General features: G+C 44.4%; 2 protein-coding genes across 2 annotated transcripts; both read left to right on the top strand.

The window, feature by feature from the left end:
* The first annotated feature begins 1,600 nt into the window (after positions 1–1,600).
* Akr1b10 (aldo-keto reductase family 1 member B10) lies at positions 1,601–15,275 on the top strand. Its single transcript, XM_040728702.1, has 10 exons — positions 1,601–1,757; positions 4,190–4,357; positions 6,026–6,142; positions 6,926–7,003; positions 9,828–9,950; positions 10,227–10,333; positions 11,008–11,089; positions 11,836–11,919; positions 12,461–12,543; positions 15,036–15,275. Exons 1-10 carry the CDS (start codon positions 1,692–1,694, stop codon positions 15,076–15,078), a joined length of 951 nt encoding a protein of 316 aa, XP_040584636.1. The 5' UTR covers positions 1,601–1,691; the 3' UTR covers positions 15,079–15,275.
* A 45,002-nt stretch (positions 15,276–60,277) lies between these two features.
* On the top strand, positions 60,278–71,476 carry LOC101840583 (aldo-keto reductase family 1 member B10). Its single transcript, NM_001281679.1, is given in 10 exon segments — positions 60,278–60,465; positions 63,090–63,257; positions 64,316–64,432; positions 65,507–65,584; positions 67,104–67,226; positions 67,477–67,583; positions 67,966–68,047; positions 68,510–68,593; positions 69,161–69,243; positions 71,138–71,476. Coding segments are annotated over 10 exon segments (951 nt in total). The 5' UTR covers positions 60,278–60,399; the 3' UTR covers positions 71,181–71,476.
* Positions 71,477–71,890: the final 414 nt, after the last annotated feature.

Below are 71,890 nucleotides of genomic sequence, written 5' to 3'. Positions count from 1 at the left end.
TTATAAATATGGAGGTGTGATGGGGAAGTCCTGTGTATATGTCAATAAAGCACTGTTGGCCAATAGGGAGCCAAGATAGGTGGGACTAGGAGTCCAGGAGGACTCTGGGAAGGAGAAACACAGAAAGTCAAGATGTAACTGCCATGGAGTAGGAAGACCGGAAACTTCTCCGGTAAGAGAAATACTTAGATTAACAATTATGGGATAAATACTTAAGTCAGAGCTAGCCAGTAAGAAACAAGCAAGGCCAACAGCTTCATATTAATATAGCCTCCTGTGTGTTTATTTGGGACTCATGTGGCTCTGGAACCAGGCTGGCGGGAAGGCTTCTCTTTACAGAGGTGAGATAATATGTATTATCCTATAAATGGCAGAAGAGAAAATTCCCATTTAGAGAAAGATATCAATTTGGACCCAGACCTCACAAATTTCCTTTTGGCATATACCCCCACTTCTAAAGATCTAGCCCAAGGCCATTGTGTCCAATGCCTCACTGCAATGATAGACCTTGACTATTATTTATACATAATAGAGACCAGTTGGAAATCAAGCAGCTATCCGAGAGTAGTAGAAATGGCAGAGTGAATGATCACACAATAGAGTACAATAGTACATGTTTGGCATGAAAGCACTTCTAAAATGATTTACACTAAATGTGTAGAAAAGCTTGTCTTACGGTGTCTACTTGGAAAATGTGAGTGTAGTAGATAAAAACTAATCCATTCGGAGAAAACAGATCTGAGGGACCCGCACTGGGTACCCATGTCTCGAGTCACCGGAATAAGGTGCTTTACGGCCCTATCTTATGATTGTCTTTCTTTTCCACATTTTCCTTAGTGATATATAATATTTGTAATCACAAAAGACTGTGGTTTTTTTTAAATGTAAGCACAAAGTTTAAAAGCTCATTATAAACATAGCTGGTCAAATCTCAAATGAAAGAGAGGAAAAATATTACCAAAGAAAGGGTCCTGACCTGGTGGTTAACAGGGGAAATTTGTTTTTCCACAATATTCCAGCAGTTAGATGAGTAAAATTGAAAAAAAAAAGACAGAAAACAAATACTTCCAAAACACTATAGTCTTGCTCCAAGCCCCCTCCCCTGCCTCCTGCCTCCTCTCTCTCTCTCCCTCCCTCTCTCACTGTCTCTCTCCCTCCCTCTCTCTCTGTCTCTCTCTGTCTCTCTGTCTCTCTCCCTCCTGCAACAACACCTGAACACCTGCCCATCTGTCTTTTAATTTCACACTAGCATCCTGTTGTATTTTTGTAACTGTCAATAGTTGTCTCAAAATAATTTATGTAAGCCTCCTCATTTTGCCTCTGAAAATGTCTACATGCTTGGCCTCTTGCAACGCTACTCTCCACGCAATGTCTAGTCCCAAAAATGCAGCAGCATATTTTGAAGGACCTTTCACCTCTTGTAATTTAGGCTCATAACCCTCTAAGTAACGCTCCCAAAGTACTTCACCCTGCACCAGGGACACCTCCCAGCAGGTTGTGATTAATCTTCATTCACTCTCTTCAGTCTTACAAGAGACCAGAATAAACTTCCTGTGCAGTGACTGTCCCTGGGTGTGGCTGCTTGCTCATGCTGTAAGGGCCCGCCTCTTCATCCAAGACATAAAGTCGCCACCAGCCTCCTTAGCCGGCACACGGACATCTGCTCTCTCCGGAAGCTTTTGGCAGCCACCATGTCCACCTTCGTGGAGCTCAGTACCAAAGCCAAGATGCCCATCGTGGGCCTGGGCACCTGGCAGGTGAGTGGGCCGCCGTCTGGGGGCACCTGCAGCCTTCCAGGACGGTCTCTGCATTCCCTTCTCTTTCCACAGCATCAGCTGAGGTTTTGGAATCCTAGAGCGGGGACCCAAGCTGCTTTTGTGCTTTTACACCGCTTTAGGCTCAAAGCTCTGACAGGCTTTCCCCAGCAGTGATGGTAGCTTCTCTAATAAATGTCAGGTTCCAAGCGGTCCCTGGACTTCAAGAACAAAAGGCTCCAGGCAGTTACTCTCCCAGCAAGCTTGTGAACGTACGAGACGCCCAACATTTTATAGTTTTTTGTGTTTTTTTTTTTTTTTTTTTTTTGAGACAGGGTTTCTCTGTGGCTTTGCCTGGAACTCTGTAGACCAGGCTGGCCTGGAACTCACAGAGATCCGCCTGCCTCTGCCTCCCAAGTGCTGGGATTAAAGGCGTGCGCCACTACCGCCCGGCCCCATTTTATAGGTTTCGACTGTCTTTTCCTGCTGAGTCATTCAAACACTTCAAATGACCAAGCTCTCCTTGCTGCCCACGGGGAAGGACTCCATCGGCAGCATCTGGCCTGGAGCCTGAAAGGCAGAGTCTCAGGCCCCAGCCCAGGCTACTGAACTGGCCTCTACCCTTTACCAAGACTCCGCCTGGTTCCAGTGCACAGTAAACTCTAAGCACGAAGACCGCGGAACTTGGGCTCAGGTCCTGCCTGGCAGTCTTATTGTCCTGGCAGAATGCTCCCATGCCCATCCCACTTTCCAGGAAAGCATATTCCCCAGCCTCTGTTGAGACAAGCGTGAGAACTGTACCATCACCTAACTCTCCCTCTGCATTTCCCTTGGGGGTAACATGACAGTGGCCAGCTTGTTTCCAGGAGTTCTCTATTTGATTTCTGGAGCCAGGGAATTTAGGTTGCCCTAAAACTAACCCTGTAGTTTAGGTTGGTCTTCAACTTGCAATCCTTCTGCCTCGGCCTCCAGGCATTAGTACAGGTGTGGGTTACCGCCAGGAGTTGTTTTTGGAGCCCATGTCTCCTGTTCTGGTGGTTAGCCACTGCCTCTGTCTCTTACTCTCTGCGCTGCCCTTTAATCTGTGGTGGGGCAGAGGCAGCACACCTCTTCATTTCAGCACTGGGTTGAAAAAGTACTTGAATTGGCGCCAGAATAGAAACTTCACTTTCTACCAATCTGACAAGCATTCTTACCTGAAGTAACTCTCAGAAATTCAAAATTAGACAGAGAGCTGGACAAGGGAGTTGGTTTTTTTTTTTTTTCAGATAAGGAGTCTGCCCTTATCTGTAGAAACTCAGGCAGGTATGGAATGGGGGGCAGGGCAGGTAATTCTGAACTGCTAGAGGCCATTTCTTGTCCTAGGGAAGCAAACCATTTATCTCTATGGTACTTTTCTAGGTTTGATTCTTAACCAAGGCATTTCTAGGGTTGATGAGAAAGGGTATTTTTTTTGTTGTTTGGTTTCTTTTTCTTTGGTTGATTGATGGCTTTTTTGTATCTATTCTTTATTTTGGGGGTAACCATGTACCCCAGGCTGCCTTCAAACTCACAGTCCCTTGCCTCTTAATTTCTCAAATGCTTAGATTACACACACATGGGCTGCCACACACAGTGGTTTGGCTTTCTTTCTTTTTTTAAAAAAAAAACTAGTTTATTTAAATTTATTTTATGTGCATTTGTGTGAAGGTGTCAGAACTCTTAGAACTGGAGTTACAGACCGTAGTGAGCTGCCATGTGGTTGCTGGGAATTGAACCGGGGTCCTCTGGAAGAACAGCCAGTACCCTTAACTGCTGAGTCATCTCTCCAGCCCCTTAGATTTCTTTCTTTCTTTCTTTCTTTCTTTCTTTTTTTTTTTTTTTGTTTTTTCGAGGCAGGGTTTCTCTGTATTGTTTTGGAGGCTGTCCTGGAACTCGCTTTGTAGACCAGGATGGCCTCGAACTCACAGAGATCCGCCTGCCTCTGCCTCCCAAGTGCTGGGATTAAAGGTGTGCACCACCAACGCCCGGCTCTTTCTTTCTTTTTCTTTTCTTTTCTTTTTTTTTAAGCTTATTGTATTCCATCCATTTACACTGCTGTGTGGCAGTGTCTGAATTTATCATACAACGACCATTCTCCACATTCTTAATTAACATGGTCTGGGGCTGAAATTCTTCTGGGTCGCTTCAGAGTTGAGTTTGACCTTTAGCAAGTTGCAGCCAGAGCCATCTGTCACCTCAGAAACAAGTGATCCTTTAGGACCTTGTGGATTTGACGGGAACTGACTTTTACCTGAGAGCGGATGGATGAACATTATGGTTCACTTTTACTTCTCCTTTGGAAGTTTGTTTTCTTCCCCAGCAATGCTGTGGTTTTCAGAAGCTGGGCTGTGTGGAGCCTGCTGAGGAAGACCTTGGCATAACATCATCCAACGGCCTTTCCTGTTGCCTCTCAGTCTCCCCCAGGCCAAGTCAAGGAAGCCGTGAAGGCGGCCATTGATGCTGGATATCGCCACATTGACTGTGCGTACGCCTATCAGAATGAGAGTGAAGTAGGGGAAGCCATCCAAGAGAAGATCAAAGAGAAGGCTGTGAAGCGGGAGGACCTCTTCATCGTCAGCAAGGTACGGTGGCCGGCTTGGTGGATAGGACTTCAAAGCCAGTGGAAGAATCTGGTCCACACCAAGAGCCCTGTCCGTCATTCCCCTAACCCCCTTCCTTGGTTTTGTTACGTCTGTGGGTGTGAATAGCCACACTCCAAGTCAGTACTGATAAGGGTCTTCTGTTGGCCAACCCTCCTCTGTTAGCTTTCTCATAACAAGATGGTTCTGTCGAGGTTCCAATGCCCTTCACTGCCATACTTTCCGTCGGTGGGATCCTTCTACCTAGTCAGACGCTGGGGGCGCCATCAAGGGTCTTGGGGCCTAAGTGTGCACGTTGCTCCTTCAGAGGGCCATAATTTGGTCTCCAGCACCAACATTAGGTGACTTACAACTCCTGTAACTCAAACTCCAAAGGAGCCCAAACCCTCTTCTGGCCCCTACAGGCACCCACTCACATACATGTGTACGTACACATGTGCACATAAATAATAAATATTTTTTAGAGGGATGGGTCCTGAGTACTGTGTTCTCAGTGGCTATGTAGAGAGAGCTTTTTTTTTTTTTTAAGAATTGCTATTTAGGGATTTCTTTTTATCTCAATTCAGTAAAGGGTGAGATATAAAATGCTATAAAAAAAAGGAAAGGAATGGGGAGAGGGGAGTGTGAGGTTGTTGACTGGATTTAGCTAGCTGGGGTACTCTGATACCCACTTGGGAACGTCATCTGATATGATAAAGAGACTCACTGTACAATGTGGCAGGCCACCAGTGAACGGTTCAGGCATCACGCTGGCCTGCCCCTGTTACCTGGCAGAATGCACTCAGGCAGTTCTCTGGCCAGCCCAGAGTTCCATGAGTACAGTCTGCACGCAGGTGCGAAGGACCCCTTTAAAAGACGGACCCCTGCTGTTGGTGGCACACGCCTTTAATCCCAGCACTCGGGAGGCAGAGGCAGGCGGATCTCTGTGAGTTCGAGGACAGCCTGGTCTACAAAGTGAGTTCCAGGACAGCCTCCAAAGCCACAGAGAAACCCTGTCTGGAAAAACCAAAAAAAGAAAAAAAAAAAAAAAGACAGACCCCTGCTCTCTTTCCTCTCTTACCTCTTCTTCGCTGCCCCCTCTCTCTTCTCCTCTCTCTCACGCTGCTTCTTCACTTTTCCTTTACCCCTTATTATTCTTCTCCCTGTCTCTCTGTCTCTGTCTCTCTGTCTGTCTGTCTGTCTGTCTGTCTGTCTGTCTGTCTGTCTGTCTGTCTCTCTCCTCCTTTCTCAGGTCTTTGTCCTCTCTATGGCTTCTGTTCCATTGCACCGGTCCCGGCTCCATCGAGCGGCCCCTTTTACCTTTTTCTAATTTTTAAACTTTTACAAAATGTCAACAGCAACCTAAACTGTTTGTGATTCACCATGAGGGCCTGGTGTCTTGGAGATTTGGGACTGTATATGCCCCAGTAGCACACAGAATGCTGTAAGCCTGGAAAAAAAAATAAATCACCCTCAACACTTAGGAAATAAATGACTCATTGAGCCCTAGGGACCTCAAATATCAGATCATGTATGTTAATTAGCCAGTTTGGTTAAATATAGACAGCTGTGCTGGGGTTGGATCAGACTGTAAATCTCAGAGCAGGAAGGGCTTAGCTCCGTGTGGCCCTTTCTCTCCAGTCCCTCATGTTTCCTTGTGACCCTCCGCAGCTGTGGTCCACCTGCTTTGAGAGAAAGCTGCTAAAGGAGGCCTTCCAGAAGACCCTCACCGACCTGAAACTGGACTATCTGGACCTCTATCTTATTCACTGGCCACAGGGACTTCAGGTTTGAACTGCCCTCTGTACCTTCTAGAGCCTCCAAGACAGGGCTGGACAGCGGGGGAGAGGCCTGGTCAACTTCCTCTTGATGCCACATCCTATGATGCCCTTTCAAAAGATGGCTTGGGCTATTCTTGAATGTTGTGTTTCAGGGTTCAACACCTTTGCCGAGCAAATCGTGCCTAGGGAGCGGCTTCCCAGAGCAAAGTCCAAGTAGGGCAATGTTGGGAAGTATTAAATCCCTGCTAAAAAACCAAACCAAACAACAACAACAAAAAAACACCCCCAAACCAAAACAACAAAGCCACTGCTCAGTGCCTGGAACCCTGCTTCTGCTTGCTGCTGAGAGGTTGAACACCCAGTAGGCTCCCCTCATTCGTGCACAGCTGGGGTGATGGTAACCGTCCAAGCTCTGGACTTCTGGAGGAGTCAAGGATAGGTTCTGGTTACAGTCTTCAGCAAACTTTACCATTCAGATCTAGCTCTACACTCGTGACTTTGAAATGAAAATTTCCTCCAGGTCTATGTGGGCCCAGGTATGCTGCACTTATTGTCATGGCGGTGACATTACTGATCGAGTCTTTGCCATAGAGTAGTACATTTGGGAACCAGCCCAGCAATTTCTGTAAGTTAGGAATTGCCTACCACAGTAGGTTGGGATAGAATTGCTGCAGAAGCTTGGTGTCTAACCAAGTGCTAGCCAGGTGTGGGTATTTGGTATTTCACTGTCCTGGAGCCTTGCTTAATAGGACCAGGTGCAGCCAAAGAGCGTTTTGTTTTGTATTTACAGCCTGGAAAGGAGTTATTCCCCAAAGACGATCAAGGCAACATCCTCACCAGCAAAATAACGTTCCTGGATGCCTGGGAGGTAGGTTCCCAGCTTCTATTATGCAATAGAGACTTTGTCATATGGTATGAAAAGGCCCACGTGTCTTGTGTGTAATTCTGTCTCTGTTTTTCTAGAGCTCTTACTCCCTCTTTACCATGTTTGAATTTAGGGTTCATCTGGCATAATATACTTTTTTTTTGATATGGTTCCACAGTATATCCCTGGCTAGCCTGGAACTCACAGAGATCCATTGGCCATTGGCCTCTATCTCCTAGGTTTGGGGATTATATCATTTGTTTTTGAGGTAACTATTAGGATCTCAATGGAGACAGGAAATACAAATGTTCCTCAGTTTGTGGTAAACATATGCTGTTTTGAAAGTAAGGGTAGGCACTTGGTAAAGGGATGTTGCCTTGATTTGCACATAATAGCTGAGTAGCCCAGGGAACATTATTATTATTATTATTATTATTATTAATTTTGGGTTTCAAGACAGGGTTTATTTGTGCAGCCCTGAGTGTCCTAGAACTCACTTGACAACTGCCTACCTCTGCCTCCCAGGGCTCTGATTAAAAGCGTGCACCACCACACCCAGCTAGCCTAGGGAAAAGATGGAATGCCTTCAAGCCAGTATACGCAGAGACGAACACCAAAGAGACCCTGCCTCACAGAAGGTGGAGGTTGAGGAACAATACCCAGGTTGTCCTTTGACCTTGGCATGCTGCTGTGGTGTGTGCTCCTGCACTCACACAGGCGCAGGCGCATAAACGTGCACACACTCACATAATACATTCTCCTGATCTCTATCCTTCAGGATGGGATAAGCATGAAGAGAGCCAACATTCAAAGCTTCATCACGGCCCCTTAGTTAGCAGTCCTGTGAGGGAATGTTACTTTCCCATGTACAAATAGTGAGACCAATAGCCTGGAGAACCGGGACCTCATCAGGTTACACAACAGGGGTGTGGCACAATTAAGATTAGATTCAGTTCGGAAGTCCAGTTACCAAAACCTTTAGCACAGTGCTTGGCAACCAGTGGACGTATATAGAAACATCAGAAAACTAACAAGCACCTTGACGTTTAAAACCAAACAATTCACTCTATCAGTTGTGTTCCTTTGGAGAACCCAGACCAATGCTTGGTATGCATAACGAATGTTCAAAAGTTAAATAAGCCATGGATGCTTTTCTCTAAAAATCTTCCTTTCCACACTGATGCTCAGGGTTATGCCAAACGTCAAATGAGATCAAGCGGCCTCATTGTGAAGGCTGCTGGCTCACTGACAGATGCACACTGTGGACTTGTATTCTGCAAACTCCTTCCTAGGCAGGAACTTGTAATAAATGAATTATAAGTACATGTTGAGTTTGTGGCTGCCAGCATCAGGTATGATATCTGTGGCGCAAGTCTAATGTATCGGGCAAAAGCCGTTTGTGCTAAGAGAATGCATGTGTGTGTGTGGGGGGATGTACATGCATGTGCATGCATGCTTTCGTATTTATTGCAAGCAGGGAGCAGCCTTACATACAGACTTACAGCACAGTGGAGAAACCCCAGTGTAAAAGTTCATGTTTTCATAATTAGAGGTTGACGCCAGTGGGGCAAGGCCGGGGCTGTAAGTCAGGACTAGAAAACAGGATGCACCTATGGTTATTGGCTGACAAGCAACTCACAGAGACCCCGTGGGGGCTGGGGCCCAACAGGTATCTTGACAAATTTGTGAATTGTTCATTCTGGGCAAGAAGTTACTTTTAGAAATATCCTTTCTTAGGGTTAACACACAGTCATGGTTGTGGTAAGTTATCAGTTGGCCAGATGCCAGGGCCACCTAACCCTAGGTTGAGTACCCCGCCAGGGTCTGATAAGTCTGCATGTCTCCCCATTGGAAAACAATCTAAATGGCAGAAGAAAGTGGGCTCAGAACCCGGATAGAAAGTTGGTTCTGATGACACAGGCCTGTAATCAAGGTGCAGGAGGCAGAGGCAGGAGGATCACAATTTTGAGGTCTGCCTGGACTGCAGAGGAAGTTCAAGGCTAATCTGGATAATTAGAGCATGTCTCAAAATTTTAAAATGAAAAAAAAAGGCTAGAAATGTAACCCAATAAATAATAGTGCCAGAATGGCCTTAGTATCAATCCCCAGTCTCTCTTCCTCCCTCCCTCCCTCCCTCCCTCCCTCCCTCTCTCTCTCCCTCCCTCTCTCTCTCTCTCTCACACACACATACACACACACATACACTCTTCCCTCTCTCTCTCACACATACACACACACTTTCTCTCCCTCCCTCTCTCTCCCTCCCTCTCTCCCTCCCTCTCTCTCTCTCACACACACATTCTCTCTCTCTCACACACACACGCTCCCTCTCTCTCTCTCACTCTCTCTCCCTCTCTCTCTCACATACACACACATTCTCTCTCCCTCCCTCTCTCTCTCTCCCCCTCTCTCTCACATACACATTCTCTCTCTCCCTCCCTCTCTCCCTCTCTCTCACACACATACACACACATTCTCTCTCCCTCCCTCTCTCCCTCCCTCTCTCTCTGTCTCTTTCTGTCTCTCTGTCTCTGTCTCTGTCTCTCTCTCTCCCCACAGGAAGGGGAGAAGGATAAAGAGCAAGAGCAAGGGGGACTGTTTCCTCAGGTTTTCAGGTTTGGGTGAGGTGAAAGCAGAGAGCGTACACTCCCAGTGGCATCTGCCCCTTGACCGGCATCCACTCTCTGGACTGATGTTTCTCCCTAGTGTTGCAGTTTACCTAACCCCGAGAGCTGTTTATCCATTCCTCTTATGTCAGGACTGAACTGAAGCCAGCACCCCTGTAGTCCTCCTACAGCCATCTAAATGGTATTCTCCACTGGGACAGGTCATGGAGGAACTGGTGGATGAAGGGTTAGTGAAAGCCCTGGGCATCTCCAACTTCAACCACTTCCAGATCGAAAGGCTCCTGAACAAGCCTGGACTGAAACATAAGCCAGTGACCAACCAGGTAAGTTCTGTTCCTCAAAGGGGTCCTGCTCTGTGACTGCTTCAAAACCGGGAGGCAAGTTCCGTACACTCCAATGAGTCTCATCTCTGAGGTCTGTGTTCAGGATGCTCAGTGAGGTGGGAGGCAGACCTGGGTCTGGTCTACAGCGCATCTATGGGTGGGTTGTTGTATTTGGCCTCTGCGTTGGTCGTTTCTTGTGTCTAGGGTTCCCTCTGAGCCACTCAGGAAGGACTGCTTCCCTCGTGATGAAAGTGACAGAGGTGTTTTCTCTTGCAGGTCGAGTGTCACCCGTACCTCACTCAGGAGAAACTGATCCAGTACTGTCACTCCAAGGGTATCACTGTCACAGCCTACAGCCCCCTGGGCTCTCCAGCTAGGCCTTGGTGAGGCTTCAGAGTGATGACTTTCTTTTATCACTCTTAAAATTAGTGTTTAAACATTGGTTAGTATTGGTATGAATTTCTTATGTACCTGGAAAAAGATGTGTCTATAGCAATATATCTGACACACCCAAATAGGATTATGGGGTGGGCCCAATGTTTTAACAGAAGACACCTCTTTTTTTTAAACACTTTTTTATTATATATATATATTTATTAAATATTATATATTTTATTATATATTTAAATTAGCAACAAACTTGCTTCCCATGTCAGTCCCAGTTTCCTCTCTCCCCCCATGTCCACTCCCTCCCCAAACCCCCATCCCCCCACCCATCCCCACTCCATTCCTCAGGGAGGGTGAGGCCCTCCATGGGGGATCTCTAGAGTCTGTCATTTCACCCCGGGAGGGCCCAGGCCCTCCCCCAAGTGCAAAATACACCTCTTAAGAGTGGCCTATGTCTGCTATTTAACGTTAGAGCCCACTTAACAAATTCCTGAGGTTCCAGAGCCTATGGAAGACAAAGCTTTCATGTGGCTACCCCACCTGTTCTGCAGTTGGAGAAGGCTGTGGGGTTTGCCCTAGAATCGGACTTATCCTATACATATATAACACTAATGAAGTCAATTCTGTATCATTAGGAATAGATTCACCCTAGCTATCTTTCTGCCTTTAGGGCCAAGCCAGAAGACCCTTCACTCCTAGAGGACCCCAAGATTAAAGAGATTGCTGCAAAGCACAAGAAAACCCCAGCCCAGGTAAAATATGGTGCCTCTTCCTGTTCAGTCCTGCAATCCTTTTTTTAAAAGACAGGGTTTCTCTGTGTGGCCCTGGCTGTCCTAGAACTCACTTTGTGTTCAAGGCTGGCCTTGAACTCAAGATCTGCCAGCCTCTGCCTCCTGAGTGCTGGGATTAAAGGCATGCATTTTTGTTTGTTTTTAATAGTCTCGCTTTATTTTTTGTATTGCCTTCTTTTAATCCCTTGGAGAGGAAGCAATGGAAAATGTAAGTCTATTGGCACCTTTGGGAAACACAGCTGGCAGTATCAAATGAGGACCACCTCTGTTCATCAGCTTCCTGCCAAGTCCTCACGAAATCATGGTGTTGCTTTCAGGATTAAGGGAGATAAAGGAGCGGTAGGGAGGAGCTGCAATGATAGTCCTTGTGTTAGTGACATTTCTCTGGCTGTGACAATATACCATGACAAAGGTGTCTCATAGAAAAGGGGTTTATGTGGAGTTTCCAGTGCCGGAGTGATAGGAGCCCACCACCATCATGGCAAGGAACCCGGCGGCAGTGGGGCAGGCACTGTGTCTTAGCAGCAGCTAAGGGCTCACATCTCAACCCCCAGAGAAGATGAGCGCGCACTGGGACGGACATAAGTCTTGAAACCTTAAGCCTTCAGTGACATACGTTCTCCAACAAGGGCATGCCCAGTCCTTCCCAAGCCATTCCACTAACTAGGGACCAAGTTTTCTAACAGCACCTTCACTTTTGTGCACAGGTCCTGATTCGGTTCCACATCCAGAGGAACGTGGTGGTGATCCCCAAGTCTGTGACACCAGCGCGTATACGTGAGAACTTCCAGGTAAGGCCCTGGCTGACCATCTGCTATGTGTGCATGGTGTGACTCCCAGTGGCTTCTCATCATGTCCTGCAGCGTTAGTGATGTCCCTAACTTCTCATCATCTTATGAACCCTTGGGCTAGGGAGCTGGCCTCAGCAGAGCTGAGATGAGTCACCAGTGAGTGATGAATGGTCTGAGGGCTCAGCCAGGGAAGCCCAGTCAGCTCTGAGCACAGGTGTGCCTCATGCATTGTGACCCTTGCTTTCCCAAGAGCCCTTAGATCAACGGCCATCGACTGTCCTGCCAAAGTGCAGGCTTCCCTTGGCCTACGCAGCAGACTTTTAGCTGGAGGATAGGTATTGAGACTGGACTTGAATAAATGTCCTTCTGGAAGGAACCCTGAAGGATTAGACACTGCAAAAACAAATGTTTGTGACACCGAATCCTATAAATAATTCAGTTTGTGTGCATCGTGAGCTTATGTATGTAGAGAAAAGCGCCTGCGGTGTCAGGCACCAGCCCTTTCCTTGCTAAGCAGCTTTGGGACTCTTGTCCCTTCCAGGTCTTTGACTTCCAGCTGAGTGACCAGGAGATGGCCACTATCCTCAGCTTCAACAGAAACTGGAGGGCCTGCCTGCTGCCTAGGTAAGTGGAGTGGGGTTATTAAATGAGCTTTTTGAAGTTGTAGAGGATTGGCTGGGAGGGTTGCAAGACATCCAGGATAACTCTTTACATTTATTTTTTTATATTCAAATACAATTTTCTGGAAGTTGTGAAAAAGTAAGGTTTGAGTCATGGGAAGTCATGCCTGCTAATTCTTACTTTTTCCCAGCCTTAGCTTGACTTGTTTCTAGCCAACTCTTCCAACTTAAATTATCCCATTTCTCTTTAGCTACATTTTGCCTCTGAGTTTTTTACCTTTCTTTATTCTGTATGTCTTTCTTTCCACCTAACTCCGTGGCTGGCTGTGTGGCTGGGTGATTGGTCACTGGTGTCCTCCCCTCCTCCTTTTCTCACTCCTCACTGTCTTCCCTAGATTTCTCCTCTTGTTTATTCTCTCTGTCTGCCAGCCCTGCCTGTTTCTCTCTCCTGCCTAGTTATTGGCCATTCAGCTCTTTCTTTATTAGACCAATCAGGTGTTTTAGGCAGGCAGAGTAACACAGTTTTACAGAGTTAAACAAATGCAACATAAAAGAATGCAACACAGGCCAGCCTGGTCTACAGAGTGAGCTCCAGGACAGCCAGGACTGATTCACAGAGAAACCCTGTCTTGAAAAAAAAACAACAGCAACAACAAAGAGAGAAAGAAAGAAAGGAAGGAAGGAAGAAAGAAAGAAAAAAGAAAAAAGGAGAATGCAATACATCTTGGCATCATTAAACAAATACTCCACAGCATAAGGAATGTGGCACATCCTAAGCTAGTGTTCTACAACACTGCTCCTTTGCAGGAGACAGAAGCACTTATTCGTTCAGTCCTTCACTTAATGGCTTATCTGCCATGTGCTATGTATGTGCTAGCGTGTTCCAAGTGTTTGACACATCACACTATACAAGCTGCATGTTTCCCAGTCTTGCATTCTAGCAACATCTGGAGTAGCTCTAAGTCTACCTGTCAGACAGTAACAAATGCCATAGAGACAAGTAAAACAGGTAAAAGATATGGGAGGTAGTGCATCCTGGTGGGGTGGCTTTATACGTGATGACTCAGGGGTGGCTTTGCTGATGCATCAAGTCACAGCTGAAAGAAGCAAAGGCAGCACCATGTGGCATTAAGAGGGCACTGTTCTTAGCATTGCAGCAGTGGGCACAAAGACCCTGAGGTAGTGGGTTTGCACTGAGGCCAGTGAAACTGTAGTAGATGAGTAAGGGCTATTGTGGGAAGACATGAACTCAGACATAACCTTAAAGCGAAGGGCATGCCGGTGGTATACACCACGAGGGCTTCAACTTTAGGATGGAAGGCGCTTGGAAGCCAGGAGGGGCTGTGAGCAGAACCTGGCATAATCTGACATGTCTGAAAAGTTCCGTGCTGATTTCTGCATTGAGAGACCACTGGCAGCCTACTATAAAAATTCAGGGAAGAGTGGGCAATAATTGCACCTGGCGTCCAATAGAAAATAGCAAATTGAATTTGCCAAAAAATGAAAAATATGGTTTTGCTTGCTTGGTTTTGTTTTAGCATGAGCAATTCAAGAACAGAATTGTCATTTAGAAGTGAAGGATTTAGCTTGAGACATGTTTGTGATGATGCCTTTTGATCATCAAATAGGTAGTGTGAAATAGTTACATAAGTGAGTAGAGGCAATAGATTGGTCCCTTCAGTCATTCAATAGCTATGAAGTCTTGGGTAGAATTGTAACTTTGCCAATTCGGGTTCCTTGTCTACAGAGTGGTGTAGAGAGAAACCTTTCCTTTGTCAGCCGCTTTGGTTTTTCCCCACCAGTCGCCTGGGCTCTGCTGCGTTGTAGTCCCCAAATAACACACAAGACGCTGTATTAATTATGAAGCTGTTGGCCTTGCTTGTTTCTTACTGGCTAGCTCTGACTTAAGTATTTAACCCATTTAAGTATTTTTCTTACTGGACGGACATCTTACTTCTCTGTCGGGCTACATGATGACTCCCTGTGTTTCTCCTACCCAGAGTCCTCCTCGATTCCTAGTCCTACCTATCTTGCTTCCCTATTGGCCAACAGTGCTTTATTGACATATACACAGGACTTCCCCATCAGAGTGGGAATGATAATACCAAATATAGCAAATATCCATGGAATACAAGTTTAGGATTTATCAGAGATCCTAGCTCATGGCTTATCTTTTTCATTAATTGTTGTTAATATATACATTCATATATACGTATGTACGTGCGTGTGTATGCGTGTGTGAGTGTATATGTGTGTGTGTGTGTACATATTCTTAAGAGATCAAGGAGGGGTATATCTCAATACATAAAAGAAATAATTAAAAAAATAAAACCTGGCCCAGTGCCACATGCCTTTAATCACAGTCCTATGCAGGGGGATCATGAGTTCAAAGTTGTTCTCCACCACATAGAGTTCAGAGTCAGCCTAGAGACATGGGACCCTGTCTAAAAATGCTGTTAGATGGCACTAACATTTTCTCCATGCTCGTTGCTGCAGCACAGTGAACATGGAAGAATATCCCTACAATGCAGAATACTGAAGGCAACCCTTAAGTCCTCATGCTGGTCCAGGGCAGACTGCGTTCAAGAAAATGTGACTCTGAGAAGCAATCGGACATTTCTTTCATTGATTTGATCTGACCGAATGTTTGTCAAAAAAATCAGGAACTCTGGTAACACTGGAGGACATAAGGGTAGAACAATACAAATTGCAACATTAATAAACATATCCAACACATCCTGAAGTGAGTTTTGAATGAGTGACTTGTTGGGTCCAGCTCTCCCCCTTCACATTTTACATGGCATGGCCAAGCCAAGAACTTGACTGCTTGAGGCCCCTGAGTAGTAAGTGGCTAGAACAGGTTCACAGGAAGGTGCTCTCAGGGAGAGCTCTAGGCGATTTGATGCGCCCATCCTTCCAAGCCTTCTTACCTCTTCTACTAGCCTGTGACTTGCTTGGCGCTTTCTTATCATTCCCCAACCTTGCCTTTAATACCCCATCGTGCCTAAGAGTTAGTGCCAGTGGGGGAAGAGTCTGAAATCCACAGAGGACATCACTGGGTAAGTGGGGAGACAGAACATGAAAAATCCTATTGCCATTAACCTGGGAAGAAGAACATCGAGGGTCCCTGGCTACCCATCCTTACAAACTCAAAGACGCCCATAGTGGGCTATGTTTGCTCCAAATGTTTTGAAAAGAGAAAAACATTCAAAAACCAAGTGGAAACCACGGGGTAGGAAACCTGTCGAGCTGTCGCCATCCCTGCTCCCCACAGTCAGTGTCAAGGCAGATTGCTGAGCTGCCTCATCTACTATTTGCCCTCAGGTCCTGCCCTTCTTCCCGTGTGCCTGGTGGTGACAGTGCGTGGACACCTATACATCCAGATGGCTTCCTCTGGGATTGCTTAGTGGGGACTCCCTTAGGGAGCTGAAGGGCTCAAAAACTAAATGTGTGGTTTTCAGAGGCTGCTTCCCATAGAAGACTGTGGAATACCAGCTCTTTCTTACAGCTTTGACCTTGACTCTGTCTCCTACCAGTTCATACAGCCTCTGGGATTAGGAGACGCCGTTTCGTTCATTAGCGTGGTCCTCCATCAAGTTACCAGAGAGCTTCCTTTTGAAGTTCTGGTGTTGTGCTCACGGACTCCCCTACTTTATCTTTACTTCTTCAGAGGTACTGCCATCTCTCTGACTTCTCATGATGCTCTTCTAGGAAAATCAGCCATTGGACTCATGACCCACCCTCACCAAGCATGCCATCATCACCACTACCATCATCGTTATGTTGTTTTGAGACAAGAGTCTCACTATGTAGCCTTGACTGTCCAAAAACTACATAGACCAGACTGACCTGAAACTTAGAGATTCATCTGCCTCTGCATTCTGAGTTCTGGGATTAAAGGTGTGGGCCATCACACCTGGGGATGATTCTCAGTGTAACTTATTCTGTTTGCAAAGGCCCTTTCTTCAAATAAGGCCATATTCTGAGGTCTGGGCAGAAATGGGCTTTTGGATCCCTATTTAGGCAATGTCTGAAACATTATTAATACTTTATTTAGTTACTTAGTCTGAGAATATAGTGTGGATATTTAAGAGATAATTTACTATTACATTCATTTGTTACCAAAGTGGCCAGATTACTATCTCTTGACATCATCTGAATTTTTTTTCTAGATGGAGTTTCTCTGTAACTTTTGAGCCTGTCCTAGAACTTGATCTGTAGACCAGGCTGGCCTTGAACTCAGAGATCCACCTATCTCTGCCTCCCAAGTTCTGGGACTAAAGGCATGCACCACCACTGCCCAGCTCCATCTGAACACATTTATACTTCATTTTTTTTCAGTAGCTTGTCTGCTTTTGTATTAATTCATTCTTCTGGCTCTCTGGACTCTGTAGTATCCTATGTACAGCATAGACTGTTAAAAGTTGGCAACTTTCCAGCAACATTTGTCCCAAGACAGATGTAGTCAGAATCTATGACCCTCCAATGATGTTCACTGTATGATCCCTTCCCTTGAGTGTAGGCAGACCTGTGAATATGATGAGATTATACTCATACAATATAATTGATGAACCAAAGGTTTTGGTTGATGTAATTGTCTCAACCTGGCTGAGTTTTAGATAGGAAGTCATCAGGGAAGGTATGACTTATCTGTGTCACTTCTGCTCATGAGACAATCACTTGTGTGGAATGTGACAGAGAATGAGAGAAATAAACTCATAATTCCTTTTCATTTCAGTAACCTAGACTCAATAATCAATAGCAGGACTTGTTAGTAGACTGGTTTCGTATCCAGAATCGAGATAAAAAACACGCTCACTGACTCTATTCTCTTCTGAGTCTTATAGTGTGTGACTCTGTGCTTGAGTTAAAGGTTTTATATTTACACTTTAAACAGGTGTTGCAAAATAACAGAGGCATACTAATAATGAAGCATCTTAATGCTTCTTCACTGAGAATGATAAGGAATAGAAAACAAAAACAGAGCCCACAAACAAGGAAAGAGGTTTTCAAACCGTCAGCAGCGCATTTTCCCTGTGCTGTCAGAGCTTCTTGGTTTCTCATTTTCCAGCTGTGGGCAAATCATGTAGCCAGCTCTGAGCCAGATTTCCTACTGTAAGAAAAGTCGACAGCTGTGAAAAGTTACAAAAATTAAAATATACCTTTTAGGACTGGACAGACATAAATTCTCGTTCAAACTACAGACTACATGTGTACCATTTTCCATTAGAAGAAACTAGAGTGTTGAGAAGCCAAGGCAGGATGATTGCTTCAATTTTAAGATCAGTAAATGATGGTCCCGCCTCTCAGACACAGGAGCCAGCTCAAATAGAGCATACACACAAATACCAGCATTAGTCAACAACAATCCAGTGAATGAAATGAAATTCAGGAGAGCACATGGAAATGAATAAACCACAAAGAAATGAGAAAACTTCCTCAAATATAGTGTCAAGAGAGGTGATCAAATAGAAAAGCCATGTTGTGACAACCATATTATCATTAATCCATTCAAGAAACATCAGTAAATATTTAAATTAGTAAGTAAATATTGGCCTTTTCACTTACTAGTTACTTATTAATTTTTTTTTCTGTGACACAGAGCCCTGGCTGTGAATTTGTAGACTAGACTGGCCTTGAACTTGTAGATCTGCCTGCCTCTGCCTCCTAAGTGCTGGGATTAAAGGCATGGACCACCACTGTCTGGCAATTCCTGCCTACTTAATCACTAAATGAAGAGGTAGCTTTAGGGTTGACAAATCCAATGGACTTTGAAGTGGGTGGTTCTTTGTACTACCACTTCCAAAAGCTATCTTCATCATTGGGAAATTGCCTGAGATATCATACCAACCTTGCTATGTCCTGTGATGTCATTCTGACTCTGTTTGCATGGCTTTAGTTTCCTGTCTGTAAGAGCCATGGCTCTCCTCCAAGGCAAGGGCTGCAGTCTCACAGGAGAGCTCGTAGGAGTCAAATTACCCACAAGACTAGCCTGTTCTCTGAGGACCACTTTTTTGGGTGTGAACTGCAAAATCATATTAGTAATGATGAGCTGGCATGGCGTCACAGGCCTTCATCCCAGCACTGAGGAGCCCCAGGCAGCAAGTTGCAGCAAGACCCAGGCTGGCTCTGGCAATCTAGTGACTCTCTTGTTCTTTCTGGCTCTGTCTCTCTGTCTCCCTCTAATAAAACACACATACACGCACACGTACAAAGGTGCCACACACATCACTCGCATGGTCTTTGGAATACAAGGCCTGTCATGTGTCCACTCAAGTACAGAGATAGGAGGAGGGACCTGTAAGTTGAAAGTCATGACTCTTCTGCATACCAGTACCCAGTTATGCCAGCACCATTTGTTGAAGATGCTTTCTTTTTTCCATTGTACAGTTTTAGCTTCTTTGTCAAAAATCAGGTGTTCATAGGTGTGTGGGTTAAAATTAGGACTTTCGATTCGGTTCCATTGGTCTACCTGCCTATTTTTGTGCCAATACCAAGCTGTTTTCAGGACTATAGCTCTATAATAGAGCTTGAAGTCAGGTATGGTGATGCCTCCTGAAATTCCTTTATTGTATAGGGATGTTTTGGCTATCCTGGGCCTTTTGTTTTTCCATATAAAGTTGATTAATGTTCTTTCCAGGTCCTTAAAGAATTGTGATGGAATTTTGATAGGGATTGCATTGAATCTATAGACTGCTTTTGGCAAGATTGCCATTTTTATTATGTTGATCCGACCAAACCAAGAGCATGGGAGATCTTTCCATTTTCTGGTATCTTCTTTGATTTCTTTCTTCAAAGACACAACGTTCTTGATATACAGGTCTTTCACTTCCTTGGTTAACATTATCCCCAGATATTTGATGCTGTTTTTGGCTATTGTAAAAGGTGATGTTTCTCTGATTTCTTTCTCAGTCACTTCATCATCTGTATATAATAGGGCCACTGATTTTTTTGAGTTTACCTTGTATCCTGCCACTTTGCTGAAGGTGTTTATCAGCTCTAGGAGTAACCTTGCAGAGTTTTTTGGGTCACTTATGTAAACTATCATATCATCTGCAAATAGTGAAAGTTTGACTTCTTCTTTTCCTATTTGTATCCCCTTTATCTCCTTTTGTTGTCTTATTGGTGTAGCTAGAACTTCAAGTACAATATTGAAGAGATATGGAGAGAGTGGACAGCCTTGTCTTGTTCCTGATTTTAGAGGAATTGCTTTGAGTTTCTCTCCATTTAGTTTGATGTTAGCTGTTGGTTTACTGTACATTGCTTTTATTATATTCAGGTACGTTCCTGTTATCCCTGATCTCTCTAGGACCTTTATCATGAAGGGGTGCTGGATTTTGTCAAAGGCTTTTTCAACATCTAGTGAGATGATCATGTGGTTTTTCTTTCGCAGATTGTTAATATGGTGGATGACATTGATAGATTTTCTAATGTTGAACCATCCCTGCATTCCTGGAATGAAGCCTACTTGATCATGGTGGATGATTTTTCTGATGTGTTCTTGAATCCGGTTTGCAAGTATTTTATTGAGTATTTTTGCATCGATGTTCATGAGGGAAACTGGTCTATAGTTCTCTTTCTTAGTTGTGTCTTTGTGTGGCTTGGGTATCAAGGTAATTGTAGCCTCGTAGAAAGAGTTTGGCAGTGAGCCTCCTGCTTCTATTGTGTGGAATACTTTGACGAGTATTGGAATGAGCTCTTCTTTGAATTTCTGGTAGAATTCTGCACTGAAGCCATCTGGGCCTGGGCTTTTTTTTGTTTGGGAGACTTTTGATGACTGCTTCTATTTCATTAGGGGTTATAGGTCTGTTTAGATTATTTATCTGTTCTTGATTTAGTTTTGGCAAGTGATATCTATCCATGTTTATCTCCTTGTACAAAACTTAAGTCCAAATGGATCAAAGATCTCAACATAAATCCAGCCACACTGAAACTTTTAGAAGAGAAAGTGGGAGATACTCTTCAACAAGTTGGTACAGGAGACCACTTCCTAAACATAACACCAGTGGCACAGGCACTGAGATCGACAATTAACAAATGGGACCTTCTGAAACTAAAAAGCTTCTGTAAGGCAAAGGACACAGTCAAAAAGACAAAAAGGCAGGCCACAGAATGGGAAAAGATATTCACTAACCCTACATCTGACAGAGGGCTAATCTCCAAAATTTACAAAGAACTCAAGAAACAAGTCTCCAAAACACCAAAGGTTCCACTTGAAAGGTGGGGTACAGAGCTAAATAGAGAATTCTCAGTAGAGGAGGCTAAAATGGAAAAGAGACACTAAAGAAAGTGCTCAACATCCTTAGCCATCAGGGAAATGCAAATCAAAACAACTCTGAGATACCATCTTACTCCTGTCAGAATGGCTAGAATCAAAAACACCGAAGACAATTTATGCTGGAGAGGATGTGGAGAGAGAGGAACACTCCTCCATTGCTGGTGGGAATGCCGACTCATACAGCCTCTTTGGAAATCAGTATGGAGATTCCTCAGGAAAATGGGAATTAATCTACCACTAGACCCAGCAATTCCACTCTTAGGCATTTATCCAAATGAGGCAGGTTCATACAACAAGGGCATCTGCTCCACTATGTTCATAGCAGCATTGCTTGTAATAGCCAGAACCTGGAAGCAACCTAGATGCCCCTCAACTGAAGAGTGGATAGAGAAAATGTGGTACATTTACACAATGGAGTATTACTCAGCAGAAAAAAAACAATGGAATCTTGAAATTCGCAGGTAAATGGATAGCACTGGAAGAAACCATCCTGAGTGAGGTAACCCAGTCGCAAAAAGACAAACATGGTATGTACTCACTCATATATGGATTTTAGATATGGATCAGGATAGTGTCAGTCTGCACTTCCACACATAGAGAGTCTGGGAAACAGGAAAGAACCTAAAAGATATGCATATATGCATAGTACCCAAGAGAAGAGGATGGAGACAAGATCCTCTGAATGGATGGGAACACGGCGAGGGGTGGGGGGGAATGGGACCTGGGAAGAATAGAGGGGGTAAAGAGGAAGGGAGTTGGTCATGGGGGAACAGGAAGTTGAGGGGGTGGGGGTAGAATAGGGGGAAGAGGGAATCATAGGGTCGAAGACAGATCAGGCACCAGAGTGACCTCGAGTGATCTAAAGGTATAACATCAATTGGCAAGCTAAGCAATAGTGGAGGGACCACCTTGAATGCCCATTCCTGATAATGAACTTGATGTCTATAACCATCCAGGAGCCTTCATCCTGTGACTGATGGAAGCAGAGGCAAACACACAACTAATCACTGAACTGAACCCAAGGAACCCAGCGACAGAGAGAGAGGAGTGATGAGCAAATTGGCAAAGAATGGGCTGGCAAAACCAGCAGAGACAGCTGATCTGAACAGGGGAGTGCTCTTGGACCCCAGACCGACAGTGGGGAGGCCAGCATGGGACTGATCTGGACCCCCCAAATGTGAGTGTCAGTGAGAAGGCCTGGGCAACCTATGGGGCCCTGAGCTGTGGATCAGTGTCTATCCCTGGTATACAAACTGTCTTCATGTGCCTATAGCACAAAGAGAAATGCTCTCTCAGCCTGGACTCTTAGGGGAGTGCCTTGACCCTACCAAGAGTAAAATGACAGACTCTAGATATCTCCTATGTGGAAGGATTTGGCAATAGGGTGGGAGGGAGGGGGGAAGGGGAGTGCGGGAAGAGGGGAGGGAGAGGGAACTGGGATTGACATGTAAAACAAGCTATTTAAAATTAAAATAAAAAATGATAAAAAAGAAAGTCATGACTCCTCTAAATATTAATATTTCTACAGTTTCCAAAGAAAGTTCCCCCTTTAGCCTACCTCAGAAATGTTGCAGCTCCAGAGACAGGCTCCTTCCTTAATGAGGAATTGCAGCAGTTCCTAAAGGCCCTGGGTCCCTTCAGTGACCATTTCCTTCACTTTTGCCTGAGCTCTGACAGGGAAATGTGACCTCAGGAAAACACACCTTCCTGTTCCTCCTCTGATTCCATCACGAAGGCACAGTGTCTCTCTCAGCTTGCCCTCATGTGTTTATGAATGAACAGCACTGAGAAGCCAGCTTCTCTGTGGTAGCTCTCAGGCTCCCAGGCTCCCAGGAAGCTGGAAGCCAAGTTCTGGGACAAGCATGCAAACATTGGCCTCATAATTATCAACTGGTAACATCATCCCCTAAAAATTCACCAGACAAGGGCTGGAGGGATAGCTCAGCCATTAAAGGCTAGGCTCACAACCAAAACTGTAAGAATTCACCAGACAAGGAGCCGAACACTCGATGCTCACACACTCGCTGCTGCATGCTCTCCCAGCTCTGGGGAGATGATGGGTTTGCTTTGTCCCAGTGGAGGCCTGCCCTGCTTCAGCATGGGGTGAGCCTGGGCTGGCAGCCGAGGCTGTATCTAACTACAAGGGCGAGCGCAGATGTGGGCTTTGGGATGCAGAAGAGAGGATGGGGCTGGTTCAGGAGCTGCAGCCTGGGTTAGGCAGCCTGGAGTCAGGGGTTAAGACATAATCAAGTTCTCCCAGGTCTTCAACACCAGTCTGCCTGAGAGAGTCCTTAGGAAACCCTGTGTTTACAATAGCCTATCTCTTGTGGTTTTGTTAATCCCAACATCAAGAATAAGACCTCTACCACAATTTGAGTCAAATTTGAAGCAAGCTTGATTTTTATTGGGGTGCACTCAAGATCTGGCCAGCTACTGCCTCCTAAGTCAGATTAAAGAGAGCAACCCAGAATCCATTTCTTGAGCCCCTTTTCAGGAGTAAGATCATGAGTAGTTTTACAGAAGGGAGACAATGGGGCAATGAAGAAATTTCTTAAAAATCATGTGGTTATCTATCATGTGATTAGGGAATTTTTGAGGGTCATCAAGGGTCAGGAAGGGTCAAGGTATTCTCAAAAACAAATCAAAGACATGGGTTTGGGGAAGGTCAGATTCCAGGAACCAGCTACTCAACTCTCAAAGTAAAAAGAAACTTATTTTTAGAAATACAACATGATGGCTCCTGCCTTCAAAATGCAGTCAGGCAGGTTCCTCTCTTTATCCTACTTTCTTTCTACACATCTCAGTTCTGTATGCAGTGACACAGAAGCCAGAAAATGGGATCCAGCTGGCCACATTAGTGACTTTTCTGTTGCTTCCATAAGACATCATGGCCAAAGCAGCTTGAAGAACACTTATTTGGGCTCATAGTTCCATATTGTAATGCTGAGGCTGCAGTGAGGCTGGTGGCTAGAGAGAGAGAGAGAGAGAGAGAGAGAGAGAGAATCATGTGTAGAGTAGGATATTTATTCCAAAGCCTGCCCACGATGCTATATATACTTCCTTCAGCAAGGCTGTACCATTTAAACCTCCTCAAAGAGCATCCCCAGTTGGAGTCTGAGTATCCAAATGATTGAGACAATGGAGGGACATCCCATTCAAATCACCACATTGGCATATGCGTATGTTATCCTCAGTAAGTACAGTTAATGGAAGTAGTTGAAAGCCCATTAATTTCAATTGTATTGATTTAATTTGTTAGTGTACCATTTTGCTAATTTAACATTAGGCTGACAGAGTGAAGTATTGAGTTCAATTAAAGATATTTATGTCTTCAGGGCAGTGGTGACACCCACCTTTAATCCCAGCACTTGGGGAGGTAGGGGTAGGCGGATCTCTGTGAGTTTGAGGCCATCTTGGTTTACAAAGCCAGAGCTGTTACACGAGAAATCCTGTCTTGAGACCCCACCCCCAACCACCAGAAGATATTGGTGTCTGTACTGGCTGATTTTGTGTGCCAACTTGACACAAGCTAGAGTCATCAGAGGAAGGCTTCTCAGCTGAGGAAGAGCCTCCCTGAGATCCAGCAGTAAGGCATTTTCTCAATTAGTGATCCATGGAGGAGGGCACAGTCCATGGTGGGTGATACCAGCCCTGGGCATGTGGTCCTGGGTTCTGTAAGACAACAGGCTGAGTAAGCCATGAAGAGCAAGCCAGTGAGTAGCACCCCTTCATGGTCTCTGCATCAGTTCCTGTCTCCAGGATCCTGCCCTGCTTGAGTTCCTGTCCTGACTTCCTTGGGTGATGAACAGTGATTTGGAAGTGTAAGCCAAATAAACCCTTTCATCCCCAACTTGTTCGTTGGTCATGGTGTTTTGTCTCAGCAATAGAAACCCTAACTAAGACAGTTTCTTTAAGTTAATTCTGGTGACTTTAAAGAGCTATGAAAGGATTTTGAAAACCGAGTTGGAAGTGTTGGCACAGGGTGAGAATTCCAGTACTTATGGGCTGAGGCAGGATTGCCACAACTTTGAGGCCACCCGGACTATATAGTGAATATCAGGCAGTCAGCATTAATAAAGTAAGACTTTGTCTCAAAAAAACAAACCAACAAGGCCAGCGAGGTAGCACAGTTGGTAAGGGTGTTTGCTGCCAAGTCTAAGGACCTGAGTTCAATTCCTGAGACCCACATGGGAGAGGAGAGAATAATTCCCATAGGTTGTCCTATGACCACATACTAGCTGTGACATGCACAGCCATGTGAGCATTCATACACACAAATAAGTGAACGAAAGAAGGTATTCTTTAAAGCAAACAAACAAATAAAAAATTGTGCAAACTCAAATGTCAGAAGATTTAAGAGTAACTGTGGTGCACACAGGCATATGCCTGCTAGCCAGTGAGTGACTTTTCTCTCTATAGTGCTAAAGGAAGACCTGGCAATCTCACTTGCATGATTCCCTTGTGTCAGTATCTGGTACCTGCCATAGAAGTCACTCCTGATCTTATTCCTGAACTTGGCAGAAGTAAATGGCTATGTATCTTGGCTCCATAGTCAGCAAATATGTATGAAATGTCTGACTCTATGAATCACAAGCCTTTGAGGTAGGATTCTGTTAGCTGAAATGTAAAGGATAGAAAACTGCAGTCTATTGTGTTTGTGGGCTCCGCAGAGAACAGTGTAAAAGCACCGTCTCAGGAACCTCTGTGGAAACCTCTTCCCACACCTCTTCCTGTGATGTAGGAGGGAAAACTCCAGTCGCCAGCGTTTCTCGCTCATCTCCCAGAGGAGTAAATGGATCCAGTCGCCAGCGTTTCTCGCTCCAGTAAATGGATCCAGGGAATGAGATCTTTTGGTTTTTCCCCATTGGAGAAAGGTGGATGTCTCCCCCATCCAACTCTGTCAATATGCCCAGAGGTTGGAGCCCAGCTTGCTCTGTCTGCAGTAGAGAGTGGCTTTGGAGGAGGCAGGGCAGATGACTCCAACCCTGCAGAGAGGAGAGGCTGTCCCAGAGAAGACAAAGAATGGCCTCTGCGAGGCCATGGGGAGCCAAACAGAGAAGGAGGAGTTGCGCAACCTTGGTTCACTTGTGAGGATTTTAGAGTTGATTCGAATGCAGAGGCTTTTGGAACTTTCTGCAGAACACCTGGCTGCCCAGGATGGAGGCAAGGTTGACGTCAACCACGGGGGATTAGCCATGCAGCTGAGTGCAAAGCGGGATGGATGGAGGCTTGGTATCACAAAGGAGGTCTTTAAACAGAAAAGTCCTTCAGCGTCATTGGGAAAGAGCTGTGTGGGAAGGCCCCCCTTATGAATATGTGTGAATGGTCACAATGAACAGAGGGCATCCACCACCGCCCCCCCCCCATTGCTTGCATGTGCCTACTTCACTGACTTACCCTGATAACGGGTTCACTAATCTTTGTGACCTCAGCTCACTGGCCTCATGGCTTTCTGTTTTTTTTTTTTATTTTGTTCTTGGCTCCCTGCCATCCTCTGCCACCCATGATACGGTTTCCCAGGCTCAAGATGGTCACCTATCTCTACCTATCTACGCATCACCCCTTACCAGGTGCTGAGACTGTAGGCACAAGTACTTCTCCGTTTCCTTTACCTCTTTTGAGCCAGCCAGTGCCGTTCGAATTGCACTGACTTCCCCTGTATATTTGGAGATATTAAAGTATCAACTTAGACATTAGACTCTGTCGCCACCTAGTGGCCCTTGGTGACCTTCCCTATCCATGATGTCTAGTCTAAGAAGGAAGCTTTGAAACCAGTAGAGCTCCAAGCTTTGGATACAAGCATTGGTAGTGCAGTGCTGGGCATGGTGCTGTAGGCCTATAATCCTTACTGCACAGGAGGCTGAGGCAGACAGATTTCAAGTTCAGGACCCTAGGAGCTTAACAGTGAGCTCCAGGCCAGTCCTACTAGCTTGACCTTTCTCAAGTGTAAGAAAAATGGAGGGCTGAGGAAAGACATCAGCCCTTCCAGGCCCCTATCTCCGGCCATCCCAGCTAGGTGACCTTGGGTCTCCAGGGGGACATTCCTCATCCTCTGCCCGACCCCAATCCCCTTGATCTTCCAGGGCAGCTCCTGGCATCCAGAAGACCTGCCAACATAGGAAAGACATCAGCCCTTCCAGGCCCCAAACTCCAGCGATCCCAGCCAGCCAGCTAGGCCCCAAACTCTGGTGATCCCCGCTTCAGCTTCAGGAAGGAAGGAGACCAGTGGAGACAGAAAGACCCCCACCAGCACACACTGGAAGAAGAAATGGGAAGAAGGCAGAATAAGAGCTCACTCAGCAATCAAATGACCAACATGACTCCATCAGAATCTAGGGAACCAACGCCAGCAAGACATGAAAAGCACTACATAGATGAAGCAGAGGAGACAGACCTTAAAAAAATCCATGAAATGAGGGAAAATTTCAAGAAATAAACAAATCTCTCAAAGAATCTAAAGAGTACCAAGAAAAAACAACCAAACAAATGAAGGAAACAACTCAAACAGTTGAAGGATTGAAAGCTGAAATAGAAACAATAAAGAAAACACAGAACGAAGGGATGCTGGAAATGGAAAAGCTGGGTAAATGATCAGGAACTACAGATGCAAGTATCCCCAATAGAATACAAGAGATAGAAGAGAGACTCTCAGGTGTTGAAGACTCATTAGAGGATATACAGTCGTCAACCAAAGAAAACCTCAAAACCAATAAATCCCTAACACAAAATATCCAGGAAATATGGGACACCATGAAGAAGCCAAACCAGAGAATAATAGGTATAGAAGAAGGCGAAGAAATACAGCTCAAAGTTACAGAAAACATATTCAACAAAATCATAGAAGAAAACTTCCCTAACCTAAAGAAGGATATGCCTATGAAAATAGAAGAACCTTACAGAACACCAAATAGGCTGGACCAGAAAAAGAAGTCACATCGCCATATAATAATCAAAACATCAAACCTATAGAATAAAGAGAAAATATTAAGAGCAGCTAAAGAAAAAGGCCAAGTAACATATAAAGGCAGACCTATCCGAATTACACTTGACTTCTCAATGGAAACGATGAAAGCCAGAAGATCCTGGACAGATGTGCTACAAACACTAAGGGAACAAGGATGCCAGCCCAGACTACTATATCCAGCAAAGCTTTCAATTACCATAGATGGAGAAAACAAAATATTCCATGACAAAGCCAGATTTAAGCAATACGTGTCCATGAATCCAGCTCTACAGAAAGTGCTAGAAGGAAAACCTAGGTCCAAGGAAGATAACTACACTCACAAAGACACAGGCAATATATAATCCCACTTTACATAACACCAAAAGAAAAAGGGAGGAGAAACTACATAAAATAACGTCACTACCAATAAATCAAGCACAAACAAGAATCATCAATCAATGGTCATTGATATCCCTCAATGTCAATGGCCTCAACTTGCCTATAAAAACATACAGACTAGCAGAATGGATACGAAGACAGAACCCATCCTTCTGCTGCATACAAGAAACACATCTCAACATCAAAGACAGACGGTATCTCAGGGTAAAGGGATGGGAAAAGATTTTACAATCAAACGGACCCAATCCTAATATCTAACAAACAAGACTTCAAATTAAAATCAATCAAAAGAGATGAAGAAGGACATTTCATATTCATCAAAGGAAAAGTCCATCAAGTTAAAGTCTCAATTTTAAACATCTACGCCCCAAATACAAAGGCACCTACATTTGTGAAAGAAACATTACTAAAGCTCAAATTGCACATAAAATCTCACACACTAATAGTGGGAGACTTCAACACTCCGCTCTCACCGCTAGACAGGACCTCCAGACAGAAACTTAACAAAGAAACAAAAGAACTAATAGAAGTTATGACCCAACTGGGTTTAACAGACATCTATAGAACATTCCACCCAAACACAAAGGGATATACCTTTTTCTCGGTGCCACATGGAACCTTCTCTAAAATTGACCACATACTTGGCAACATAGCAAATCTCCACAGATACAAAAAAATTGGAATAATCCCCTGTATCTTCTCAGACCACCATGCATTAAAATTAGAATCCAACAATAACACAAATCACAGAAACCCTACAAACCCATGGAAATTGAACAATGCTCAATTGCACCATCCCTGGGTAAAGGAAGAAATAAAAAAAGAAATTAAAGACTTCTTGGAATTCAATGAGAATGAAGACACAACATACACAAACCTATGTGACACTTTGAAAGCAGTGCTGAGAGGAAAGTTCATAGCACAAAGTGCCCACATGAAGAAACTGGAGAACAGTCATACTAGAGAATTAATAGCACAGCTGAACGTTCTAGAACAAAAAGAAGCAAACTCACCCAGGAGGAGCAGACGCCAGGAAATAATCAAATTGAGGGCTGAAATCAATCAAGTAGAAACCAGGAGAACATTGAGAAGAATCGATGGAATAAAGAGTTGGTTCTTTGAGAAAACCAACAAAATAGACAAACCTGTGTCCAAACTAACCAAAAGACAGGGAGAGCATGCTAATCAACAAAATCAGAAATGAAAAAGGGGACATAACAACGGACTCTGAGGAAATCCAGAGAATTATCAGGGCATACTTTGAAAATCTGTACTCCACAAAATTTGAAAATTTAAAGGAAATGGACAATTTCCTGGATAGATATCACTTGCCAAAACTAAATCAAGAGCAGATAAACAATCTAAACAGACCTATAACCCTTAATGAAATAGAAGCAATCATCAAAAGTCTACCAAACAAAAAAAAAAGCCCAGGCCCAGATGGCTTGAGTGCAGAATTCTACCAGAAATTCAAAGAAGACTTAATTCCAATAGTCCTCAAAGTATTCCACACAATAGAAGCAGGAGGCTCACTGCCAAACTCTTTTTATGAGGCTACAATTACCCTGATACCCAAGCCACACAAAGACACAACTAAGAAAGAAAACTATAGACCAGTTTCCCTCATGAACATCGATGCAAAAATACTCAATAAAATACTAGCAAACCGGATTCAAGAGCACATCAGAAAAATCATCCACCATGATCAAGTAGGCTTCATCCCAGGAATTCAGGGATGGTTCAACATTAGAAAATCTATCAATGTCATCCACCATATAAACAAACTACGAAAGAAAAACCACATGATCATCTCACTAGATGTTGAAAAAGCCTTTGACAAAATCCAGCACCCCTTCATGATAAAGGTTCTAGAGAGATCAGGGATAACAGGAACATACCTGAATATAATAAAAGCAATATACAGTAAACCAACAGCTAACATCAAACTAAATGGAGAGAAACTCAAAGCAATTCCTCTAAAATCAGGAACAAGACAAGGCTGTCCACTCTCTCCATATCTCTTCAATATTGTACTTGAAGTCCTAGCTACAGCAATAAGACAACAAAAGGAGATAAAGGGGATACAAATAGGAAAAGAAGAAGTCAAACTTTCACTATTTGCAGATGATATGATAGTTTACATAAGTGACCCAAAAAACTCTGCAAGGGAACTCCTAGAACTGATAAACACCTTCAGCAAAGTGGCAGGATACAAGGTAAACTCAAAAAAATCAGTGGCCCTATTATATACAGACGATGAAGTGACTGAGAAAGAAATCAGAGAAACATCACCCTTTACAATAGCCATAAACAGCATGAAATATCTGGGGATAATGTTAACCAAGGAAGTGAAAGACCTGTATATCAAGAAATTTGAGTCTTTAAAGAAAGAAATCAAAGAGGATACCAGAAAATGGAAAGATCTCCCATGCTCTTGGATTGGTAGGATCAACATAATAAAAATGGCAATCTTGCCAAAAGCAGTCTACAGATTCAATGCAATCCCTATCAAAATTCTGGCACAATTCTTCACAGACCTGGAATGAACATTAATCAACTTTATATGGAAAAACAAAAGGCCCAGGATAGCCAAAACAACCCTATACAATAAAGGAATTTCAGGAGGCATCACCATACCTGACTTCAAGCTCTACTATAGAGCTATAGTCCTGAAAACAGCTTGGTATTGGCACAAAAATAGGCAGGTAGACCAATGGAACCAAATTGAAAACCCTGATTTTAACCCACACACCTATGAACACTTGATTTTTGACAAAGAAGCTAAAACTATACAATGGAAAAAAGAAAGCATCTTCAACAAATGGTGCTGGCATAACTGGGTACTGGTATGCAGAAGACTGCAGATAGATCCATGTTTATCGCCTTGTACAAAACTTAAGTCCGAATGGATCAAAGATCTCAACATAAATCCAGCCACACTGAAACTTTTAGAAGAGAAAGTGGGAGATACTCTTCAAGGAGTTGGTACAGGAGACCACTTCCTGAACATAACACCAGTGGCACAGACACTGAGATCGACAATTAACAAATGGGACCTCATGAAACTAAAAAGCTTCTGTAAGGCAAAGGACACAGTCAACAAGACAGAAAGGCAGTCCACAGAATGGGAAAAGATATTCACTGACCCCACATATGACACAGGGCTAATCTCCAAAATTTACAAAGAACTCAAAGAAGCAAGTCTCCAAAACACCAAAGGATCCAATTAAAAGGTGGGGTACAGAACTAAACAGAGAATTCTCAATAGAGGAGGCTAAAATGGAAAAGAGACACTTAAGAAAGTGCTCAACATCCTTAGCCATCAGGGAAATGCAAATCAAAACAACTTTGAGATACCATCTTACTCCTGTCAGAATGGCTAGAATCAAAAACACAGAAGACAATTTATGCTGGAGAGGATGTGGAGAGAGGGGAACACTCTTCCACTGCTGGTGGGAGTGCCAACTCGTACAGCCACTTTGGAAAGCAGTATGGAGATTCCTCAGGAAAATCAATCTACCGCAAGACCCAGCAATTCCACTCTTAGGCATATATCCAAAGGAGGCAAATTCACACAACAAGGGCATCTGCTCCACTATGTTCATAGCAGCAATATTTGTAATAGCCAGAACCTGGAAGCAACCTAGATGCCCCTCAACTGAACAGTGGATAGAGAAAATGTGGTACATTTACACAATGGAGTATTACTCACCAGCAAAAAAACAATGGAATCTTGAAATTCGCAGGTAAATGGATAGCACTGGAAGAAACCATCCTGAGTGAGGTAACCCAGTCACAAAAAGACAAACATGGTATGTACTCACTAATATATGGATTTTAAACATGGATCAGGATAGCGCCGGTCTGCACTTCCACTGACAGAGTCTGGGAAACAGGAAAGAACCTAAAAGATATGCATGGTACCCAAGAGTCCTCCCCCTTCATCTGTCTGACCCTCTTGCCTGGGGTCATTTTCAGTTCTATTCCTCTCCTCAGAAAGCCCAGTCACAGAACCATGACCAAGAACCCGCCCCTTCATTTCTTCTAAAGCTTGCTTTAATTCAGTCATTTCAAAACTGCGCGCATCAGCGCTTTCCCCTGTCGAGCTGACTTCCTCTATTGGCTTGAGGTTTCCAGATGAGCAGCAGCAGTGGCCACAGATTCATCTGCTGGGTTCCATTCATTTTTTTTTTTTTTATCTCTGGTCTCCAAACTTTTGCTTTTTCCGGCATCTCTTCATCAGAAGATCAGTAACCAGATTCCTCTTTTGATTCAGTAATTTTGTCATCTGGACCTCATCTGTTTGTTCATCATCTGCCGCATTTCCTTTGTAGAACCACTGACAGAGACCCCGATATCAGGAGAACTGCCTCCCTTCTGATGTCACTAAAGGTTGGGTAGAACTCACTTTCATAGCTAAACTATTTCATGAACAACTCTCTGGAGCATTTAAAAACCCTATCAAAACACTATCCAGCATTCAAGCAAGAAGTGGAAACCATTTGTGGAAAATCAATCATGTTGGCATGGTCATCTTTAATGATAAGCTGAATCCCCTGAAATTTCCATGAATCAGCCATGATTGGCAAGTTAGACTGTTAGTCCTATAGTTTCATCATATATCGGTGTGGAGTCTTCAGCATGCTGTGTCTTAACAGGGTATAACTGTGCATGCACTCCAGGACCAATGCATGGCAATGATAACCAGCTGGCCTTGGAACTGGACACTACCTCTCATAGAATGCCTTCGTATAGGCAAGTGCCTTCACGGCAGAGTGTTTTTTACATTGTGTGAAAATGTGAGGCTATGATAAAAAGCTGAATGACCAATAGGTAGGCAGGAGAGGTTAGGTGGGACTTCCTAGCCGAGAGAGGAAGTCAGAGTGTTAGAGTCTAGGTGCTCGAGAGACAGAAGCAAGACACAGAGAGAGATGGACATGCAGAACGGAAGTGATGTAAAAAGCCTCATGGCAGAATGTAGATTAATAGAAGCAGGTTAATCTGAGTTATAAGAGCTAATTGGGAAGAAGCCTAAGCTGAGGCTAAGCTTTCATAATTAATAAGATGTCTCCGTGCCAGGGGGCTGGAGAGATGGCTCAGAGGTTAAGAGCAGTTTTAGTACATTCCCAAGCTGTAAGTTTATGCTTCGCTAACTCTCTTAAAACTTTATTACAGTCGCGGTGTTTCAGGCTGACGATAGAAGCAATCAAACTGCAGGAAACCATGTCATGGTTCATCATGCCCATTTCAACTTCCGGCAAGGCCCCGGAAGTCATTGCAGTTCATGGTCATATTCACTTTTCCCGATGCTGGCTCAGCCCCAACACACACACTCCCTCACTCTGCAGAAGACACAGGCTGATCTCAGCTGATGTTTTCGAATCTAGAGGCTTGGAATGTATCTACATGATGCTTTCAGGGAAGTTCACGAAACCAAAAAGTGCTGACTGCAATTAAAGGCATGGGCTACCACTGCCTGGCCAAAATCTTTTTGTAAGACTGCAATTAAAGGCATGGGCTACCACTGCCTGGCCAAAATCTGTTTGTAAGACTGCAATTAAAGGCATGGGCTACCACTGCCTGGCCAAAATCTGTTTGTAAGACTGCAATTAAAGGCATGGGCTACCACTGCCTGGCCAAAATCTTTTTGTAAGACTGCAATTAAAGGCATGGGCTACCACTGCCTGGCCAAAATCTGTTTGTAAGCAAGCTAGAACCGCATTTTCCTCTTACTCTTGTCCTGGTTAGATTTTTAATTAATTAATTTATTTTCCAGTTGGCACAAACCAGGAACAGGTCCCTGAAAACTTCAACTGAGAAAATTCCTCCGTTAGATCGGAATAGGCAGGCCTGCAGAGCATTCTCCTGATTAATGATTGATGTGGGAGGAGCCAACCCATGGTGGAGGCGGTACCACCCCTGTGCGGGTGGTCCTAGGTCATATAGGAAGTAGACTGTGTAAACCCTTGGGAGCAAGCTAGTAAGCAGCATTCCTCCACAATCTCTGCTTGGTTCCTGCCTTGGCTTCCCTTAATGGTCTGTGACCAGGATCTGTAAGTTAAGTAATCCCTCTCCTTCCCTAAACCTACTTTTGGTCATGGTGTTAATTTCAGCACTAGAAAACAAAATAGTAAAAATGAAAACTAATGCCACTTTTCTCACTGAACTTTTATTTTGGAAAATGTTGAAATTCATGTGAAAATTTTGTTTGTAATCTTTTTACTCTCACCAGGTAGATTTACCAAGTAATACGTAATTATATGTAATCCTGATAACTTTATTGTTCCCCACCTCCTCATTGGTGTGTTACAGATGTATTTTAATATATAACATACTGACAGTGGGGTACATAAGGAATAACTTTGTTTTCAGTTCTGGAGGTCGAAATTAGGACTTTTGCACATGCTAGGCAAGCACTCTGCTGGTGAGTGTCTGCAGCCTTTTTCAAAATGACTTGTATGCATGAGGCATGTGTGGTACATCTAAGTGTCCATCTGGGTGTGCCCACCCATGCGTGCAGGTAAATGCGGGGGCCAGAAGTCTACTGTAGAAACTTTACTCTGCAGTATTTTCTGCGGCAGGGTCTCTCACTGAAGCGAGAGTCTCTGCCTCCCCTGTACCGGAAGTACAGACACATTGCTGGGCTTCACTACCTACATGGATGTTTGGGATCAGAGCGGAGATTCAGGTTCATGGATGTTTGGGATCAGAGCAGAGATTCAGGTTCTCATGCTTGCACTACTGAATGAGCCATCGGACCAGCTCCCCTTCTCTTTCCTGTATTCTTTTTTTCTTCCTTCCCCCTCCCTCCCTCCCTCCCTCCCTCTATCCTTCCTTCCTTCCCATTATATTTTCTTTTCCTTAAAGACGGGCTTTCTAGCTTAGACTGGACTGGCCTTAAAAATTCTTATGTAGGCAAGGGTGACTTTCAACTTTTGTGGTGGTTTGAATGAAAATGCGCCCCCATAGGCACATATATGAATTCTGAGTCATCAAAGAGTGGAACTGTTTGAGAAGAGTTAGAAGGGTTAGGAGGTGTGGCCTTATTGAAAGAAGCGTGTCAGTGGGGGGTGGGTTTTGAGATTTCAAAAGCTCATGCCAGGCCCTCTCTCTCTCTCTCTCTCCCTCCGTCCCTCCCTCCCTCTCTCTCTCTCTCTCTTTCCTCTCTCTCTGCCTGCTGCCTGTGGATCAGTATATAAAGCTCTCAGCTAATGCCCCAGCACCATGCCTGTCTACTTTCTGCCAAGATGATTATGGTCTAAACCTCCACAGCTGTAAGCAAGTCAATTAAGTGTTTTCTTTCACAAGAGCTGTCTTGGTCATGGCGCCTCTTCACAGCACTAGAAGTGACTAAGACGGGTTTTGATCATCCTACCAGTAGGTGGTATTACAGGAGTGAGCCATCAGGCAGGCTGGCAAGTAGTGATTTTTCTACATAAGACCAAAGGCCATTCTTACACATTCATAAAGTGCAGTTCAGGTCACCACACAGTGTTCACTCAGATCATCAGTGATCAAGTGTTATATGGGTTTGATGAGGAAATAGTGGCTATAGGTCACTTTTCTAACCAAAGATAGTACATTTATCAGTTTCAATATGATACAGCCTACTTCTGAATTAAAAGAGAAGGTTTTGGCTGATTGTTGGTGGCGCACGCCTTTAATCCCAGCACTCAGGAGGCAGAGGCAGGCGGATCTCTGTGAGTTTGAGGCCAGCCTGATCTACAGAGTGAGTTCCGGGACAGCCTCCAAAACAATACAGAGAAACCCTGTCTCGAAAAACAAAAACAAAAAACAACAACAAACAAAAGGTTTCAACCAGGCATGGTAGTGCACCTCTTCCATACCAGTTCTTGTGAGGCAGAGGCAGGTGAGTTCAAGGCCAGCTTGTACATAATGAGTTCCAGGCCAACCAGAGGTACCCATGAGACCCTGTCTCAAGAGAGGTGGGGAGACAGGTCTTAGCTCCAGCGTCCTTTCTCCCCTGAGGCATCTGAATTGAAGCTTTTCTCTTCCTCTAAGCCTGTGCATGGCAGGTGTCACACCATCTCTCAACTATTTTGCCCCTTTTTGTGTTTATCATTATTTTAAACCAACAATTTCCTCCCAAGGCAGGCCCTTCTGTTCAGCCACTAGGAAGTCCGTGCTGTTGATAGCAGTGTGGGAAATATAAGGACTTCTCTGAGACCCCTTTCAAGCCCATGGCTTACATAGAGAGTGAAGAGACATGGAACAATATCACCATGTGTCTACACCTAGGACACTTCTTTGTAGCTCTGGTATAGAAACTAGAATGTTTATTATTGAAAACTACAAATGTTTTTGTCTTGGGCTCCATACTTGTAATACAAGCGTTCAGGAGACCCAGGTAGGAGGATTTTAAGTTTCTGGCATGGGCTTGACACAGTAAACTCTAGACTAAATTAGAATATATAACAAGGCCTTTAATTAAAAAAAGATTAACAAATGAAAGGAAAATCAGGAACTGTGGTGAAGAGGGGACACTTACCAATGCTTGCCTGTTTTGTCCCCTTGCTCAATTTCACTATAAAAGCACCATGGGCTAGCTAATGGGTGCTCATGCTAACGTGAACGTTAACTTATAAAATACACCACTTGAATGTTGTACACAGATTTTCGATTTTCAGTTCTTCCAAAGCAGATGTTTCAGCTGTTTATTCTAACTTTCCATAAAGCTCGTTATTAATATGAGGATGATATGTATGAATGAGACAAAGGTAAAAGACCGAGGTGTCTTCCATGGAGGTGACTTTCATGTCTCTCAGTCTGGCCAACCTGTTCTGTCCTAGATGGCTCTCATATGAGTATCCTGTCCTGAAGATCAGGGCTCTTCTCGTCACCTTTCTCCAGAGCCTTTGGGGCACTATAGCTGCGATGTATTCTATAGTCTTTCCCTCCTGCCTATAAGGAGATCTGGTTGGTTAATTCTACCCCTACAGATAAAGTATCCTTTGTTCCTCTAAATGGGGTATAGGAGGCTCTGGTTAAGCCCCCTAGAGAGTCCCCAGGATATGAAGAACATGTCTTCAAAGAAGGTAAGGTAGGGTAGAGCCTGGAATCTTCTGGAATTGGAGGAGGGGAACCAGAGTTTGTAAAAGAAAACCAAACAAAACAAAAGCAAAAAGAGGGGTAGGGGTGTAGTGGGGAAGGATCTTTGGTTTCCAAACAAGATTCATTCATAAACAAAGCTTAGTGTAACAGGGTCTAATTTTTCTATTTGCATATCCTGGTTAAGTCAGGGTAATCCAAGAGGCAGGCTGTACAGATCTACCTTTGATGGTTTTCCTTTCTATTTGCATTTGGAGGGTGGTATTATAATTTGGACTCCCCTGGGAAGGCTTTTCTCATTATCTTGATAGACTCTTTATTTAAGGTTTTGGGTGCTTATACTGCCCGGTGTTTGAGGAGGTGGCTGAGTGGAGGCTTTGGATACATTTTGGAATCAGTTTATCCCATCTGCTCTGAGCTGGAGAAGGGAAGATGGAGAAGTCTTAGGTGGGTGTTGTCCTCTCCACATTCCCTTCCCTGCGCTACCTGGAGGGTCATTCTAACCCACAATAGCAGCCATCAGTGAAGTCTAGTCTGCCCTGAATAAGCACCAGACTTTGTAGGGACTCCTCTCCTACCCATGGCTCCACTCCCAACATCCCCCAATTTCCTCCCATTTCTACTCCTGAGACCCCTGGTCCCTGGCTCCCAGCTGTTGAGGACCAAGTCACTGTAAATCAATTTCTTACCCCAAGGCACTTCCCAAAACTCAGGCACCTTCCCACAGATGGCCATAGAGATAACGCATCACTTAACAATACTTCTTTAACACCTGCACTCCCTGGTGAGATCTGCCCATCCCATACCCAATGCTTCCCGCTGCCTGCCTCACTTCTCAACCTCTCCGGTCTAACACCCTCCACCCCATGGCCAATGCCACATTTCCCCTATTTAAGCCTCTACAGAATTCTCACTAAAGACAGCTTGATCAGAAGGTCTGTCCTGCTGTCCATCTCTCTCGTGTTTCTTGTCTCATTCATTCCAGGTTCCCGTGGGCTCGAATCCCTTTGTGCCCTGCTGGAGAGGGCACCCAGCAGTTCTTCTTATAGTCTAACATCTCTGGTAGCATTGTTGCTTAAAACAAAAGAATAAAGCTGGGTATGGTGGTACACACCTTTAATTCCAGGACTTGGAAGGCAGATCTCTGAGAGTTTGAAGCCAGCCTGGTCTACATAGTTTGTTCTGGGACAGCCAGGGTTTACATTCCCAGTGGATTGCTGCATTGATTTTATTGGCTGGCTGTCTAAAGTGTGTTCCCCAGAATGTGATGAATGACTGTGTGGGCATTTCTCTTGGGTAAGCTATTGTTCGCAAACCTTTCTTCACAGAACCAGACATCCAGATGTAGGTCCTATACTAAGCTCTTTGTTTTGCATTTACAGTCTGGAAATGGATTTTTACCAACAGACAATAAAGGCCATATTCTCACCAGTAAATCCACATTCTTGGATGTACTTGGAGGTATATTCCAGCTTCTCCAAGTGTGCCCAGAGATAAAACTTCCTCCCGATCGCCTTGATACTCCACCCTGGCATGAAAAAGTCCAAGTGCCCCGTGTCTAATTTTACCAATATTATTTACAAGTTTTCTCTCTCTCTTCTGAACACTCATTTATTCGTTTGAGGGGAAGGGGTGCTTGTGGAGGTCAGCAAACACTTATTAAAGTAGGTTCTCTGCTTCAACGATGTGAGTTTCCAGGAGTTAACTTTGGTCTCTCTAAGTCACACAGACTGATTTTGACCTTACTCTGCAGTCGAGGTAGACTTTGAGTGTAACTGATTATCAGTCTATACCCAGACCCATCTGCTGTTGTAACTCCTCTCTTCGCTGCCAAGCACAGCTCGGTGTGCTGTGTGGAAAGGTTGATTCCATTTTGGCTAAGATTTCAGCCCTATTTCAGCACCTTGGCTAGGCACTCCTACCTTGCAGATTGAGTGCCACCCATATCTCACCCAGGAGAAACTAATCCAGCAGTGTCACTCCAAGGACATCACCATCATAACCTACGGCCCCTTGAGCTCCCCAGACAGACCTCAGTAAGGCTTCAGAGGGGTATTTGATAATTGGTTTGTAATTTCTAAGACACCAGGAAAAATGTGTCTTTGGCATTGTGTTGGGCCACCCAAAAGGGAATGCAGCTGTAAAAATATTTGGAAAAGCCAGGTGTTGGTGACACACACCTTTAATCCCAGCACTCAAGAGGTAGAGGCAGGCGGATCTCTGTGAGTTCAAGGGAAGCCTGGTCTACAGAGCGAGTGCCAAGACAGGCTCCAAAGCAATACAGAGAAACCCTGTCTTGAAAAACCTAAATATATATTTGGAAAAGCTTAACAGTGATCCTGGCTAATGCTCAGAGAAGATGCCATTTCCATCTTGCAGTGCTGGGTCACACTTTCCAACTGCTAAAGCTCCTGGTCCCATAGATGGGCTTCTGGGAGAGACACCAAACTCTCCATTTGTTTGTCTGTCTCTCGGGTGGAGAAGGCTGTCGTGCTCAGCCCTGACCCTGTCCTGGCAGTAATGTGTTCATGAGCATGTAGTAGTCTTGTTGATTTTAACCCCAACCATTTTTACTCTGCCTCTAGTGCCAAGCCAGAGGACCCCCATAATACTAGACATTCACAAGATTAAAGAAATCGCTGCAAAGCACAAAAACAAAACAAAACAAAACTGCAGTCCAGGTAAAACAGAGTATTTTCCCCTTTGATCTAGAAATCCATTCTTATGGGCATGTGTTTTATTTGTATTGCCTTCTTTAAAGCCACTAGAGGGGAAGAAATAAGAAATGTAAGTCTGTTGGGATCTCCAGGTAATACCACTGGCAACAGAGAGGGCCTGCATCTGTCTGTCAGTTTCCTGTCAAGCCCCTGGGCTCAGCCTCAAGAATATTGCCAACTGGACACAGTCTCAGTGAGGACTACAGCAGGAGAGATGCTGGAGGTGAATGAGTGAGGAGTAAAGTAGGAGAGCTGCTGGAGAGGATAATGAGCAACTGACCATCCATTTTACAAATTAAAGAATGCTAACATTTTGCCACATTTAGTCCAAATGCTTTCTAAAAAGAAATTTATTCGAGATCAAGTGGCAGTCAGTACAGCGGAGGACCACTTTATACTATCCCCCATTCCTGTTCCCCACAATCAGTGTCCACTGAAGGTCACTGAGTCGCCTCATTCTCTGCTGCTCACGGGCCTACTTACACTCCTATAAATTTTCTGCTCTGCTGTCCCCCAGGGCCCATGGTGATGGGGATGGGTGGATACCCATATCCGGGCCTCCTAGTCATATGGCTTCCTCTGTGATAGCTCAGTGAGGGCTTCTGTTAGGAGGCTGAAAATACGCAGAAAGAGAAAGGCGTCAGTGTATCTGTCCATGTAACCTCAGCTCTTCCTTGATACTTACATTGATACTGACTCCTACCAGCTGACACCACTTCTGGGGTTAGGGCATCCCCCTCCCTCCTGAGTCCTCTTCTCTGGAGGAGTTGTTGTTGCTTGTTTCTATTCTTTACTATTTTGGGGGCCCACCACCCAGCTCCCAAACAATTACACAGGGACGAATTCTTTCTTATGAATGCCCAGTCTTAGCTTGGCTTGTGTCTAGCCAGCTTTTCTTAAATGATCCCATCTACCTTTTGCCTCTGGGCTTTTATCTCTATTCTGTATGTCTTCCTTTACTTTTTACTCTGCTCTGTAGCTGGGCAGCTGGCCCCTGGTGTCCCATCTCCTTCTTGTTCTCTTGTTCCACCTCCTCTTTTTCTCCTTCTGTTTATTTTCTCTGCTTGACAGTCCCACCTACCTTTTCTCCTGCCTAGCGGTTAGCCATTCAGCTCTTTATTAGACCAATCGGGTGTGTTAGACAGGCAAAGTAACACAGCTTCACAGAGTTAAACAAATACAACATAAAAGAATGCAACACATCAGTAAGCAAATGTTCCACAGCATAAATGAATGTAATGTATCTTAAAATAATAATCTACAATATCGAGCAGTGGTCTCTTCCTGCTACTGATAACCTTGGAATTACCTCCCAATCTTTTGTTTGATATTCAGCTCTTCCACCAAGGTTGCAGAAGGGTGGAGCTTGCTTTTGAGGCTTTGACGTTTTCTTCCTTGGCTCTCCCTGATGACTGGAGATTGCTGGAATACATGCCGCATTTTGCTTGGTAGCTGCTAGACTCATTTCTCCCTCTGCCTTCCCAAGATGTTCTGATGCCAGCCATTGGATTCATGACACATTCTCACTATTACTCTCTCCCACCAAGATAAGAGCTGTGGAATCTTAGAAGGAAACAGATTTGTGAGAATGAAAATATCCACAAAGCTGGCCTGTTCTCTCTCTAAGAGCCTCTTTCCCTGGTGTTAATTGTAAAACATTAGTAATATTGAGCTGCTAGGATGTTGCAGGTATTTATTTCTAGCACTGAGGAGCCTGAAGCAGGAAGATTACAAAAAAAAATCTAGGCTGAGAATGGATAAAGAAAATGTGGTACATTTACACAATGGAGTACTACACAGCAGAAAAAAAAACAATGACATCATTAGAAGGAAAATGGATGGGGCTAGAAGAAACCATCCTGAATGAGGTAATCCAGTCACAGAAAGACAAACATGGTATGTACTCACTCATATATGGATATTAGATATAGAGCAAAGGATTACCAGCCTACAATTCATACCTTCAGGGAAGCTAGGAAACAAGGAGGATCCTAAGAGAGACATACATGGTTCCCCAGAGGAGGGGAAATGGACAGGATCTCCTGAGAAAATTGGGAGCATGGGAGGAGAGGGGAGGGAGATAGGAAACAGAGTAGGGGAGAAGAGGAGGGATTAGGAAGATTGAGTCAAGGAAAGAATAGAGGAGAGCAAGAAAAGAGATACCTTAATAGAGGGAGCCATTATAGGTTTAAAGAGAAATCTGGCACTAGGGAAATGTCCAGAGATCCACAAGGATGACCCCACTAAGCAATAGTGGAGAGGCTACCTTAAATGCCCTTCCCCTATAATGAAATTGAAGACTACTTTAAATACCATCCTAGAGCCTTCATCCAGTAGCTGATGGAAGCAAAAGCAGACACCCACAGCTAAACACTGAGCCAAACTCCTGGAATACAGTTGCAGAGAGGGAGGAGCAATGAGCAAAGGGGTTAAGACCAGGCTGGGAAAACCCACAGAAACAGCTGAACCGAGCAAGTGGGAGCTCATGGACCCCAGTCTGACAGCTGGGGAACCAACACAGGACTGAACCAGGCCACCTGAATGTGGGTGTCAGCTAGGAGGCCTGGGCAGTGTATGGGGCCTCTGTCAGTGGAATCAGTATTTATCCATAGTGCACTAACGGACTTCAGGAGCACATTCCCCATGGAGGGATACTCTCTTAGCCTAGATACATGGGGGAGGGCCTGGGCCCTGCCCCAAATGACTTGACAGATTTTTATGATCCCTCATGGAAGGCCTCACCCACCCTGGGGAGTAGATGGGGGGTTAGTGGGGGCCATGGGACGATGGTAGGGAGAGGGAACTGAGATTGATATATAAAATTGTTTCTAATTTAAATAAAATTTATTTTAAAAATCTAGGCTGGCTCTTGCAACCTAGTGAAACACACACACACACACACACACACACACACACACACACACTGCACAGCACAAAGCACAAAAACTCTTAGAAACAAAAAAACAGAAACGATCACTTTTGCCTAAACTCTGACAGGAAAATGTGACCTCAGGAAAACAAACCTTCCTGCTCCTCCTCTGATTCCATCACGAAGGCACAGCATCTCTCTCAGCTTGCCCTCATGTGTTTATGAATGAACAGCACTGGGAAGCCAGCCTCTCTGTGGTAGCTCTCAGGCTCTGGAGTCTTGTGACTTCACTCCTTTCTCCCAGGAAGCTGGAAGCCACTAGGACAAGCATGCAAACACTGGCCTCATAATTATCGACTGGTAACATCATCCCCTAAGAATTCACCAGATGAGGAGCCGCACACTCGCTGCTCACACACTTGCTGCTGCATGCTCTCCCAGTTCTGGGGAGCTGATGGGTTTGCTTTGTCCCAGTGGAGGCCTGCCCTGCTTCAGCCTGGGGTGAGCCTGGACTGGCAGCTGAGGCTGTATCTAATCTGTTCTGATATGAGCACAAACCCTTCTATTCCTCTAATATGCCCTCCTCACCACGATGGACTATGCCCTCCCAAACTGTAAGCCAGAAAACCTATAATCTCTCTTAAGTTGCTTTCTGATAAGCATTTCACAACAGAAGCTAACTAACACAGTATCTAAGGTCAGCCAAGTCTTAATGAATTCATTCACCTGTCCAGAGATAAAAACCCCTTAGCACAATGCCAAGGAAGAAATACCATGAGAATTAATATGAGCAAGATTCAATCTTCTATACTTTTTGCCTCCAGAGAGGGAAACCAAGGTGACCTGTCACATTATTTCACCTCAGGAGAACCTGAACCCTGTGTACCAACAGCACAGATGATATTGAAGCCATATCCTTTCTTTTCTTCCTCATAGTCAAACTATTCTCACAAACTTTGTATTTAAAATTCCCTTACTGCCTTACATCCAGTCTAATAAGGAAAGCCATGTCATACCACCAGTGCAAAATATCTACTAAGCCACAGAACCATTTACCCAATCACTGTTTGGAACTGGATTTCAGCGAATGCCCACGCTTTCATGTGTGGATTCTGATATAGACACCGTGTGTTTTCAGTAGCTCCAGATTGCTGTAGTTAAGAATCCTATCAATGCTAATTTGAGTAAAACAGAAGCTGTTCCAGGAAATGTAGGTAAGAGAGATGGTTCCCAGGTTAGCAGAGATAAAAGAAAGGAAAGGATGAGTAGAAGCCTTGGAAAATCACTACCGTAGAGGCCAGCATGGGGCTGGGAAGCCTGGCTTTGAGAAGGAAAAAGAAGGAAGGGCCACACGGCTTCTAGATACACCAGGACCCAGAGTACACAGACACCTTCCATATCATTTTGTCACTCTTGCTGAGATCAGAGCATGCTACATGGGAAAAATGCATGAAAATAAATTCTGTGGCAGCATTACAAAGCAAAGGAGTGAGTTTGCTAAGTGAATATTCTACCAGCTGTTGCTGAATATTTGTTAGAGTGTGTGAAGATGTGTTGCTGTGATTGGTGTAATAAAATTCTGGACGACTAATAGGTGGCCAGGAGAGATAGGCAGGACTAGCAGGCAGTGAGAGGAGGAGGAGTCTAGGCATGCAGGAGACACCAGGAGACATGGAGAGGAAACAGGAGATGCAAGATGAAAGACAGGTAAAGCCACATGTAGATTAAACAGAAATGGGTTAATTTAAGTTATAAGAACTAATTAGGAAAAGGTCTAAGCTATAGGCTGAGCTTTCATATTTAATAAGTCTCTGGCTGGTGGGACAGAGTAAGACATGTTACATATGGTATTCAATATGGAGGCATATATTTCCACTTGGGCCTGAGAAAGCTTACGAAGTAATGTTCTGAACACACAAACACGTAGCCAGCCTTAGCTTCCTAGTCCACAGTCTGTTAGGCAGGCCACAGTGTACAGACACACGGCTCTCAGCTGCTGCCTGTGGCCTTGAGCCAGCCAGTGCTGAGCCATGTGGTGGGTTAAGACTTGGCTCACATAGTCAGAGAAGGCTGCAGGTGAGCAGTAAAGCGGTCCAGGCTGAGAAAATCTTTAAACAGATATAGCAAAAACTGAGTACGGACAGTCACAGAAAAAAAGTAGTTTAAAATAATAAGGTCTTTAAAGAGAAAGCAAAGTAATATAAAAGAAAAAAAGTTACATAAAGATGGGAAATGCGCAGGACATCTGGATCCTGTATGGTGCTTCGTTGACTTTGAATTTTGTAATTGCTGATAAGTGAAGGGCAGCTGCTGAGAGACATTGGAACCGACTGCTGAATTAAACCAGCCTATATATATATTAGAAATGTCTTGGTTTCAAAATAGAAGTCTGGAAATGTGTTGCATTTGGGGAGAAGTTATGTCTTTGCTTCCATAGGAAACAAAAAGTTATGGTTCTCTGCAAGATCAATAAAGACCACATTTGATTGGGGGAGACCTCCTGAAAATCTTGGCTACAGACATGAAGAAAGAAACTGGGGAAGACTATAGATGATGTATATGCTGATCTCTCTACTATGGGAACAACTCTGAGCTTGGATAAGACATGATAAATCTTGTTGGCTACAGTGTTCATGACTTATTACTACATGCTATCCTTTCATATGACACAGATGGAGATTTATAGTTTGGTTACATAGTCCAAAAGGATTTATAACGTTGACAGATGCCTTTTTTTTTTTTTTTTTTTTTTTTTTTTGGTTTTTCGAGGCAGGGTTTCTCTGTATTGTCTTGGAGCCTGTCCTGGAACTCCCTTGGTAGACCAGGCTGGCCTTGAACTCACAGAGATCTGCCTGCCTCTGCCTCCCAAGTGCTGGGATTAAAGGCGTGCGCCACCAACGCCCGGCTGACAGATGCCTTTTACTTGCTCAAACATAAAACAAAATCATCTTTAGTTGCCTTGTACATACCGTGCATTCCATACTTGTGTTAATGAAGACATATATGTTACCTTTAAAAGTTTTCAGAACAAAAGGACCAGATACCAATGAAGATAAGTAGCCCAACATCTCAGAATGCCTGTTTCAGTTTCTTCAAAATTCTGCATCCAGAACAACTTCAAAGCTGCTAACTGAGATGGTCCAGCCTCACAGACTATCCAGTCAAGACTTCAGATAAGCTCTATACTTTCCTATCACACAGAGACTAAACAACAACAACAGCAAATGATAATACAGCTAACTCTCCCAGGAACTGATCATTATCCAAATTTTCTCAAGGTCCCCTAAAGCTGCCATCATCCCCAAACAACAGGAAGTAAGTGTTCTAGAGAACATGATGCCCACATTCCCCAGTGTTGGGGTGGGTGACTTTTGGTCATTCAGTGGGTTATGGATGTTTGTCACCATTTAGGGGAGTTGGTTACAGTTGTTATTGGTCATGATCAGGGAAAAAGCTAAAAAAAAGGAGATTAGATTCAGGAATCTCTTTCTGAAGGGTAAAATGGGGCATATAGTATAGAATGATGGGATATAAGGATGAATTGTTGAGTCTACTTTTGAACAGCCACTAGTCTCAAAATTTTTATATATTTTTTTAATATTAATACAAATTTGAGGTGATTTTTGTTATACTGTATGTATGTTTCTACTCTTGTTTAAGGTATCATACCTAGGCTGGTCGTTTAAAAATATAAAGTTTGAGTCCTTGAAAGCAACTTAGGATAACAAAGAAAGACTGGTTAGTAGTTAGTCATCTATGACAATCTAAGTTATAGTCATGTTAGGTATGCTTTCAAGGCCAAACAGAGATATATTTTAAATAGATTGTCTTTAAACACTTCAATGACCCACAGAATATGGCATTTAAAATGTGCTAATAGCATAAGGCTTTTTGTGACAGTGATACATGTCTGCTCCTGGAAGCACTAGTTTACTTCAAAAATGGACGATGGGCATCAAAGAACCTCCATATGGAGTTTGCTTTCAATGTGGCAAAGCTACCCAATTGGGGTAGACATTGCCCTTGCCTTGATTACTGATGGTATGCTGTCCAAACTGGACAAGCAGGACATAAAACAACGTGACTGCCAAACCTTGCCAAGACAAGGTAGGACAGTCCTTCAAAAGTCCTGCTTCACAGGAAAGTCTGTCAGATGTTCTTTGCTTGTAGCCTGAAGATGAGTGCCCCAACATTGTAGAAGAACCATGGGTGACTGTCCAGGCAGTCAGCTATCTCTGTCATTTCTGTAGTTTTGGAAGTTGTTTTTCCTGTTTACTCAGGTACTATTACATCCTTTTTGGGTCTCTGATGGGATTGAAGACTAGATAGTTATTGTTACAGTTTTCCTTGTTACCAAATTCAGAGAAGAAACTTATATGAGAGATGTAAAGTTTATAAGGTTGAGAAACATAAAAGCTTAAGTTGTTTATCTAAGAAGATATTTTAAAGTCTAAAAAGATATTTTTAGGATGGTAATACAAATTATGATAAAATGTGGTTTAAGTATTAAAAAGACCTCTGGACTCACTAAGATATGATAGATAATATAGTACTTTCTCTGAATTTGCCAAATACAAATAGATTAGACATTGTGAATGTAATTCTTACCTGATGAATTTTCTTATTGTATATGGTTTTACTGTGTTAGAATTAAAACCTTTCCATTTTATTTAGACAAAAAGGGGGGAATGTTGTGGGATATTTGTACGCTGAGTGAAGATAGTATTGCTGTGATTGGTATAATAAAAAGCTGAATGGCCAACAGCTAGGCGGGAGATATAGGTAGGCTTTCTGGGGAGAGACATGAAGAGGAGGAGGACCCTGGGTATACAGTAGAAGCCAGGAGACATGCAGGGGGAAACAGGAGGTAAAAGATGGAAGAGAGGTAATGCCACATTATAGAATGTAGATTAATACGAATGGGTTAATTTAAGTTATAAGAGCCAGTTAGAACAAGCCTAAGCTATACACCAAGCATTCAAAAAAGTTTTTCCTTATTTTTTGTTTTTTGTTTTTTGTTTTTCGAGACAGGGTTTCTCTGTATTGTTTTGGAGGCTGTCCTGGAACTCACTCTATAGACCAGGCTGGCCTCGAACTCAGAGATCCGTCTGCCTCTGCCTCCCGAGTGCTGGGATTAAAGGCATGTGCCACCAACATCCGTATTCAAAATTAATAAGTATCTTTGCCATTGTTTGGAAGCTGGCTGGAGGGACACAGAAAAGCTTTGTAACAACCAGATGAGCTATAGCTCTACTCCCTGAAGGTGGGATGTTAACATAAAATACAATCACAGCCTGTAATGGGTAGGATTGTCAACTACAGGATCTGGGTTAAATGAAGAGACATACCTCTGGCATGCCTGTGATGAGTTATATAGATTAGCTTAATTGGGGTTGGAAGACCTACTCTAACTGTGGATGGCATCATTTGATGGATTGGGATCTTAGCTAGCTGAGTGCAAACATTCATTTCTTTTTCTCCTTAAGTTTGGATCAATGTGATCAGCTGCCTCGAATTCTCAACTTGTGTCTTCCCTGCACGATGGACAGTATTCCTTCAAACTGTGAACCAAAATAAGCCCTTCCTCCCTTAAGTTGTTTCTGCCATATATTTTGTTATAGCAGTAAGAAAAGTTATAAATACATAACACCTAGCTCATTATTTTTCATTAAGTTTTTTCTTCTAGACTTTGGACTTTTAACCAAGTAAATTTTATTAGGCACATGTATTCATCAGAGTTAAAAAATAAAAGTAGAAAAACAAGTTTCTTTAAAGTACAAACCAAGAGTATGTTGGCAAATTCATGAAGCTGCAAGTATATAAACAAAGACTTTATCAAACACTCTAGGTTTGATTAAAAGCAGCAATAGCCTATTTAAATAAATCCCACCAAGAAGTGGAGTCTCTTTCTAATCCTCAGCTTTGTGCTGTTTCAGCAACTTCTTTTACCCAGAGCATGTGGATGAAGCGACACTGTACATATGAATAGAGACACTGGAATGCTATTATCTCACAACTGTGGATAAGCACCAGCCAGTCTCCCAGTAGATGGAAGAAAATAGGTAGGAAAAGGAATCCCAGCCTTTTCTGAAATCCCAACCCAACCAACTAAAGCCAAACCTAAGAGGGAACCTGACTGGTGCCATGTAGACCAAACAATTCCAGCTCAAACCTTGAACCCATAAAACTCAAGCAAATGGTCATTGTCACAATGAGCTGACCTCTCACCCAGAAATTGCTAACTGATTACTCCCAACTACCCAATAAGGTATTTTTTGTTAACTCAGATTTCTTGGCTAAAGAACAAATATGAGCAAGAATAATACACCCGTCTTTACTTTGTGACTCACAGAAGATTCTCAAATTATAACATTTGCACTGTCATGCCACCCAATGTGCATAGGGAGATTTAAGAGACTCTGGTACCACCAATTACGATATATGTGTGTATTATTAATGTTGAAGTAAATCATTTAACAATATATTATGATGGGTGTTAAGGTACTCTACCTATAGGTGCAAAACATCCTGTCAATAGACTTCCATAAACGGTGTAATCACACATCATCTGGGAATTAGAATCTGCTTCAAGATCTAACCAGAGTCAACTTATTAACAAATGAGAATATGTAAAAGGCAAAAAATAAGCACAAAAGAATGGAAAGAAACACGTCACCTATGTGTCAACCCCAAATAATGTCACACCCTGGCAATACCTATATCCCTTTCATGGACTGCTGGCTACCCAAGTGTTACAATTAATTCAGATCCAGACAGGACTTGTCCATTACTATACTGAATGCAGAATTATAATCCTTAAGATAAAGAGTCTATTGTTCCCCTCTCCTCTGGACCTCTTTTCACACAGGAAACGCTCAACAGGCCAGGAAAATGCCTTTGTTTGCTTTCTCCCAGTAACTGATTTCCTGTCCACATCAAGAAGTCTAGCTTTCCAACATTCATCTATGCTAAACTTGCTGACTCATGGTAAAGAAACAGAAAATTTTCCATACTTTAGTCAAAAGTTCTCAAACATGGATGAAACAATCTATGTTCTTCCACAGGTAAGTGGACAAGCAAAATATGGCATAATTAGGGCTGGAGGGATGGCTCTGTGGTCAAGAGAGCTTCCTGCTCTTCCAGAGGACCTGAGTTCACCTATCAGCACCCATGTCTCTATTCTCACAACAACCTGAAACTCTAGCTCCAAGGGGTTAGGATGCCTATTTCTGGCTCCTGCAGGTACTCACACATAAATAAAAATAAAATGAAATATAAATATGACACAGACCAACAGTGGAACAATAATCTCAAGAAGTAGAAATGACCCATCACCAAGGCACGAAGAGGCACAGAGGATTCTAAGTCTACAGTGCACAGAGGATTCTAAGTCTACAGTGCACAGAGGATTCTAAGTCTACAGTGCACAGAGGATTCTAAGTCTACAGTGCACAGAGGATTCTAAGTCTACAGTGCTAAGAGGATTCTAAGTCTACAGTGCACAGAGGATTCTAAGTCTACAGTGCTAAGAGGATTCTAAGTCTACAGTGCTAAGAGGATTCTAAGTCTACAGTGCTAAGATATGGACACCATTCATGTACAGGTTTTTAATCTAGCTATGGGACACACTTGGAAAGCTGGAAAATAAATAATATAAAGGCAGGAAACAGATCCAGATGTGATTCACATCAGTAATCCCAGTATTTAGAAGCCGGAAGCATGGGGATCAAGACTCAAAGCCATTATAAATTATACAGTCAGTTCAAGGCCACCAGGGACTATGCATGACTGTCTTGATAACATAAAGAACACAAGAGAAGCATAGAAACTGGCCAGGAAAATAAACAGCAACAAAGAAATAGAGCTTAGAAAGTACCATTCTTTGGGAAAAGAATCCGGTAACTTCTTCTTTTCTTATACAAATAATGCAGTTGTTACCTAGTTACAAGCTGTGGAGTAGCGCATAAACCCACTTGTTTTAAGAAATAAATACCACAGCAGCATTGCAAAACAGAGGAGTAGGTTTGTTTTGACATTTGGCTTTTTGTAAAACCCTGCCACAAAAGCAAATATATATAGTCTATCAAAATAATAGCTTAATGTTGCTAACGTTTACTACTAATAAATTAGTATAACATGTTTGGTCTCAATCTTTCAAAAATTCAACAGCTAATTATAAGGTCACGTTTTGGGAATAAGGATATTCACCTGGCTTTATGTATTAATAAACACATTCTCACAAAGGTGCTGCTGGGGCGTCATGTACATTTAAATTTATGTGCAATTTTTAGTTCACTTGGAGTATAACTTCCTTCTGTTTTTTTTTATTTCTTCTAAAATATCGCCAACATAATCATAGAAAAACTTACGTGGAGCTATGAAAATGAATTGTAAATTAGAATTCTGCCAGGCATGTTGGTGCATGTCTTTAACCCAAGCACTTGGGTGGCAGAGGCAGGTGAATCTCTGTGAGTCTGAGGCCAGTCTTGTCTATGTCGTAAGTTCCAGGACAGCAAAGGCTATGTAGAGAGACCCTGTCTCAAAAATTAATTCCCCTTTACTTCTTGACTTATGAATCAAGGAGCTACTCTTTGAAAAATCTGAAATTTAAATTTCATCATAGATCAACTTTGATGACTGTTTTAATATTTCAAAGGGAGTTTTAATATTTTAATTATTTAATATTCAAATAATAATATCTTTAAGGCCAGGTTGATCTACAAAGTGAGTTCTGTGATAGTAAGAGCTACATAGAAAAACTTTATCTTTGATAACAATAACAATAATAAAGATTTTTTTAACTTCTGATTAAAAATTAAGAAATCGTAGTTTCATCCTAGATAAAAGTAGAATAACCTTTCTGGAGTTTGAAGAATTTACCTGACTATTCTTTTTTTCTAGAATGGGGCTCTCTCATCCCTGCATTGAATGAGGTATAAGAGCATGGCTTGCTTATCTAGTGTTCTTAGTTAGATGCAGGGAGTTGATTTTGAAGACTCACAGTGTCTGGGATCTGCATGATGTTTTCAAGGACCTTATGAAGCTGAAACTGTTTTCTGAAACTATGGTGCTATTTTCTTCTATTCTTATTTTCCCAGAAGTAAATAATGGAGTTTCTAGTCACAGCCAAGAGGAAGGCCACAAGTCAACGTGCAAGCCTGAATGGGGGCACTCTCACAGAGCCTTACCCCTTAGACAAAATGTTATCAGAAATCAATGGTTGCTGAGAAATGGAGAATCAGTCTTCTCCAGGGATGAGCCCTCTAATAGATCATCCAGTCGCAAGTGGTCAGTGCTAAACACTAAGTGGATGCAGTAAGATATTTATGGGGGTGGGAGGAGTTGGAGAGGGGTGAAAGGAGGGCCAAGAAGGATATACGGTACTCGGATGAAATTCTTAAAAAAAAAAAGAATAAATGGAGGTGGGGGATCCAGCTTCCCGCAGTCTTTAACTGAACCATACATTCAGAAGTTAATTCTCAGTGCTCTTCAAAGGACTGGAGCCCAGTTCCTAGCACCCCTGTCAGGCAGCTCACCACCACCTGTAAGCCCAGCTCTGGCTCCTTCAGGCACTTGCACTCATGTGAGCATACCCCACCTACAGACGCAGATACATTTATTAAGTTAGGAAGAAGCATACACTGAGGGTTTTGTACAAATGCAAACTAATGCCACCCTGACTCTTTGTTTTGGAAAACACTGACCCTTTATGTGAACATTGCACATGTAATGGTCCTCAGATTCTTGGCTGCACTGGGCCACCATGTTATGATAATTTATGTTCTATGTCCTATTTGTACCTTCACTTCAGCACTAATGTCTCACACAGCTCTCTTCTTCTTCTCTTTTTAAACACATAATATACTGACCGATAGGGCTCAGACAGAGTTAGCCTTTGTCAGTTCTAGGGATGAAAGCCAGGGCCTTTGCTGTTGTGTGACAAAACATTTTCTGGGGAGATGGCAGCGCACACACCTGATCAACCCCATTTAGGGAACTCGCAGAAGACCAAAGTATGGATACCGCCAAAGTCCGGTTTTGCGAACCAGTGAGTTTTAGTGGGGCTACTTATAAGAGTATGGGTGAGGAGTGACTTACAGGAGCAGAAAAGACTCAAAGATGATTGCATCACAAAAGCCCACCCTCGCACAGCTGGAATGCACTACACAGTCTGTGAGCAGCTGGACAGGCTAGAGCATCCTTTCCCGTGTCTCAGTCGGCCTAAACCTCTCCCAGGAAGCTCCGCTGCTTCCTGCTTCTTCTGGGCAGCTGTTCTGGTCTTCTTTGCAGCTTGGCTTCTCTGGGAATCTTCTTGGCAGCTCTGTTGCTATTGCTAGTCTGACAGGGAAGGGGCTAGTGAATCTGCTCAGTTTCAGGAACTACCTGAAGCGTTTTTTGTTTTTTGTTTTTTTTTTGAGTTTTTGTTGGTTGTTTGTTTTTTAAGCTTTCTTGCTTAAGGATTTCCCTGCAAGATGGGATGTTTCAGTCTCTGGGGAGGAAACTGTTATACAACATCCCCTTGCCAGGCTAGTCCTTTAAGACTGAGTTTCTACAAATTTCCCAAAATGGTTTTTAAATTTTTGAAACAAGTGCTCACTACATTGCCATGCTTAGCCTGCGGCTGACTTTCTCCGCAGCCCAGTGTAGCCTTGAACTTCATTCTTTTGAGCAAGGGACTCTAGCTCAGGCCGGCCTCTCACTCCCTGGTAGCCAACAATGGCCTTGGCTTTTTAATCCTCCTGCATCAACCTCCTAAGTACATTACATCATAGGTATTATCCATCACGAGTAAAATGATGCCTTTTGCTTTTTGGAAAAAACAAAAAGCATTCTGCTGTAATGCCAGGGTCATTCTCATTAATGAGTGAGTGAGTGGTTAGGCCACACAGTGCTTACTCAAGTAGAACACCACTGACCAGTGCTCTCTGAATGCCCACGAGTGACTTTCTAAACAAAGTCCTTAGTGAGTTTATCAACTGGAGCATGATCAGCTCTCTTCTGAGTTCTTAAAGAGAAGCTCCCAGCAATCGGGTCCCAAGAGCTATCTGAATCGAAGCTGTTCTCTTCTTGTTCCAAGCCCTGCAAAGCCCGGAAGTCCACACCCACGTGCTCACTCTAGCTCTCAACAATTTTATCTTTCTTTTATTTACTAGTTCTAATCCACACCTTTCCCTCCAAGAGAGCCACTGAACAACCTGTGTTGTCAGCCATCTGGACATGCCTGGATTTCCTTTAACACTGAGCAAATGACAGTCTCCGTGGCTCTCATTTGGGGACTGCCAAATTTGGCATGGAACATAAAATTGTGTGGAGGGGTGGCACACAGATAATACCAGCATTTATTAAAAAAAGACTGAGTTTGGAGGATCTTTAGTTACCAAGCTGAGAACACAGCAATTTCCAGGCCAGACTGGAACACGCAGTGTAGGGAAAAGGGACCAGTCAAAGAAACACACCCTGAGCAGAGCCAAAGAAACACACTTTGGCCCGGCAACCACAACCAAAGAAATGTACCCTGACCCTGAAACCAGTGCCAAAGGAACACACTTTGTCCCTGGAATCAGAGTCAGTGAAAGAAATGTACCCTGGCCCTAAAATTGGAGCCAAAAGGCTAAAAAGGACCAGAGAAAGAAACACACTTTGGCCCTGAAACCAGAGCCAAATCTGACCCTAATCCTGTGTAAAAAAGTAACCAATCCCAGAGCAGAGCTCTAGCCAATCTGAGCTCAGCACTGAAATCGGACCAATCCCTACTCTGGAAAAACTTCCCCAACCCTAGGAATCCCTATATAAACCCTGTGTATGTTCAGCTTGGCTGGTCCAGCTGTCTTCCAATAAACCCCTGTGGATGAGCTTCGGGTGAAGATCTTATTTTGCGGTGGCGACAGAGCAGAGGCGACCCTGGGCAGAGCAGAGCAGAGCAGAGCGAGCAGCGCTGTAACACTTGCCCGGGAAACCTTCCTTGGCAGAGCGGAGTTGTTACACTCTGCTCCCGGCTCCCTGCTCTCCGCTCGGCTCTCCAGGAGCAGAGCTGAACTGTAGCAACTTCGCCCGAGAAACCTCCTGCGGAGCAAAACTGCTACACTAGGCGAACATCCCCAGCTGGAAGACCCTGTCCTGCCGGAGCGGAGCTGATAACACCGGAGAAGCCTTTCTCTGAGGCAAGGCTGTAAGCTGCCAAGCTTACTGCAACCTGTGGTGGTCCTTGGCTCCCGAGCTCCAGGATACCTTTCCACCTGAGCTGTGTAACACTGGGTATTCTGTGACTCCCGAGTGCCAGAATACCTGACCCACTCCTGTTCCATCCTGTCCTGACCCATCCTGACGAAACGCTTACACCGACGAAGCGCTTACAGAACTTATAAAATACTTCACTGAATGATATAAGCAGATTTTCAGTCCTTTCAAAGCAGATGTTTTAGCTGTTCGTTTTAACTCCCCCTCCCCAAAATTATTAATTTGGGGCTGCAATAAATATGACAAATACACACTGTAAGGATCCGGGCATTCTGCTGGCCTGCCCCTGTCACCTGGCAGAATGCACTCAAGCAGTACCCTGGTCAGCCCAGGTGCAAAGGACCCTTTAAAAGAAAGACCCCAGTCCACTGATGCTCTCTTTCCGGCTTCTCTCTTTCCCGTTGTTCCCCTGTGGCAGACAGGAGTTTTCCTGTCTCCCTCTTCTTTTCTGTCTTCTGTCTCTTTACCCCCCCCCCCTTTCCCTTTCTAATAAAACTTCTCACTAAGCTCTGTCTGCCTGGCGGGGGTCTTCGCATCCCGCCCCCACCCCTTGGTCACCCTCGCCTGCCGTGGTCATGCCATGGAATGTGCAAAGGTTCCCCACAAGCTTTATCTTAACACACACAGTCCCGAGAGAGCCCGTGTGCTGTTCACCGAATTCACCACCCACTGGGTATCCAGACTACCACAGCCTCCTTCCCAGCCTAGCCTGGTGAGTGCGCTGACCTTACATGCTCGCTCCTTTCCCACAACCCAGCAGGCTTAGCGTGGGTCCTACATCCAGCACACATTCGGTCTTCACTCCAAAGGAGCGGGACCAGGAACCTTCCTCCCTATCTCCCAGACCTCAGGACCCTGCCATGCCACATCCAGCCTTTTCTATGAGACCTATCTACCCCACACTCCTGGCTTGGACCAGGAATGACATCTTACATGACAGCCGAGGTTCACTAGGCTTCATCTGTCCAAGCCACATCCTGCCTCTAAATCTAACCAGCCCCCACAACTCTGACTTCGATCGGGTCAGGACTTGTCTGTCACTAAACTGAATCTAAACTTGCGGTCCCTAAAAATCAACATCTGGCTGGGCGTTGGTGGCATGCCTTTAATAATCCCAGCACTCTGGAGGCAGAGGCAGGTGGATTTCTGTGAGTTCGAGGCCAGCCTGGTCTACCGAGCAAGTTCCAGGACAGACTCCAAAGCAATACACAGAAACCCTGTCTCGAAAAACAAAACAAAACAAAAATCAACATCTGCTTTCCCCTTCCCCTCTGGATCTCATCTCTCACAGGAGACACCCAACAGGCAAAAGAGGCAGTCTTTTTTTTTTTTTTTCTTTCACCCACAAAGCTTAGTTCCTGTTTACGTTAAGGGAGTCCAGCTTTCTGACATTCAGCTACGCAGAATTTGCTGACTCACGGCAAGTCAGCAGAGAAATTACATTACTCAAAGTCCACAACCTCTGAGGAAACTCGAGTGCCTTTCTAGAGGTAAGTGAACAGACGCGCGCAGGCTCAGGCAGACAAATGAGTAGTTGTTAAGATAAGGCTTGAAGGGAACCTTGCCTAGATCCGGAGGCGGGTGACTGGAGTGGGGACAGACACGCCAGGAAGACAGAGCTTAGTGAGAAGTTTTATTAGAAAGGGACGGGAGGTGGGGAAGGAAAGAGAAAAGAGGTGAAGAGACAGAAGAGAAGAGGGAGACAGGAAAAGTCGCGTCTGCCCCAGGGGAACCTCGGGGGAGGGGGGCAGGGGTGGGGGAGGAGAGAGCAGAAAGAGAGGAGCATGAGTGGGCGGGGTCATGTTTGCTTTCTAAAGAACTCACAGTTAGGAATAGTGGTGGGGATGGAGTAGAAAAGGCATTGGAGAGCTGGGAATGCGGAGTAGACCCGATCAAAACAAATTATGTGCTTGTATAGAATTCTCAACCAATAATTTTAAAAAGAAATAAAGCCAGGTGGTGATGACACACGCCTTTAATCCCAGCACTCGGGAGGCAGAGGCAGGCAGATCTCTGTGAGTTCGAGGCCAGCCTGGTCTACAGAGCGAGTGCCAGGACAGCTAGGGCTGTTATACAGAGAAACCTTGTCTCAAACAACAACAACAAAAAAAAAAAAAAAAAAAAAAAAAAGAAAGAAATCAAGCATGACCCATGCTTAGAATCCCAGCACTCAAGGCTTGGAGGCAGGAAGGTCAGCAGATGAAGGCCAACCTTGGCTACACAGTGAGTTAGAGGAATGCTGTCCACATTTCTCATGAAGGTGGGGGAAGGAGGGGGGGAATAGGGAATTAACTAAGAGGGTAGGCGCTTGAGGAGTGTGCACAAATCCCCGAGTTTGATTATTAGCACTATTAGGTCTCAAACCCTGGGACGAAGGGCTGAGGTGCCTATTTAACGTATCAAAGCAGACCAGGCCACCAGGTTCTCCCAGGATCCCTCAGTCACTAACTGTTACAGGGCAGGGGTGGCGTATCTACTCTATACCCCAACTCTCCAGCCCAGGGCTTGGAATGCCCTTCCCTCAGCTTTCCTTCCCTAAATAGCGCAACCATTTTGGTTACCTGGTCTTATTTCATCTACCCTTTACCCTCCTGACCTCTTGGTCTGTCTCCCCCCAACCCCCATCTCCTTACATAGCTCAGGGTCATGTCCACGCTGAACTCTCTCCCAGATACTGCTCTATCTATACTCTCCCTCATATCTACCATGAACCTTCTCCTCCACCATACATACCTAGGAGTTGTCATGTCATTTTTACTCTATCTATCTATCCATTTATTTTTCATTCATCTGCTACTGGAAACCAGAAGTGGCATACGTGAGTTCCCTCCCAAGGAACTCGGCCACTCTGAACCAGGCTGCAAATCTGACTCCGTCTCCTAAGGTGTGGAGGGATCATTAGTTTCTGCTGGCTTTTGCCACCCGCCCACCCACAGAATTTGGTACTAAAGTCTGCGGCTTCTTCCTCCCACCTTATCTGACCATCCCTCCCTCCTCCCCTGCTCCGTGGGTGTCTTCTGTGTGGCTCTGGGAGCGTCTCCCAGCTTTGTAGCACCCACCATATGGGCATATTCCTGCTCCGCCCTTCGGGGCTCCACTGCTTGGGCTATTATACTTACTAAGCACCTGTTCTTCTAGTGGAACCCTCTCTTTCCCCAAAGCCCCTCCCACTGCACCTCTCCAGCTGTTTTCTCCTCTGCCTGCTCTAACCACTGGTCTCTCCCCTCCACTGGCTACTTGTGACTACAGAGCTCCCTGGTTTGTCTGCCTGTCTTGTGAGCGCCACACGAGGGTGCCAGGAAGCTTCCTCTCACTCTGTTGGCCCCTATCGCATGGAAGGGGACACCTCTCCTCTGTGATTTGGGACATTTCTCCCTGACTGAAAGCCCAGGATTGAAATTCTTGTCATACTTTGTGGGTGAAGCCAGGAAAGTGGGACTGAGGAGACAAAGCCAGGATTGCCAAGGGCCCATTCCCAGCCAGCTCAGGGGCCAGCCACAGCAGCAAGCACCCTGTGGGGTGGGCTGGGAAAGTCACCAGCCAGCAGCGATGGCAAGACAGGACTGAAACCCTGTGGCCCTGGAACCTCTCAGGGCTCACTGGTAAGTCAGAGCCGCTCACCTGTGGAGCAGAATAAACAGGCCTGGAAAATGGAGAGGGAGGAGACAGCCAAGGATCCAGGGCTACAAGATATCAATTCACTATGCCTGAAAGAGAAACTCAAAGGAAAGAGACAGAAAGGAATGGCCGATTCTCCGGTAAACATGCCAGGGGCTGTTGACATTCCGGGGCATGGCCGTGGACTTCTTGCAAAGGCAGTGGGCATGCCTGGCCTCTGCTCAGAGGATGACAGCAGCCTGGCCTCTGTGGAGAAATTTGCATAGTGAGACTGCCCACCAACATGTGAATAAAAAAAAAGGAGTCTTGTAATGAGCTTGGCAGAACGCTCCGTGACCATGTTGGGAACAGGCAAAAATCACCTTACCCTAACTGCTGCCGTTTTGACTACAGACTCCATTGTACCTGTAGGGTGAAACAAAGTTCGGGTTCCCAAGCCCTAGGGCAGTTGGGAACCTTCCAGAAGCTGACCACTTCCTCCTTAAACCTTAGAAATAGTATCTTTAGTTATGTATCTTTAGTTCTCTAGAAACATGGCTGTTCCTAAAGACAGAGGAGCAAATGAATCTGATTGGTTGCACTAGGTTTCCACATCACCCCCTAGACACCCCCGATTCCAATCATCTCTCCTGGTACTCTCCCCTTTACCCATGTGTGCATAATCCTCGCATGTACCCAGTATACCTACAAAATCTATTCTGTTTCTCCTTTCCAGGGAGATCCATGTATTTCCCCTTGGGCCCTTGTTACTTAGCCTCTCTGAGGCTGTGGATTGTAGCACGATTATCCTTTACTTAACAGATAATGCCTACTTATAACTGAGTACATGCCATGTTTGTGTTTCTGCATCCAAGTTACCTCATTCAGGATGATTTTTTTCTAGTTTGATCCATGTGCCTGCAATTTCATGATATCATCGTGTCTAATAGCTGAGTAATAGTCCATTGTGTAAATGTACCACATTTTCTTTATCTATTACTCTGTTGAGGGACATCTAGGTTGTTTCCAGTTTCTGGCCATTACGAATAATGCTGCAATAAACATAACTGAGCAAGGGTCCTTGTGGCAGGATGGAGTGTCCTTTGGGTACATGCTCAAGAGTGGTAACAGCTGCGTCTTGAGGAAGATGGATTCCCAATTTTTGCTTACAGAAAATTTTGGGCAACAATCTGGCAGAATTACATGAATACAGATTAAATTACTGGCATTTGCAGAACCACATCCTGACACAAAGGCTACCTTTTCACTAACTCACCTGCCAGTTTACTCTAGAACAGACATCTCCTTGTTTAAAATTCTATGGCCAACCACAGTTGTTTCAAAAGTTATTTTAAGATGTCTTAGTTTGCCTTGACATTTTCCCTTGCCTCAAACTGAATACCCACTCAGTTCATTAGAGTTATATCAACTCCCATGGCATTGTCTCTTTGTAAATAAACTTAACAGTTTATCTCGGAGAACCTTTCACCCATGTTACATAGTTCACTTCCACATTTAATTAAGCATTCTGCACGAAGGACACTTTGAACTGTGAGGAGTTTTATCTTTGTTTACACCAATCAGCCCTTTAAAAATTGAAATGCCATTCCTGTTCTAATGCTCTAACACTGTGGCTACTTGCCAATGCAGTAAGAGCCCGCCTCCTCATCCAGGACATAAAACCTCCACCAGCTTCCTTGAAGAGGAAGCAGGCATTCATCTGCTGTCTCGGAAAAGTCTCGGCAGCAGCCATGGCCACCTTCGTGGAGCTCAGTACCAAAGCCAAGATGCCCATCGTGGGTCTGGGCACCTGGAAGGTGAGTGTGCAGTCTTGGCCACCTGCTTCTCCTGAGGGGGGACCTTGGCATTTTCCCTTTATCGAACAGCATCTGCATTTGGTTTGGAAGCCTAGAGTTGTCACCCAATGTCCTTTCATTTGGAGCTTATTTGGATTGCAAAGTTCCTCTTAGAGCTCTGAGCCTTTCCCAGAATTCGCTGGCAACTATCAGGCTTCCCGTTGGTGCTATACTTTGGGAAGAAAGTTGTTTTCAGGGCAGTTATTTTCTCAGGCAGTTTTTCCTTGGGACACAGAAGCTCCCTGTTGGATTGTTACTGGCTGAGTGACTGAGAGGAGAGAGTTCTGAATGACCTGGCTCTCTCTCCTGTTCATAATGCAAGACTCTATGCAGGTATCCCAGTGGTTGGGGACCTGGGGACAGGCAGAGTCTCAGACCCCAGCCAAGGCTACTGAGCTGGCGCCTGCCCTTCACCAAGACTCCATGTGATTCCCTGACACAGTAGAATCTGAGCAGCCTGAGGACTACGGAGCCTGGGCAGGTAGCCAGCTCAGGTTCCGCCCTGGTTGTGTTAATCTCTCCTGGCAACTTGCTCCATGCCCATCCCACTGTTCAGTGAAGCCAATTTCTCAGCCTCTCTTGGGACAAGTCGGACGCTGTTTCATCGTGTAACTCTGCCTTCTCTGACTTCCTCCTTAGTGATAACACTATAATAGTCAGCTTGTTTACAGGAACTGTTCTTAGTTGAAAGTTTGATTTCTTGAGACAGAGTCTCACTCTGTAACCTAAACTGGCCCCGGAGGAACTTGGGGTAACACTCCTGCCTCAGCTTCTTGGATGCTGGGATTACAGATGTAAACCTTCATCCCTACATCATGAGCTATTTGGGAACCCTTCTCTCCTGACTCAGACTTATCTCTAGTCTTCCTCTTCTGTTTCTCTTTTCATCTTCGCACAGAGGGTAGGACCTCTCTTTGGTTTGGTGCTGGATTGAAATCTCCCTAGAACAGCAAGACTTGCAAACAAATTACAAATTTCACGTTCCATCATGGTAACAAATAACCACAAATCGGCAGGGAATCTACTTGCCCTGAATACATTTAGAAGAGATGAACGCTCAGACTTTCAAAAGCGATGTAAATATTGTAAGGGAGTTGTTTTCAAAGTAAGGAGATGGTGCTGTGGAATAATTCTGTACAAGGAGAAGATGGGTTGCTTTCATTGGTAATTAAAAGCTGATTTTAGGGGCAGAGGGAATGCTGGGAGGAAGAATAGAAGTGGCTTAATTTAAGTTGTAAGAGCTGGCTGTAAATTAGCCTAAGCGATCGGCCCGGCATTTATAATTAGTTTCTGTGTGATTATCTGGGAGCAGCTGATGGGATAGAAACTTCTGTCTATAAGATGGTGCAGCTGTAAGGAGTCTGCCCATCAGTGGATGTGCGGGAGGGTGGGGCTTTGAACCTGGACCCAGAGCTTTTGAGTTTCTGGCTGTCCCTTGTCCCCATGCTGGCATAGCTGATGTCCTCTGCTTTATGGGCTTCTCCAAGTCTGATACTTAAAAAGAAATTTTAGATTTTGTGAGAGGTGTTATTTTTATTGTTTGAGAGCATCTTTTGTGGCCCAAGTTGGCCTATAACTCATTATGTGGCAGGGACTGGTCTTTGGTCTTGAACTTCGGATTCGTCTACCCTCTACCTCCCAGTTGCTGAGATTCCAAACTTGGGCCTCCGCATCCAGCAGGGTATTGTTCTGTTTTGAAGGAAGAGGGCAGTGTGCCCCAGGCTGGCCTTAAGGCTGTGACCCTCCTGGTGGGATTATAGGCATGCAGCACTATGTGAGTGCGAGTGTTTATTTCCCCACACCAAGTCTTGGCTAGGTTAGATCAGAAGGTGGTATTTCCAATGTTCTTTTCTCTCCTTTTGTCTCCTTTTGCTTATTGGTGTGTGTGGGGGAATGGATTATTATAAAGTCTCCTATCTGTTCCTTCTCTGAAACATTAGGTGTATATTGGTTACATCAACCCAGCCTTACTAAGTGCCAGGTGATATGCTAAAAAGTTCAGTCTTGTGGCAAACAAGCCACACAAATGTCTCAAGAGGCAGGCCCAGTACTGCTGCTGTAATTTGTTTGTCAAGGTTTAGAGAAGTTGAGGGATCTGCTCAGCCTCATACTGTACCATGGCAGAGCAGACTAGTTTGCAATGACCATTTTGAGGTCCTTCTAACTGTCTGGAGCCTGAAAATCCCTCTTGGTCCCTTCAGAATCTAGTTCTCAGCCTGGCCTTCAGCAAGTTGCAAGGGGAGCCATCAGTCACTCTCAGAAACTGGGTGCACTTCAAGATCAACCTGGATTAGAGGACAACTAATAGTTGACTAGAATAGGACACGGGTGATCATAATTACAATGACATATGTAATAAGATGCCATGATGAAACCCATCACTTGTATAATAACCTAAAAATGGAGTGAAATAACAATAAAAAAATAGTTCACCTTTTCTTTTCATTTGGAAGCTTTTGTAATGTATATTTTCCTTTCTTGGAATTAAGACCCCAGCAAGGCTGTGGATTTGAGAATATGGTCTCTGTGGATCCTTTAAGAGGGAACGGGCCTTGGGAGTATCTTTCTTTTCTATTGTCTTGCAGTCTCCACCAGGGAAAGTGAAGGAAGCTGTGAAGGCCGCCATTGATGCTGGATATCGCCACATTGACTGTGCATACGCCTATCAGAATGAGAGTGAAGTAGGGGAAGCCATCCAAGAGAAGATCAAAGAGAAGTCTGTGAAGCGGGAGGACCTCTTCATCGTCAGCAAGGTACGGTGGCCGGCTTGGTGGATAGGACTTCAACACAGGTGAAAGTATCTGGGTGTGGCCAGCTTCAAGAGCTTATCAGCTGCTCCTCTACACCTGTTTATCTCATAGCCCTCCCCCCTTCATTATATCTATACAGATTTCCACACACAAACACACCCACTGTTGGAGAAGCCACACCTGTGTATACCCAGTGTCATTCTTCACAGGGCCTGACCGTGAAGGGGATAAGGAATTACTAACAGGGTCCACTGCACCTAATTGCATCCTAATGCTTTCATTATAAGAACCACCCAAAACTCCTGCCCTCTGAGACATGAGAGCCAAGGAAAAGGCATAGCACAGGAATATGAAATTTTAGTCGGTGGCCAACCATGTTAAATGACTAAAGAAACAAAGAGAATACCAAGAGCATTGAAGACTTAATGCACTTGATGAGAGCTGATGACCTATTTGTTCAGTTTGAAATGTGGGACAGACAGAAGAGGTGACTGTTTCATATAGCAAGGGGGACTTGGCCTCCAGGTTCTCCGAGCATCCTTCAGTCCCCACCTGTTACAGGGTATGGCTGACATACCCCAGCCTCTACCCTGAACTCTGCAGCCCCGGGGCTGGGCTGCCCTCACCCCAGAGGCTCTTCCCTATGTAATCCAGACATTCTGATGGCCTGCCTCTTTTGTGTCATTGGCCTCCAGTCTGCTGCACCTCTTCCCTCCTCTTTCTCCACCCTCCTCCCAGTGCCCATCTCAGCCTGGTCATGGTCACTCTGTCCCAGATGTCCCTGCCTCTGGCTATGTTCTCCCTCTTATCTACAATAAACTTTTTCCTCCACCATACCTAAGAGTAGTCATGGCATGGCATGTCCTTTCCTTATTTCTTTTTTTTCTTTCCTTCTTCTTCTTCTTCTTTTTTTTTTTTCATTCACTACTGGATTGCATTTCTTAACTAAATTTATTGTAAGCGGATGACCTGTTCCCAGGTTTACAAATCGAGAAAGGGGGAGAGCGACTGTGGTGTGGCCCTTTTTCTCCAAATTCCTCATGCCCTCTTGTCACCTGCAGCTGTGGCCCACCTTCTTTGAGAAAGGCCTGGTGAAGAAATGCTTCCAGAAAACCCTCTCGGATCTGAAACTGGACTATCTGGACCTGTATCTAGTTCACTGGCCGCAGGGATTCCAGGTTAGAGCTGCTCTCTGCCTCACTCTACTTTCTGGGAGATGCCACAAAACAACTATTGAGCCAAGACTGTGACTCTTGGGAGGGATCAAGTAGGAGATCTTCTTCTTATTTTTCTGTGTATGGGTGCTTTGACTACATGTATGTAAGTGCACCAGGTCCATGCTGGGTGCCTGTGGAGGTCAGAAGACAGCATGGGAACCCTGGGGCCTGGAGTTATGGATGGTTGTAAAGGACCACATGGGTGCTGGGAACCCGACCCAGGTCTTCTGCAAGAGCAATAAGCGTTCTTTTTCTGCTTTGCCATCTCTCTGTTTCCCAGTAGATCTTGAGCATAGCAAAAGAAAGAAAGAAAAAAAATGAGGCTGAGGCAACAGGTGGACTTGGTTAACCTCATGCTGGGTTTTATACAACTGTGTTTGAAAGGAACAGTAATTTCTGCTAGCTCAGAGAAATTGCAAATGACCAGTCATCTCCCTGGAATGCCCTGGATAGGATGCCTTGGGATAATATTGCATAAGTCCCTGTAAATCAGAGTATACCTAGGGAGTGACCTCCAAAGTTCAGTGATAATGGCGGTTAGCCAGCCCATCCTCAGGAAGCAGTCTGCAGTGTCTGGGACCCTGCTCCCACGAACTGGAGGGAGGGATGTGCGTTCTCAGTCTGTTGCCCTCATGAACGGTGATAGTGATAGTGGTGTGATCTCCAACTCTCAAGCCTTCTGAAGGTGGCAAAGTCAAAAGCTGGCTACTTGATTCCCCCAGATAACCATACTCTCTCCTGTTAGAACTTTTGTCTAGTGGCCTTGGAGTTAAAATTCTTCCAGGTTTGCATTGGTTAATTTCTAGGATGGTAATGATGGCTTTTATAATATACTAATGGATCTGGAGCCCATTCAGTATTGCCAGAAATAGGGGGCTCACATCCCATGCTAGACTGATACAGAAATTGATTGAGAGTTACTGCTTTTAATGTGAGCTCTCCAGAGTTTGAGCAAATTCTATGCAGATATGGACATTTCCTAATGCACTGTCCTGAGACATCTCTTCACAGGTATCTCTTTGTTTTTATTTACAGGCTGGGACTAGTATATTCCCCACAGATAGTAAAGGCAAACCTATCATGAGTAAATCCACATTCTTGGATGCCTGGGAGGTAGGTTCCAACTTGTTTCAAGTGTGTTGAGAGTTAAAGTCTTCTGTCAGGTCACCTCGAGACTTTATGCTGGTATGAAAAGACTCCAGTACTTTGTATACAACTCCAGGACTATTATTCTCCCATTCTGCCTCTCCACTCTAAAGTGGTGTATGTGGAGGTATTTTCAAAATTAGAGGACCGAAGAAGGTTGATTCCTTCTATCAAGCAGGTTCCAGGGATAAAGTACAAGCCACAGGGAACAGACTCCAAAAGAGGGAAAGAGAAATAAACGAGTGTAGTAAGGAGGGCAAGATGGGTCATACAACTGTCCCAAACCTGACACAGAAGAACATTCACAGTACCTCACTGCCCGCTGGACTTTCTTGTCTCATCAATGTTCCACTGTCTTGACTAGTAAAATCTATCCTCATCCATGCTGTGGTCTTCAACTCTGTGTACTAAATCTCCGGAGGAGTTCAGAACATCTCAGTGTCCACGCTGCATTCAATGAGAAATCTTCAGAAGCCAGGGAGTGGAACCCACAGTCCATTTCCTTCATCTCTTTCAGAGTGTTCAAGTAGTAGCCAAAGATGAGACACTGTGTGTAAGCTGAACACACCCTGCTTGCCCCTGCCTTTAAGCCCTTTCCCCCAAACTGTGCATGTTTTTACCACCTTCCTTCATGTTTTGTTTTCAGGCCCAATTTAAATCTCTTCCTAACATCTCCCCTGGGATGAGATAATTTCACCGTCACCTCCTCATCCCTATGCTATTTGAACTGTCAAATAAGCTGAGGTAGCCGAACCCTGAGGCTCACGGCTCAGTGACTAAAACCTTAGCTTGTGAGTGGGGCTGGAAGAGTCCCAAGCAGGAAGCACATGCATTGTGTATGTTTACACTCTGGAAACAATATAAACAAGAACTGAGAATGGATGAATTATACATTCATGTTTAATGTGCTTTAGGTTGGATAATTATCTGTGATAAGTTTAGAACAAGATCATTGTATTTAGGTAATAAATAAAGAAACCTTAGATCCTTAGGTTGATGCAACAGGGTTGGACAGTCACCAGTGGTACAGATGTCATGCTACCCACATCTAGGCTGGATGCCCTGCCATGGCCCATTTATCTGCAAGGTTTCCTTACTGCATACTTATAACCAGAGCCATGTTAGAGACTGAGGCAGGATGCTTAAATCCTGCCTGGACTGCAGAGTAAGCTGAAAGCCAACCTGTCTAACTTAGAGAGCTCCTACCTCAAAATCAAAACATGAAAGGGGGATGGGAACTGGAGATGCAGCTCAATGGTAGATGACCCATCTAACACAGGAGAGATCACAGACTTATAGACTGAACTGGGGAAGGGTATGAGGGCTGGAACGAGCCATGAGGGTATCACAGTCTAGTTGGAAATCCCTGTTAGTGCTTCACTTAACATTACCATGCAAGGGCCATTCCTCATATCGAAGGACTAAGTCATACCAGCATCTCCGTATCCTCCTGTCATCCTCTAAATGCTATTCCTTACTGTGACAGGGCATGGAGGAACTGGTGGACCAGGGTCTGGTGAAAGCCCTGGGCATCTCCAACTTCAACCACTTGCAGATTGAAAGGCTCCTGAACAAGCCTGGCCTCAAACATAAGCCAGTGGTTAATCAGGTAAGTTCCCTTTGGTGAAGGGTCCTGCTTGGTGACTGCTTCACAGTGGGATCAACAGTCCATACCATCTACTGTGTCTCATCTCTGAAGTCTGTGTTAAGGATGAGATGGGGGGCAGACCTTGGGTCCATTTCGTAGCATATCTATCAATGAGTCGCATTTGGTCTTTGTTCGTGTTTTCTTGAGTGGGAAGAGTTCTTTTGAGCCACTCAGAAAGCAGGCTTTCTGATAGAGGTGTTTTCTCTTGTAGATTGAGTGTCACCCATACCTCACTCAGGAGAAACTGATCGAGTACTGTCACTCCAAGGGCATTGGTATCACCGCCTACAGCCCCCTGGGCTCTCCAGACAGACCTCAGTAAGGCTTCAGAGTGGTGGCTCTTTCTTTTGTCACTCTTAAAATTAACATTTCATAATTTGTTAATATTAGTATGGGTTTTCAAGGCACAAAGAAAAATGTTATCAATGACGATGTGTTTGGCAACCCAATTGAGACTGCCAGGGTAAAGTGTTTTTAAAATGTTAATATGTTTGATCCCCCGGAATAGTTCGTTTCTGCCATCCAGTGATGGAGCAGTCTTCGAGAACTGCTGAAACACTAGAGCCTATGCATGAACCCAGGGGGAAAACACAAAATTTTCACATCACCCCACCTGCCTTGTAGTGCTCACCCTGACACTGAGTTGCTCACTGGCCAGTAGCCATGGTGGTCTTCATTCCAGTCATATTTCTTCCTCTAGTGCCAAGCCAGACGACCCCGTAGTCATGGAGATTCCCAAGATCAAGGAGATTGCTGCAAATCACAAGAAAACAATAGCTCAGGTAACATGGAGTGTTTTTTTTTCTTTTAACCACCAGTCCATTCTTGTAGTCGTGTATTTAACTGTGGCTTGCTTTTAATCCCTTGGAGAGGGACAAATGTGGGTAATAAGCCCATTGGAAGTTTCAGAAAATAGTGCCAGTATCAGTGAAGCAAGGACTTCCTCTGTCCATCATCTTCCCGCCAAGCCCTCAGGTTTTGGGTTCAGGTTCCAATTATATAGGGTCTCAGGGAGGGATGACAACAGGCCATCCTCCTCATTCCTAACTAGGAAAATCATAGTGTTGTTTCCTGGATCAAGGGACATGGGAAGGGAACTGGCAAATGTTCCAAATACTGAGGTGCCTTGTCAATATTAATTGTTGTAAAGCCATAGGAATCTGCTTAGACAGTTGTCATTTCACCCAAAGGAGGTAGGTATTCCTGTAGATAACTGGCCACATCCTTCCCTTCGTCATGCACAGGTTCTCATTCGGTTCCACGTCCAGAGGAATGTGGTGGTGATCCCCAAGTCTGTGACACCCTCCCGTATACAGGAGAACATTCAGGTGAGTCGTGGTCCATCAGCTGATACTTTTCAGTGGAACAGATGGTGGGAGGGGAGGAGGGTCCTGTCCTTCAGCATCCCATCCCATCCCGTCATTGCCAGCGTGTCTTCCCATGTTCCAAGCACTTTATCAACTCCTAAGCCAGAGAGCTGGCCTCAACAGAGCTGGATGATCACCAGGGGTCACGGATAGGCTGGGGCAGGTACCACCAAAGCCCTGTCAGGACTGGCCACAGCTGTGCCTTACGCCACTGCAAACCACTGAGTGCATAGGTCACAGGCCAGTCATGGTCCTGGCCACTATACACTTTGTCCACTCACAGACGTTTTGTAGATATCTAGACTGGACTTAAAAAAATTGTCCTTCTGAGATGCCGTTCAGGAATCACAATTAACTCACCTACAAGCCAAATCTTTAACCTCTTAGAACACCACATTCTATAAATAATTCACTCTCAATTTACAGAATAATGTCTTTGTCTTAGATATATTAGGGGAAACATCTAGAACCTCACATCCCACCAACACTTTCCTTGCTAAGGATGTTTTTGGACTCTGTCCTTTCTAGGTCTTTGACTTCCAGCTGAGTGATGAAGAGATGGCCACCATTCTAAGCTTCAACAGAAACTGGAGGGCCTGTGGCCTGTTTGCGTAAGTGGCACCAGGCTAAGTAGGAGGTTGATCGGGGCTTTATCTAAGGTTGTAAAGGGTTGGTGGGAAGGAACAGAAGGCATGAGGGGTTATGGGATGACTTTAGTCTTCATATGCTGTTTATGAAGCTCAAAATTAACGTTTGAGTCCCGGATAATCACTAAGAGTAAGAAACATTGTTATTTGATGCTCATTTTCTGAATCTTACACACAGAACTGGGATTTTTAAGGAATGAGTTGTCACTACCATGTGGGAGTCAGAAGTTCTCATTCCCTCCCTCATTCACTCAGTAACTTACTGCAATGTGCTGAGACCAGGAATGGTCTAGATAGTCAGGACGTCACGCTACAAACTTCCTGTTCCCAGTCTTACATTCTACTGTGTATGTCAGAGAGTGACAAGTGTCATAGAGAAAAATGAAGCAGGGCAAGAGGCACAGGAAGTAGTGAGCCCTGTGTGACAGATACTTTAATACATGATTGTCTAGGGGAGACTTCGTTGATAAAATAATAGTCGAAGAGGGTGAAAGATGAGTAACACAGGCATTTGGGGAGATAGCAGGGGTAAAAGGTGAGTAACACAGGCATTTGGGGAGATAGCAGGGGTAAAAGGTGAGTAACACAGGCATTTGGGGAGATAGCAGGGGTAAAAGGTGAGTAACACAGGCATTTGGGGAGATAGCAGGGATAAAAGGTGAGTAACACAGGCATTTGGGGAGATAGCAGGGGTAAAAGGTGAGTAACACAGGCATTTAGGGAGATAGCAGGGGTGAAAGGTGAGTAACACAGGCATTTGGGGAGGCATGGATAGCATCCTGACAGTCATAGCAACCATAGAAAATGTCCTGATGTAACAGGTTCAGAGCCCTAGATGCAACTGAGAATGTGGTGCAATGACTAAATAAGAAAAGGGAAGTCGGAGACCTTAGGTTACAATCATACAGGTAATACGGAGCATGGACAGGGCTTTGATTATGAGGTCTAAAGGATGGGTAAGCCATGAGGGGATTTTTACCAGAGGCTGGCATGACCTAATATCCCTTAAAAGACTCACAATGACTTGTGCCTTGAGAGACTTAAAATAACCCATGGAAAAGATGAGTCACTGGACCCAGACCATGGTGTCGGGGAGGAAATGAGGACGATCACCATCTAGATAAATGGGAACACACAGTCAACTAGATTTGCAAAAAAAACCAAAAAACCAAAAAAAAAACCAACCAAACCAGTTGAATATGTTTTTATTTCTCTGTTTTGTTTTTGCTTGAGCCACTCAAGTACAGAATTAACATTTTGGGAAAGTCAAGGTTTTGAGATGCGTTTATTATACCAGTTGGGTATCAAGTAGGAGTATGTGGGGAGCTAGTGAATTTGGTGGACTCAGAAGTCTATCTATCTGGGTCCTAATCCAATCTCTACTACTCATTCATTCGAGATGAGGCTTGGGGTAGTTTTGGTGATACCATAAAGTAAGACGACAGTATTAATTACAGCAAACATTCACTGAATAGTAGTTTACAGAGAGCAGACACTTTAAGCTCTTTGCTTATCTTAAGCTTATTTAATATTCATAACACATCTGTCAATTTGAGCAGTATTTCTCACCTCACAACAATGTGAGAATTTGAGACAACAGTGTGCCAGCTTGCTTACGATCCTTCATTATGACAGTCTACTGGTGACCAGGTCATCGATTGTAGGCCCTCCTTCCTTAATACTCCTCTCATACTTTGGGAGAAAGTCATGTCGTGTGTCCCCAACCCCATATCCTGTGTCCACAGTCATGTTGGGTAAGAGATTGAAGACGCAAAGATAGCTGAACATTCCCTATGAGAAGGCCTCCTACCATATTTTTGCCTCTGTGGACTTTTATTCTTCCTGTTTGATGTTGCAGCGCCATCAATGAGCCCGACTTCCCTTTCCATGAGGAATACTGAAGCTGATTCACTTGATGAGAAGGCCTGGTGGATCGCATTGTGCGAAACTCCCTCCCTGAGTCCTGCTTTAGCCAAGTGTGTCTGACATCAACCTTGGTATAGGCCCATCAGACCACGCTGAATTTAAATCCTTGTGTTCAACCAGGAGCAGACTGTCACAGGGAAATTCGACTCGGAGAAACAAAGGACAATGGCTTTCACTAGGGAGATCTGACCAAATCTTAGTCAAACACTAGGGACTCGGGTAACCCTGAAGACTCCAAGGCAATACAATAAAAGCAATAGCAGTGCTTCTTGAAGTATGTTGTTTATTGCTGTGATAACCACCATGACAAAAAGGAGGGCTCATCTGTCTTCCGTGTTTCAGTCGCACTCCAGCATAGCAGGAAGTCAGGGCAGAAGCAGAAGCAGGAAGTTGGGGGCAGCGACTGAAGCATAGAGCGTGGAGGAGTGCTGCTCACTGGCCTGCCCCCTGGCTTATTCCGCTTGCGTCCTTATACAGCCCAGCACCACCTGCCCAGGGCGGGCATTGCCCACAGAGGCCTGGACCTCCTACACTAATCAATCATTAGTCAAGAAAATGCCCTACTGACCTGCACGGGCCAGCTGATGCAGGCAGTTCCTCAACCGAGGCCCCCTCCTCCTCTGCGAGTTCCATTTGTGCCAAGCTGACAAAGCTAACCAGGAGTCACCAAAGTGTCCAACACAGT

This window comes from Mesocricetus auratus, unplaced genomic scaffold (assembly GCF_017639785.1).
Source record: "Mesocricetus auratus isolate SY011 unplaced genomic scaffold, BCM_Maur_2.0 Super-Scaffold_100019, whole genome shotgun sequence".
Classification (NCBI taxonomy): domain Eukaryota; kingdom Metazoa; phylum Chordata; class Mammalia; order Rodentia; family Cricetidae; genus Mesocricetus; species Mesocricetus auratus.
The sequence above is the reverse complement of the archived record's forward strand: the minus strand, read 5'-3'. Positions and strand labels throughout refer to the sequence as shown.

Coding starts and splice junctions, on each gene's coding strand:
- Akr1b10 (XM_040728702.1), top strand. CDS start 1,692: ATGTCCACCTTCGTGGAGCTCAGTACCAAAGCCAAGATGCCCATCGTG. Junction 1,758..4,189: donor TGGGCCTGGGCACCTGGCAG/GTGAGTGGGCCG, acceptor GTTGCCTCTCAG/TCTCCCCCAGGCCAAGTCAA. Junction 6,143..6,925: donor ACTGGCCACAGGGACTTCAG/GTTTGAACTGCC, acceptor TTGTATTTACAG/CCTGGAAAGGAGTTATTCCC.